Here is a 72,089-nt window from a genome sequence, read left to right on the forward strand (position 1 = left end):
AACGCCCCCCCCCCCCCCTCTGCACGTGCCTGCAAATGAGAGGATTAGAAGAACAAATTTTTGTAAAATTACGCTGCTTGGGCAATCAAATTATTAGAGGACCGAAACTAACTATTGTATAATTATAATTTTATTGTTTTATATATTATTATTTGTAAAACAGGTGTGAATATTATTATTATTATTATTATATTAAGAGAGTTGCCTGGGAGTCTCCATCACGAATACACTACATTTTTCTGAATGAAAAACGGAATAAAGCTTCTTTTAATGCGAATAAATAATAATGAATCAGGCCATCAGGGGATGAAAGAGGGCTCATTATAGATGAAATGGGTGAATGAAGCAACATTACCGTTGACGACCACAGGGTGGCAACACACACAACTCTGCAGTTAATCACATGTTCACTGGAGCTTTGAAGTTGCCCGTGGATGTCATGTACCAACATTGTGATGGGTGCACACATAGCCATAAAAGTGCAGACCCCGACACACGGAAGCCCCGACGAGAGAACCGAGGAAAGTTGTCCGGGGCGCACAACCCCACGAAGAGATGAGATCCCACCGGAGAGACGCGCGCCGCCTGAACGGCACGGTTTATTTTGTTGATTGAGAAAAGTTTCATGAATATATACAATGTTTATAAATGGGAGTTCTCTGAACAGCTCTGCACTGGACCCTAGCGAGCAAGCACTTCACCGGCCACCCTGGGTCACTACTACTCTCGGGTGTTTCCTCATATTCACTATAGTGGTGGATATTTTAGGAAACCTGCTGGTGATTTTCTCCGTCTACAGAAACAAGAAACTAAGGAACGCAGGTGAGTTGCGCGCGCGAGCCAGCACAGGTAGCCTACATTCACGTTTGACACGCTTGTCACATTTATTTCAACTGAACTACTTAAAAGTGCTGTTTCGAATCATGGAGACAGAAGAGGATACACCACTGACGGGCAGGATTCAGAAAGATGAGCGCGCACTCATCTCTGATATGCGCGCACTTCTTTCCATCAAATCAACTCGCCGGTTTTATTCCGAGATATGTAGCCTACATTTAGTGTTTGCCCTTAACGCTCGCTGATATACTTAAGATTTTGTTTCAAAAACAACTAAATTGTACTTCAAACTACAAATGTGTGCGTGTTTTTACGCATGGCTGTTAGCAAACGTGCCATCATGTCGAAAAGGAATACCAGTGCTCACACCTAGACAATGTTTAGCCAATAAAACGTTATGTTTTGGTTGATTTCGCACTAGGCTACATTCCAGTGTTCATCTTACAATGTGATTATAGAGTCATACAAATGTGCGACATGTGCTTAATATTTAATTATTGAGCAACTTGTAAACACACTATGTTAACAATGTATTAAATTGAATATGGACCCTAATGCATGTTTGGTCGAGTACATCAAATATAAGGCAGTAACTCTAGAGATGCTTCAACCCATTCAGTGTCCATTCCAGTGGACGTTATGTTTTTGGATGAATTCTCCCATCAAATAATGCATCAAAGCATGGATGTGGCATTAGTAAGGCTAGTCATAATATATCATCATAGATTGAGATCTCGATTAATGGACAGTGGTCTCAATGTAAACAAAAGATGTGTACTGTGTGCTATTGCAATACAGCTTGATGGGATTTCAGTAATAATCCTACTACACATTTTGTTAAGTCTTCATCAAATCTGAGTGCCTTTCAGACCATGTCTTATATAAAGTTATTATATAGGCCTATTTTATTTTGTAACAGAAACAGGCCATTTTATCAATTCTTCTTCATGCTTAGTCGAAACTTCTAAAGTATTTTTCTTTTGTTAGATGCCAAAGTTGGAGGTGGCATGGCACTGTGATAAATAAAAAAAAAACTATAGCTGGTCAGTGAAAGGTTGCAGGTTTGAACCCCACAGAAGCCAATCCGAGGGCCATCATCATTCTCCCTTCATTAAGTGTATACTTGTCAACATAATTGCTGCAGATTTTTATTTTGTTTTTGATGACCTTTTACCATTCAGAACAAGTAGGCTAATTGAATACCAGACTGTTTAATATTTGTTTGTTTTTTAATTCAGTGATAAAAAAAAAAAAACACTACAATGATTGTTAATGTATTTTTTTCTAAATATTGTACAAATATAATTATAATTATACTTGTACATTATTTAGAAAAAAATACATATATACAGATATATCTGTAAGTTGCTACTACTGTTCAGAACCAATTTCCATTATAATGGACATTAGAATAACTGTTACAAATATTTAACTTTATTATTTATTTATTTATTTATTTTATCCAGGTCTGAACGGGTTAAATGAATTATTTTAGGGACTCCATATCTGTGTATCTGTCAGCAGTTGTGCTTCGGGTCTTCCCTCTCTTTTGCTGTGTTATCTGTCTGGCACGTAGCCTATCCGAGTGTTAAACGCTGAACTGAACCTAAAGAGAGGCTTTTTGGCTCTATTAGGGAAAATGAACTCGTTCGTTGGATTTGATTGACATGCTGAGCCGGATATATGGCAGTTTGTTTTGGCATTCATCTAACCACATCAGTATGAAGTGCCATGGGATTGTATTTCTTGGCATGTCAATCATAGAGTGGGAAAATAACACACGGACAGAGACCTGTCCAAAATCGTAATATCAGCAGATAAGTGCTGGGAAACGTGACTCATACAGACTCGAGTCGTTAGAATAACATCGGACTCAATTTAATTAAGCTTTGACCCACATTGTGGAAATATTTTTTTTCTTTCTTTTTTTCACCAAGGCGCTCATTAAATGTGTGTTAGGAGCGCGGATATTTGTGACGTTAGAGAAGTATATGGAAAAAACTCGACGGATATCCGCGCTCACAAGTAGGCTATGTTGTGCTCGCGTGCCAGTGGGGGGTGTTTCAGTGTCGAGTTCACGCGCTCCACACTGTCAGTTCCCGTGCGCCTTTGCGCTGACCAACGCTATCACAGAGATTGCACTGCAGCATGTGTGTCTGTACTTAACCAGCGTGACATGTGATTCATACTTTCATTCATTTTGTAACAATTATAATCCCCTATTTCATTTCTAATCCTCAAGAATCAAACGAATCAAATATAGCCTACACGTGCTTACGCAATATAGTCCATATGAATGCTGTAAAATGTCTTTAATCCAAATTCATCCATTTTTATCAACTATTAATACGGCTAATTAATCAAAAAATAATTAATTTAAGTGTTTTATAAAATATTAATCATTTTACATGCAGTGTAAATGTACCTTACTCTGACTTTTCAATTTTCAATTAAATAAATTGACATTATTGTTGGGGTTTCATGCTTTACGGGGATTGTCCATAAGGATTTTTTTTTATACTGTACAAATTGTATATTCTATCCTCTAACCCTACCCCTACCCCTTAACCTACCCGTCACAGAAAACTTTTTAGCATTTTTACATTTTCAAAAAAAACCCCATCACTTAGTATGATATTTAAGCTGTTTTCCACACGGGCATGTCCCCATATGGTTTACCAGGACCACACACACATGCATTAACATGTAAAGCTTAGATTTAGGTGCAAATCTTAAACTGATGAGTACTTGTCTTGAACAGTCAGTATCCTTGGAAAAATAATGTAATTTGTCAAATAGAGCTTATGTCAGTTTTTATACCTTTTAAAAGGACACTTTTTTTTTGCTTTTTTTTTTTTGCTGATTAATCACACAATCAGCACGTTTAAAAATGTCTCTTCCCTCACCTGTTTTCAGTCAGTGCTACTTTTATGATGGTGTCACATCCACAGCCCGGAGGCAAACCTAGCAGAGCAGGATAAAACATGGAGAACACTTACTATGGACCCCCCCTGGCCACTCTGCACCTGCTGTGCTCGCTTCACATCTGAATAAATGCACAGAAAACACACATAAGACGAACAATTACCATAAAGTCCCTGTTTGAAATTCAGAATGATCGAAGCAGCCTGGACAAATGGCTGTCCTCTGGTGACAGTGTGTGATGGGGGAGGAGTGCTGTGCCGCTGCCTGTGTGATTGCAGTGCTCACCCATAATCTGGGATGTCTCTCTCTCAAATCATTGTACGTGTAGCGGGCAATCGGAGCCTTGTTTTTAGGTCAGAGGAGGATGTGAGTGGTGTGTGTAGTCATGGAGAGCTCTTACTGTATGCAACCCACAGGCTTTAGCACACAGCTCAGCTTTACAACTTGAGTGGTTTTTATAGTATTTGCACAATTGGTGCTGCTATTCACAAGCACACTTTTACTTCTGTTGGGTGAAGAGAGTTGTGTGCAGTGAAGACATGGAGTGTGGTAGTAGCTGGATGGGGTTTTTACAACAGTTTCAGTGTTCTTAATCTAATGAAAGCAAAGAAATTATTATTATTAATTTTGTTTTTTTTTTGGTAATTTGTCATATACTACATAATATGCGGCATGGTATTTGGGGTCAGTAAGATTTTTTTAATGTTTTTGAAAGAAGTCTCATGCTCACCAAGACTGTTTTAAAAAAAATCAAAAATACAGTAAAAACTGTAATATTGTAAAATATTATTATATTCATATTAATGTTTTTTAAAATATTATTTATTCCTGTTATGGCAAAGCTGAATTTTCAGCAGCCATTACTCCAGTCTTCAGTGTCACACCACCCTTCAGAAATCATTCTAATATGTCGATTTTCTGCTAAAGGAACATTTGTTATTATAGTTAATATTTTTGTGGAAACCGTGACATTTTTTGAGGATACTTTGGTAATTAGAAAGTTGAAAAGAACAGCATTTATTTGAAATAGTTTTTTGTTTGTTGTTGTTAAGTGCCTTTACTTCCACTCGATCAATTCCTTATTGAATAAAAGTTATTATTTCATAAAAAAAAAAAAAATCACTTTCGGAAATCACTTAATGGATGAAGACTTCAGCTGCAAAAGCCTATAAGTCCGTCTAACGTTTTTCTTTAATATTAACATTTTTATCAGACTCCTATGTACAGGTTTCTACCTAAGTACCGACATTTCTGAATGGTCTGAGGCTGGGATTTAGTGAGTTTGAAGTGAAAGTATTTGATGTATACTATGTACGGAGAGCATTCACTCAATTTTATTATCTCATTTTTGACAGGTGGCTTTTAGAGGCTTTTAGAGGTCTTCATATATATTATTATTATTATTTTTTTTTTTTCTTTTTTTTTTGTAGATTGGATAAATGCACTAGCAGCTGTAAGCTTCATTTCTGCTTGAGGTGTTTTCCCTCTGGTCACAAATTATTCTCTGTTTGTATTGGCTGACTCCTGTTTTCCCTTCCGTTTTATGCTCTTTGCTATTTTGTGGCTTGGGTTTATGCAAACACAACATTGATTCATTCACTTCACTGTTGCTGTTTATTTTGCTGTGGTTGTTTATTATTGTATTATTTTGATGTGCGGGTGGGGAGTGATGAGGCCTTTACTGTACTGTAAGTGAATCGTGGGAAGAGTTTGCCATCTCTAATAAAAGGAATTAGTGCAGATGATCCCAATGATATCCTTTCTGAAGACTTTCCAAAGTCTTAAAGGAATTCATTCACAGATGTAGTGTTTATAGTTCTCAGTGGATTGAAATGGATTTACACTTGGTAGGTCACAACTGGTCGTGTGCTACTGAGTTTGAAGACCCCAACAGTAGCCTACTTCCGTTTCATTGCGACTTTAAGCTCTGTCCAGTGGAGAGATGTTTGGGACTGGCTTCACAAAGACAACCTGGGGGATTTGAGAATTGAAAGAGGTTTTTACACTCTACATGGAAAGAAGTACGCTAGGTATTATTGCTTGGTTACTATACGTGTTTGTACTGGTCCTCAAAAGTTTTTGGACCACAATTAATGAGGAAGGAAATGTTTTGATTTGAAACACTGTACTGTAAGTGTTCAGTTGACTTAAATAAATAAAAAAATTGAGGAAACCCATTGCCTTAATTAAGTAAATAAAATTCATCCATAATTAAAAAATTATGTGGAATTGACAAGTTCACATAACTTTATACATATATTCCTTTTCTTTTATGCTTTAGGACAATGACAGTATAAAACCAATTATTTTATGTAGGAAACAATTTGTTGTCTATAACATCTCACATTTTTTTAATAAATGTACAGCGGGGGTCCCTTCATGATGGGGGTTCTTATTGCAATTAAAACGTTTAAAAAACCCTAGATCTAAAGCAGTGCCATGCATTTTTAAGTGAGCTGACTTGTCTAAACCTTAGTATTTTCTAAATATTTTTTAGGGCCACTGTATCAGTCTGTCAGTTGGTATTAAAATCCACATTCAATAACATGGATTCTAGGAATCAGAGCTAATGTGTATCCATTAGGCCGTAAAGCTGAACAAGGTAACTGTCCCATCTTGACTCGTTAAGCTTTTACAGGCGTATAACGTGTTTCAAGGGAGAGTTAAAGTAAGAGTGCACAGAAACATCCTCTCAGTTTGTGTTCCCATGAGTCTGACCCCTCTGCACATTTTGGTAAAACTTTCTGTTCTTTTCTCATGTGTGCCCTACTAACCATATTTGAACTTTAAAGGTACAATATGTAAGAATTTTGTATCAAAATATCCAAAAACCACTTGCACAGTTTTATATATTTCTTTCCATTGTGTGCTTACATTATCCTAAATGTTTCCAAGAATTTGTAAATTCAGAGAAATTCAAAATTTTAAATAGTGCCCGTCCCTGTTCACTTGTCGCCTGTCAATGGCGTAATATCTGCATTATCTCTGGTTTCCGCTTGTACTGCCATAGTAACCATGGCGACAGACGTGGACAACTGCGTTACGTCTAGCAGCACGCTCACGCTGTTGTTGTTTCGTTCAAACATTATGGACCATGGCAAGCAGACTTTGGGACAAAAGGAGAAATAAAACGAGGATCAATATTGGCATGGCGTTTTCGAGATGCCGAGAGTTTCGCGGCAAACTTCGACTTGACAGAGCTTCACGGGTCACGACTTGACAGGGACGCCGCCCTTGCATGTGTAGCCTAGAAATCTAGACGCACCCTAGCGGCAGCAAATTTTATTTTGCAGCCAGGGTGGTCTAGCAACTCTCCGTTGGCTTTCGAGCTGGAAAAACCAAACTCTAGTCAGGCCAATCACATCGTGTATAGAGTCGGCGGACGGGCTTAACATAATGACGACGAGTTGTGATGGTTCCGCGTGAATTCCCTGCTACTTGAAAACAAAGAATGGCTGCTGCTGCTGGTGAACAGCGGTCTTTCGAATCGGCTTTGGCCGCGACTCTGGAGGACTTGGATTTAAGCTTTTCTTTGAGAAAAGAACAAAGAACAGCACTGAAGTCATTCTTAAAAAAGGAAGATGTGTTTGTAGTTTTGCCGACCAGATACGGCAAAAGTTTAGTTTCAAATGCAGTTTAGTGTGATAGTGTAGAGTAGACCAAGTGAAACAGTGCTGCGTTACCTCAAAAGTTTAATTCGTCAAATAAACGGAATCAAATGAGTAGTAATTCAGCACTTGCGTGTATTTCGTTTGAATTAAATGTCCTCATTCCTTTAAATCCACGGGACTCGCGTGTGACGCTGATATCTGTCTCTTATTAGCAATCGCGCCCTGCTTCATACCACAGTCATGTTAAAAAACATCAATGTATTAATTCATCCATAAACATATTAAGATCCATCGGCATGACGACAAGTTCCATGATTCCGCTTATTCAATGTTCATCAACCTACGCCTTTGTTATTGTAAGAGGTTAGTGACCCCTAGCGGCGAAAAAAATTACATATTGTGGCTTTAAGCGTTTAAAGGGGTGGTAAAAAACCCTTTTTTCGAAGGCTTGATTGTGTTTGTGGGGTGCACTGTAACATGTGTTAATGCTTCGTTTTAAAAAATTCGCATTATTTTTCACATATTTAACCATTATTCTACACTGCTCTGTTCCTCCTTGTAAAAACGGTCGGATGATTTCCGGGTTCTATGAAGCCCCCCCCCCTCAAAAATACGCAATGGGCTCAGATTGGTTAGCTGGCCCAGTGTGTTGTGATTCGCTAACCGCCAAGTGCACGTTGTTCGGAAACTTCACGCCCCTTACCCTTACCGGTAGTTTGTGCTTCAGTAAACAACGGCGTCAATATTGCCATACCAATTTGAGCCCGAATCAGACCCAGAGAATGTTAGTGGAGAGGATCGAGCAGAACCTGTTCAAGAACGGCTGTTAAAGGACGTTTCAGAAAGGTATGTTTTTTAAGACTGCAGATCGCTATATGACACTGTTACTTTTGTATATTTAGAACGATTGTAGCTAAATATCTGTCGCCAGAACTATTAACCCAATACGAACACTAAACATTGGCTTCACAACAGTAGCCAAATCAAACACAAAACCATGTTTAGCATGCCTGTAGATAAACAATACATAAAAGCTATAATCAAAGAATAATTTACACTGATCACATAAACGACAACAACCACGAACATTCCAAGTTCGCTGCGCTGGTGATATTAAACAGAAGTTTGTATGTGTTTGTCGGATAAGTATGAATTAGCATTTAACAAACTGGTTTGTGGAGCCAAACAGCGTTGTCCTTCGTTTACTTCCTTGCTACAACGTACAATTAACAATACAAACTATTACAGGAAAACACATCAACGAAAAAAAATCATACTTACAGGTTGTGGCTCGTAAACAACAGCTTCTGTTTTTAAAGTTGGAACTGCTCGATCTTTCAGGACTAGCCGTTTTGCGAATCCTTCATCGGAGGAGGGGTTTATGTACAGTAAATATTGGGCTTAGTGATGTCAGCAAGCCCGCAGGAATGTCGTGTAGTCCCTACCGGCCGTTTTCTGTAGTTCTTAGAAATTGATTTCTTTAAATTTGCATATGTTGTTTATGCTCAAACAGCAACATTACACACTAACTAAACTTAGAAAAGTGAAATTGTGTTTTACCACCCCTTTAAGAGAAAACTCAAGTCACCTCAGTTCAGCTGAATTTTTTATCCACTTCTAGAAAAGATGGATGGAGTGGACAGACTGATTGTTCTTTGTGAAACATTTATTGCTTTCCTAGATAGATCTTGCACATTTAATCTTTCAATTTTATTTTTTTTTTACAATTTAACAATTTGAACAAATTGTTAACAATTTAAGTTTTACTTAATTGAATGCAAAAAATGCAGATCTTGCTTTATTACTTGTAATATCGTCATCTTTTACATGCGGTTTTCCTTAGCATGCATACATTTACTAATTAGCAGCATGATGAACATCATAGAGGGAATCATAATCACATCCATGTGCTGAAATGCCATCATATCACTGCTGATTTGTCTGTTTTTTGGTAACATGTTTTTTCATTATTTTTTCCTGTGCTTACAGGCCCTTTTCCACCATTGTTAGCGATAATAAGCTGACAGGCTGGTAAATTCCAGGAAGTTGGTGATGTGTGTCTCGGTTCTGTCACGTCCTGCTGTGCTCAAGTGTTAGTGTTTGTATACACGGCTGCATCTATAACCCCCTGTAGAGCTCAGGTGCTCGGTCTCGCACACATAGATGAATACACACACAAACACACAATACCTGGAGCAGCGCTTCCAATAAAGATCACAAGTTTTTCACAAAGCATGTGTAGGAGAACATTTGTTTCAAAAGTCATGTTACATTTATTATTTTACTCCCAAATATGTAATTATTTATGTTACATTGTTGCTTTTTATGGAAAGTAGTTAATTAATTTTGCATTACTTTTCTCACCGACAGCTGACTTGTGTGATCTCTCTTCCAGAACAGTAGATTTGGATTAAACGGTTATTATTGTGTCAAAAAGCAATCCATATACTAAGTAGTCATTAGACATTATAGAAAAGATTATTATCAATAAAACACAATATGCATTATGAATAGGTCACTAATAATATTTTACTGGTATTATTTATATTTATGCAAGTTGTTTTATTAATAATATTTATTAAGTTGTTTTATTATCTAAACTGTCAAATTTGTTCATATTTGTTTTGGTCTGTCTAATTCTTAAGCTACACACTTCTCACTTCTGAATTGCTGTTATTCAAAAAGCTGAATGATTAACCAAACAAAACTTGATCTGCGCTATTCTTTATAGATGCTCAACAAGTACTGCCATTTATCGGTAGACCCGATATTAAGGAATTAATTTGGAATAAAAAAAAAAAAAAAAAAAAAAAACTTCTATATCTATACTGGACAACTGTTTGTTTCCTTAACATAGTACGTCTGCAATGACTGCTCTTTTATACATCCCACATTGCTTGCAGTGTATAAGTCTACAGCTTTGTTGATTATATAATGGGAACAATCCAGTTGTTGTGTTTTGCTGGCTTGTAGAGCGTAGGCTTAGGTGGAGTTTAAAGTCCGCATGAAACGTAAGTTGTGATAGTCTTTGCTTCCCCATTGTGATGAATGTCCTGGAAAACAGCTTCTCCAATAAGAAAAAAAAATTAAGGGCGGGATTTGATTTTGTTTGTCTGGAATTTATTGTATTGTTGTTAGTCTTACATGGCCAGACCTTCAAACTGACGCTCTGGACTCTATCGCAGCTTTTCTTTGCTAAGGACCGCCCAAGAGGACGTTTGACTGACGTGTAACACAACCAATCACAGTTCGTTTTGTTCTGCGTCATGTTTAGGGGTGTGACAATATAATGTCGATGTTCCTACGATAACAGACAGGCGTGCATCTAATAAATGATTCATTCAAGGACGTTGTGGAAGTTAACTGCAACAATGGAGCCACGAACTTCACATACTTTTGAAAATCCAGCGTTTAGTTGATCCTGGTGAGCGCTCATTGTCACAGTTGTAAACACAATGGTTTTCTTCTTCCACGGGGGGTTTTGGCGTCACGGCATTTGTTTCCAGGCGGACCGATAAAGAACGCGACACACACGTCTCCCGGACATCCTGTAGAATTCAACCAATCAGATCGCGACTTCGAAACTCCTGAAGTGTTTCCAGAAAAGTGAGCCATATGCATCAAACATTCAGCCAACGGTCCGTCTGAGGCTGAGACTAGGGATCGACCGATATGGATTTTTTAGTGCCGATGCCGACACCGATTTTTTTTTTTTTTATCAGCCTTAGCTGATGACCGATACGGGCTGCCGATTTTCTTGGGCCGATATTTGGAGCCGATACTGCTTTTGCTCACTCAATTTACATCATAAAAATGACACAATGATGATAACAAATGTTACAAGTCTCAATTTAAAAAAGGAATATTTATTGAACTTAAAAAAACAGTATTTGACAAATATTAAAAACATGTGAGGTAGAACAAGTAAAAAAAAAAGTTCAGTGCTGAAAATACTGCAAATAAATATTTAAGCATAAATAAAATAATTACACTATTGCACACAGTAGCAACAAGCAAGCAGCATAATAAAGTGCAAACTGTGCTATACTTAATTTTAAAAGTAACCAACTATTTACAACCTAGTCATATAATGCTTAAATTTTAGTGCACTTAACTTAATCTCTTGTAGAGCAAATGGCTTTCCTAAGAAAATGGCTTTTCCTCCATTTTAAACAAAACAAAAACGATTTTAAACCAAATAGATTCTCAGTTTATTATGAATTAGGGACTGTTCACATATCGCGTCTAAAAACGTGTGGAAAGCACGGCCGCGCCGCTTTCTCCTTTCTACAAGCGCTTGCGCTCCCGTGGCGTCTGTCGTTGCTATGCAACCATGAGCTGCGCTCTCCATGATGACGAGGAAGTAAGGATTAATTTATTTCTAGCCCTTTACGACTACATATATTTATGGAGATGAGAAATAAAAACCCGCCCTGTCCAGCTATGATCAGCTGTTCGGCCGAGCTTTCGATGAAGGTCAGTTGTTTTTTGTCACATGACCTGCGTGCGCTTGAGATGTTTTCATCTCACCATGGCATAGGAGCGCCTGGACAAACGAGCGCGCTGCATCGCATGCGTGTCGCAACCGCGTCGCTTCTTTTATGAGCACACGTCCAAACCTCAGCCAGGTGGTCGCTGAATAAAACTCCCACAAATATCACGGAATCACGGAACAACGTCGGCATTATTTAATCCTATGACCAGTGTTCGTAACAGCTGCCGTATGCATATGGATAGCCTCGAACTTAGCTATTTGCAGCTCCCTAAATACAATGACAAGCAGTTTCCATTTGGACCCACAAACTTGCTTAGCTATAGTTGCACGCACAAATAGAGCAAAGTGTTTCCACTTTCAAAGTGTATGGCAATATTTCAGCTAAGTCAAACAGTTAAAAGATGCTTTGAAAGTTTAAAACTGGCCGTTGTCTTGAAGAGGCTTCCAGCACTCTGCTACCCCCTAGGAAGGGTAGTGTATGGGCTGCAGGTGAACTGCAGCGTCTCCAGCAACACAGAGCTGCCTGCGGACGCCTGTCTGTAAATAATGGCGGGAAAACTATAAAGCAGCAGCCGTGTATCGGCCGATGCCGATGCCGATACACGTAAAACCCGCAAATATCGGTCTGGTATACCGATATATCGGTCGATCACTAGCTGAGACTAGATGTTGTTTGCTATTGCTGCGATGTGAGTGGCTGGTTGTCCCACCCTTGCGCCAGTAAATACGTCATTAGAGAAAAGATGTTGCAGGAGGGAGAAGTTATTTGTGCACGGATAAATCATTTATAATAAATACTGCAATATTCAATAAAAAAATACGAGTATTTGATTTCAAGTGTGAAATAATGAAATTTCTATTCAATTTGTCAGTAAATAAATAAAAATAAGGGTTTTTAAAAAGTAATTTAGGTGTTATGGTGTAAAGTCAACATGTAATTCAGTACTGCGAATCATTGCTGCTAAAAACCGATAAAAAAATCTCAAATTTCTATTTCACAAAAGATGTTTTCTGTTATCCAGGCACCCCATATTTCATGGCCAAATGTATTTACCACTTTCAAGGATTAAATGAGCATGTCAACTTGTGAAAGTTAATTAAAGAACTTTAGAGTCAGGTTCTCTGACCCATACAGTTTTTTAACGGTCTGCTCCACATCGGTAAGATCAGCGTGATAATTTCTCCTGTTATCTTATTAATGCTGTTTTTGAGCAATTAGCAGCTTGCTGCGATTTAAGCTTTCTGCTTGCTGCGATTAAGTGGTAACTTCCTTACCGCTACATATGAAATGAATAAATGAAGTGTGTGTCTCTGGTGTGGTGTGAGTTGAGCTAACAGAGCAGTACGTGTGAGTTTGTGAGCATGGCAAGCGTGTGGGTTTGTGCTAATGGATAGGTTGGCAGTGTGTTGAGAATTGTGTGTATATACATGTGTATAGAGCAGAAATAGTGTAGTGTGATGACTGAAAGGAGTTATGTGTGTGCGCATGTGTTGCTGCTAGAGGTTAGAGTCAGTGACCCGAAAAGCAGTCAACATGAAAGGCACTGAAATCACTCATGCCTGCTGTGGGCATCGCAAAACATGTTCTCTAAAAGGCACAACACGCGGAACGCATAACCCGGTGTGTTTGTGCGGAGATGCTTCTTGGATGCACACTTGTTTACTTGTCCTCAGGACCCCTCTTTCAGTCTTTTGGGTTGCATTCCCCCACCTCTTCCATCTGTTTCTATCTGCCTCTTTCTCTGTTTTACCTCTTTGTGACCCCCTTCTCCCTCCCATTCGTTCTTTTGCACTGACATATTTTGGTTGGGGTGTACTCATTCTTTGTGACATATTTGTCTGTGTGCATCACTCTCAGTCTTGAGCCCCCTGCTGTTGGAGGAAGTTAATGTGTATGCACACACGCACACGCACACGCGCACACACACGTACCTGTAGAGGAGCTCTGCCAATAGTGTTTTTCATCAACACAATCACACAAGCAAGTAGTTTAATAATATTCAAGGCTTATTTTGCATGATTCAACAGTAAAAAAAAATTTTATGCCATGAATTTAATTCTCTGCCTTTTATTTACTTTACTGCTATCTTATCAGAAGAACGAAAAATCTTAAAGGCATAGGTCACCTAAAATGAAAATAGTCATCATTTATTCAACCTTATGCAGTTCTATGCCCTTATGACTTTTTTTTTTATGCAGATAATTGAATGAATATGTGATTGTGGGAAATCAATACAATGGTAGTATATCATGACTAATGACTTTACAACTCATGATGAACCAAAGCGACATCTTTTCTTCTGTATTGTGATGCACATCAGAGTGAAATGTATTATTTAAAAAAAAAATGGATTTGATTCTATCGATCAGTTGTTGATTGGATGGAGGCAGATCACTGTTCTTTGTGTACTTTAAATATACTGTTACCACAATGGTGTTAAGTTACGGTCTTTCCCCATGTAGTTTTCGCCCCGGTTTCAAGGTGGTCATGTAAATGTATCGTGTTGTAAATGTAAATGTAAACGTGTTGAAAGCTGCTTGGTTTGAAAGTGAAAGCTGGAAAGCTGTGCTTCACACTTTGCTGCATTATTGCAGACTTTTTTGCCTGCAAAATTTGATTACTTAGAAAAAGTGATTACTGCACTTTCATCTATTGAAATTACATGGAAAACATGGAGAAATAAATTGTTAAACTTTTTAAATTAGCAACAAACTATTAAATGCACCTTTAACATGTAAATCTACCAATTATAGCAGGGGTTCTCAACTCGAGATCGAGATCCACTTTTCTCCAGAGCTTAGCTCCAAACACAACCTGAACAAGCTAATAAAGTTCTTCAGGATTACTAGAAAGTTAAAGGCAGGTGAGTTTGATCAGGGTTGAAGCTAAACTCTGGAGGAAAGTAGATCTCGAGGGCCAGAGTTGACAACCCCTGAATTATAGTTTTATATTTTAAATGCTATTTAAGGATATTTTTATCTGAATAATTTTTTCCAGACTGTCAAAAATGTATTGATGTTAGTCTTTCAGAATTTGCAGTACCAACTACCATCTCAATATGCTACCTGATGGAACGCTCTCATGCATATTTGTTCACTTGATCTGTGAAGAGCACTCACACCTCATCTAATTTGACTGCGTGTGAATGTCAGATAAACGTCATGGTCAAAAGCCCCTCTCAGTGAGGTATTAATGTACATAGTTGTTATTCCTATATACAGCATATTGGATAAGTGCTTCCAAACACATTAAACACCCCCATGTCTGCACGTGCAAATCTCTTTGGCTCCCTCATCCATCCCACCCACTCTGCGAACAGACTGTGCTGAGGAAACACTCCTTATCCCTTTATCCAATCATTTATCCATCTCTTCCTGTCTCAGGATCTCGCACGCATCGCACATGCTGTACAGCACCAATGTTCATGTGTAGGATTGACTGCTGACGCTGTACTGACAGTGAGAGAGAGAATGAAAGGTAGAGAAAGGGATGACAAATAAAGATTCAAAGAACTAAAAGGACAATAGCTCTATTTTCCCATAATTTCCCAAGTTTATTTTTCCCATAAAAGTCTCATTTTGAAGTCAAGTGCTCTTGTTATTTTGGAAGAGGTTGTGTATATGAAAAAGAGAAGGAGTGAGAGTGAAAGAGGAAGCTTATTTTTCACAGGCTGTATAATGAGAGTGGCCCAAAATGAAAGTCAGAAATGGGTCATATATTCCTGTAGCTGTTGCATTACCTGTGAATCTCAAAGACTGTGGATGATGTTATTCTCTGCATAGTTCTTCTCCTTCTCTTTTTCCTCCCCTTTCCTCCACTAGTTGCTATAATAGAGACGCATGACCATGAGATACTATGATTTTTTGAATGGCTTCTGTCATAGGTCAGAGACACATTGTCAGACCCATTTACAAAGACGGCCCAATACTGAGAAATGCCAGAGAGAATAATTCCTGTTCTCTTTATCTACATGCCTCTCATCACCGACCTGTATTCTGATTAGGGATGCTCCGATCGATCGGCCGCAGGTTGGTATTGGCCAATAATCGCATTATATGACTCAATCGGTAGTAACTAAATTTGGCCGATCTCATGAACCGATCACAATTTAATTAAACATTAGTAAACCATTGTAAATTGCACATCTTGATCTTGAGAAAATCCTCACGGAGTGACATGACATGCTGCTTGGCTAAAGCTATAGAACATCGGGGATCTGATCGAATCGCTATCATGACGTAGTGCTTTCCAACATCATTTGAAAGCGAGTATGAAACTAGATCTCGGGTATGGTGAGTACCCGATGGAGTAGAGATGGGCGCTTTCGAAACATTGCTTCATGAAGCTTTGAAACCTTAATGAATCTTTTGTTTCGAATCAGTTGTTCAGAGCATGCATCAAACTGTTATGAAGTCACTGATTTCAGTAAACGAGGCTTCGATATATAGAACTGTTTTGAAATTTCAATAGTTCACTGTTGGGGGGAGATCTCTGTGAACCCATGAATCATGCACATTTTATAAATGTGTTGATGTTTTAATGAGACATTTGTATAATTAAAAGGAATAATAGTCATTGATAGTCTCTTTTTGGCCTGTTTAGCTGAGCCATCCATAGAACAAACAAAACAAGCCCTGAAAATTGATATAAGATCACATATTATAAAGACTCTTAATATTTAATGGAATTAGATGATTAGTTAATTGCGTTTGATAGATTATACTTTCAATGAAACATTTGCATTTGGTTTGTAATAGCTGTAATTATGCATGTTTGGCCTGAGTGCAGCTTGTGGTGTTTTGAACGCTTCGAAACAGTGAATCATTTTGCGAAGCAATTGGTTCAATTCATTAGAACAGTGGTTCCCAATTCCAGTCCTCGTGACCCACTGCTCTGCACATTTTGTATGTCTCCCTTATTTGACACACCTGAACCAGATCATCAGCTCATTAGGTGAGACTCCATGAACTGAACTGAGTGTGTCAGATAAGAGAGACATACAAAATGTGCAGAGCAGTGGGCCACGAGGACTGGAATTGGGAACCACTGCATTAGAAGATCTGAAAACTGATAGAGAATCAACCGGACACTGTTTTACGACTGGAGCGCGCTTTGAAGATCATCACTCATCAACCAGGACCTTATTACTTGTTACTTATTCTATGTAATTATAAATATTTTAGGCTTTGTGGCGTTTCACATGTAAGTAGCTCTAATGTTAAATAAAACACTCAGATAACTTGTTTGGAGAGGTTTGTAGACTTTGATTAAAAAGGCTACTACAGTTCCAAATGTCATAACTTTTGATTGGTTTGAGATATCAACTCCAAATTTGTCCCAGATGCAGTTGACCTGACCAGTTATTTCATGACCTGTCATATATACTTTCTAATTGTCATCATGTTAAGCACCAATAATAATGAAATAAATCATTAAATTGCATAATTTGTCTGGGGTTTTCTTAGCAGTGTTGTAATATACTGTAAGAACCTCTAAACATGCTAAATCTATTTTCTATCAAATGAGACCATGTAGCCTATACTTGATGAAACCTTGTTTTATTTATTTTGTATTTTGTATTATTTTTTTTACGTTATAAGCAATTACTTTAAAGTATGCCACTTAGACGTGAAATCATTAAAACTGCCTTCAGGGTAAAGGAGTTAAGAGTGACCGTCAACAGAGCTTATATAATGCTTGAATGATTCAATTTAATTCAAACACGTTATTTGTCCCCAAGGGGCAATTTATGAGTTCACATAGAGTAACATAAAACAATATATAGAAGCATCATCATTCATTAAATAAAAAAAACATAATGTGCACAATGCACATATGAAATATAATCTGCTGCAAGCAGATACCTAAAAAAACAGTACAAAACATGGCGTAAAACCAATCACCATGTATAATCGGTATCTGCCGTTCATGATTATAAGAAATCGGCAGTATGTATCGGGCTGCAAAAATCCTGATCGGAGCCTACTTCTGATATCACCCATTTCCCTTCATGTTCAATATAAGATTCAGTATTGGTCAATACTGATATATTTTTGTTCAAGCCTGAAACGTTTCTGTTTCTTGCATTAATCTAACAGAATGTATTGAGGTGTATGCTTAAAAAAAAAAAAAAAAAAAAAAAATCATTTTAAGGTATGTTATCTGAAAAATATTATTATTAAAGCTTATGTTATCTAGCCTAAGGCCCAGTTCTTTTCTCCATTTGAAGGCGTTGCATTTAACAGAACCATTGTTCTAAATTGTTTTTTTTTTAAATGCATAATTGCATGTGTTTGTGTATTAATTTGTGTGTGTGTGTCAGTGTTCATCCATCTAGGTTCGTGCAAGAGGGATAAGGAGACACCAGGGAAATAAATGTATGAGAGTGGGTGACGTGCTTAGAGCCTTGTGCTGCCTTGTAATGTGCTTTGGGGACAAAGCTGCAGGAATAGATGGGCTCTAGTATAATACAGCAAATCACTGGCAGGCTTCCATTACATCTCAGAAAAATTCAAGTTCAAGTTCACTTTATTCATATAGCACATTTACAACAGCCAAAGTGACCAAAGTGCTTTACAGAACAACCATAAATAATAAGAAAATAATACCTTCTTAATTATGCACGCTCCCCTCTACGCTTGAGTCTAACGCGAGGACTACCAGCAGAGCCTGGTCGTAGGATCTTGGGCTTCTGGACGGAGTGTAAGGATGAACAAGTTCAGAGAGATAGGCAGGAGCTAGGTTATGTAGAGATTTAAAAACAAAGAGTAGAATTTTCAAATCTATTCTCTGTCCAACTGGCAGCCAGTGAAGAGATTTGAGAATCGGAGAGATCATATTGGCGAAACTTATGAATGAGTCTGGCCGCAGCTTTTTGGACTAACTGAAGACGAGCAATTTGAGAACTTGATATACCGCAATATAAGGAATTGCAGTAATCTAGCCGAGACGTTCTAAATGCAAGAACAGCCATTTCCAGACTTTTTGGAGTGAGAAAGCCTTTGATTTTAGACAGTAGACGAAGTTGGTAGAAACTGGAACTGATTATGAATGAAACGTGTTTGTCAAATTTTAAAGGCTGGTCAACAAGAACACCTAAGTTCCGCACTCCTGGGGATTTAAAAGCCGATAGACTCTCTAAATCAGGGCTTATACACTGAGAATTTTCATTTGGGCCGAAAACAATGACCTCAAAAATGGTTTATTTATATCTGTCTATCTGTCTCTCTGTCTTTTTTATCATTCTGTCTGTCTTTTTTATCATACTGTCACTATGTCTGTCTCTCTGTCGTTCTTTTTATCATTCTGTCTGGCCCTATGTCTGTCTGTTGTTCTTTTTTATCATTCTGTCACTGTCTGACTGTTAAAAAAAGATGGATGACACCCCTTCATTCTCTTCCATTGGTGAGAACTGAAGCCACCAAAGTCCTAATATGGCGCTGACATCTTGCGCAGATTTGGGACCTGCTTCTGCGCAGTAGCAGAGAATGTCTAATATGGCGAGAAGTTTCACTCTCACTACACTTCCGGCTTCTGAACTGGTTGCAGTTCCACTCTGATTTCATATGAGGGCGCTCACAGGACGAGTGCAGAATGAATGGAGGTCAATGGCGGTATACCCCTCAAAATCCACTTTTCTCAGGATATAATTTTTTGTCTAGTAATTTGAATGTTGTATTCGAAAGGAGATGCAAAGAAATTACACATTGCTGGGTGTTAGATTTTTTAGAGTCACTTATTTGCTTTAAAAAAGTCTTTCAAAATGTCAATGACGTCAGAATGCTGACGTCATTAGCAGAATGCTAGCGTGTTATGGGCAACAACAACTCAACCTGTAAGAAATCAAAACGACATAAGTACTCGGTCATTCAACTTTCGACCTAAAACCCATGTTGAACTTGCAAAATCTACAATCACATCTGAGATTTCTCAACGGCAATCGGGTGAAAGAGACAAATTTAGCCGTCTAGCCCCATTGACTCCCATTCATTTTGCACTCATGGCGAGCGCCCCCAGTGGAACTCTGGTGGTACTACAACCAAAATTCGGTACAATAGGGCTTAATAGGGAGTGGACAGGCTCTCCGTAGACGGGCTCTGGCAGTAGTGAGCGCGGGACCCGAGTCTGCGCAGTAGTGAGCAGGAAGTAAAGCCGCGATTTCAAGGTCCTGCCCTCACTCTCACAGAAACCGTTAGTACAGTTTACTGCAGAACAACTCATTATGTCTGTGTGAAATAAACAGTTATGGACATGTAGAAATTAAAGCTGAAGCTCCAGTCTCCTCCCGAAAATCGGCAAAAAAGTCAGTTCGTGCCTCAGTGACTACTTCATTTAGAGATGCTGTCAATCATGACGTCACATTCCCATTTTTATAGCATCAAATAACTAAGACAAACTTCTTAAAAAAAAACGACCACTTAAATTTGCATCAGCGTGAAAAAAAAAACCGACCTAACATGACAGAAAACCATCTTTGGAAAAAATTCATTTGAAGTGTAATTTCATTGTTTAGTTTCCATCGCGTTCATTAGACTTCATGGGGAGGCGGGCTTTATGACCTATACTGGGACCAGCCACCGGAGGGCGATCGAGACACTTTGGCTTCACTTTTCAGGACTAGTGCGGCACGCTTGGTCTTACTGTCTGTCGTGCTTTTTTATCATTCTGTCTGTCTGTTTGGACAGATAGACCTGCATCTGTCTGCTGTCTGCCTGTCTGTCTATTTGTCTGACTGTCTATGTATGTATAGATAGACAGATGGACACATGGGTATCTTTCTGTCTGTCCATCAGTCTATCTGTCTGTCTGTATGTCTAATATATATATATATATATATATATATATATATATATATATATATATATATATATATATATATATATATATATATATATATATCTCATATAAACACTTCACACCTTGATCACATGCTCACTGTTCAAAAGGATTAGTCACATTGATGTTTTACTTAATCATATTCACGGTTTGGACCACACAGAGATTTAAAATAACAGGAGATAAGGTGAAGTGTGCTGGTGTGCATGAGTCACTATATTGTTTAAAGAAGTAACTGCTTTCTTTCATCTCTAACTGAGTCAAGCATATGAATAACTGTGACTCAGGGAGTCTGGGTGACACATTGAATCACCTGCATACTTTACACACATGCCCCCCCAAAAAAGCAAGCTGTATTATGCAGCATATTTGGGTGAAATGCATCTAGAAAAGTCTATTTGTGGGTGTGTGTTTTGCTCATCATTGTCAGATGTGTATTGCTAAACTAGCAATAAACTAGCAAGGACACACACACACACACACACACACACACACACACACACACACACACACACACACACACACACACACACACACACACACACACACACACACACACACACACACACACACACACACACACACACACACACACACACACACACACACACACACACACACACAGGGTAAAATATAAAAATGTATTAAGTCTAGGGTTTGCCAGTGAGGATCCATATGGGTAAACATGCTGTTAAAATGCATGGGAACAAAACGCTTTATTTTAGAATCAGCTCTAACATGGTATAGATTGACACCTTCCTCAGAGTCTCAGAGTCAGCAGTTCTGTACTGCCTCACTTCGTGTGAAAGAACTTACATTGCATTCAAGGAACAAATGCAATCAGTTCTCTGGAAATTGAGCACATGACCTTGAACCCATGGCATTGTTAGCGCCATGCTCTACTGATTTAGCTACAGGAAGGCCAATTAAATGTAGAATGAAAGAAATGACACATTTGTATACCTAATGAAATATTAGCTATATACAGAGATGCATGCATGTCATAATGATGGTGTTTACAAGTTAAATGCACATCAGTATCATCACAAAGTCATAATTATACACTAAAAGCTTCTTGTCTTTGGAAATGAGAAAGAAATATGACCCACCCACACCCGCCGGCCCATGTGTCCATTTCATCAAAACTAAAATCAAAATCAATTTACAATCAAAGTTCTCAGCAAGACATGAATGCAGCAAATGTTGCATACAAAACAGCTGCTTTTTAATGTGTATACACCATTTTACATACAGTATACAGCCTTTTGATACTCTAAAATCCAGTGTACACACAAGCATCTAAGACAAAATTCTGCAAAACAGCTTATAATCCAAACGCAATGTTTGTAAAAACTGCTACTTTAACATTAAGGCTAGCTACCCCTTCAGCACTGTCTCTGTGCTTTAGCTCCCAGCCACATGAGCCAGCTGATCCACGCTTTGTCATAACTTTACCTATACTCAGTTGATTTAGAAATAGTCTTTTTGGCAGAAGAATTCTTTTGAAAATGAAATTGTATGAAAGGAGAGAAAAAAAACCATGCAGCATTTCCCCCTCCCAATTTAAGCAGATTATATGATCTCTTCAGGTCAACTGAGGCCAAATACATCTGTCTGCTTAATAAAGCAAAGAGTGACCGAAATGTAGGAATCATCCTGCTGGCCAATCAAACGAGACGTGGCTAGATCACATGTGCGTGCTGTGAGCATAGAATATTTGATAATGTCACAAAGACGAATGAACTGTATCCGCATACACGTATACTTGCATGTGTTTGTTTGTTCTGTCTGTTTTCTCCATCTTGTTTTTTTTCCCCATATTCTATTGCACGCATTCATTTATTCCACATTTCTGCCTATCATGAGAAATCCCATCTGCAGGAGCACTGAATCATTGAAATTATTTTGCCCTGGGAATAAGATTTGTACAGTGGCTGAATGGTTTCTGCCCTCCTGTAATGACTCCAGAAACTTAAAGGAAGTTACTATATTTTTTCCTGCCGACTATGGGTTCAGTCTCAGTGTTCAATGCATCTTTCTGTGTGGGGAATAGAGTGGCTATCTGGTCATTTCTCTTCCTGGAAGATGATGAGGTGTTTTTCATTCCTCCCAAATAAAACCTATAACAGTAATTTATTATGGAAGACTTTTTGATAAAGTACCATACTGCTGATACTGACAAAAATAATGATTTTTAAGAGGCAGATAGTTTCTTTAAAGGTGGGTATAATTTCTCGCCTATTTGATTTCTTAGCAGCTGCTGTGCTGACTGGAAATTTGAATGGAATCTGGATATGTATACTAATGGCTTTGTCCACTTTAAGAAACATGATAAAAGTGGTTTGTTATAAAGTGCTTCCTATATGGAGTGCACTTGAAAAGAAGCTAGCTGGCAGAAATAGGATTAATCCAATCTTTGTCAAGAATCCGCGTGTCCCAGTAATTGCAAATTGAAGCTCAAGCCTTGGTAATTGGTTTTATGAAGAGAAGGAATGAAAGAGGAAAAGCATGGAATCATCCTTTCTCTGCATATATTGATAAGCCATATAAGACATGATGAACACCTGGATTCATGTGTCTGTGTATCACTAGTTAATCCTATTTTAGAGAAGCAAAGATGTACTTTAGTGGGATACAAGGTTTAGCTATTACGACGCTGTAGATACTGGTAGATTACACTCTTGACTAAAAAGTATCTTTCTACATTAATGAAAGTTGTCTGACTAAATGCATTTTTTCCAAGCAACATATATATTTCCAAGCAGTATATACTGCCAAGATTGCATTATAGTATAGAAGTCAGATGCTTTTATAAATAAAACTTTTCCCCTGTCTACTTCTTTTGGCTGAGGATAGTAGCTGTTGAATGGTTTGGATGGTGTCATCGGTCATTTAGTGTTGTTATAATTTACTGTCATTTTTCCTCAACTTCAGAGTAATTGAGAGCATTTATGGTTCTGGTGATTGAGTCAAAAACATCTCCAAAACTGAGTGCCTGTGAGGAAAAGTGGCAGTTTTAAAATCATGGATGTCTGGGTCCTGTGCCATCTGATGCAAATGCTATTGAGATGAGAGGGAATAACCTGGTGTGAGTTTGCTTTTCAGTTTTTTAATTCCCCCATTTTTCAGTAACAGCCACTTTGAAAAGCTTGCATTACATTGTGAAAATCTCACAAAACAATCTGTGCCGAATAAGGTCAGAATGAGTTATTGCATTTTTTCAGGCTCACTTCCAGTAGATAGTCTTTTTGGACTGGGGAGGAAGTTTTACAATCCCAAGCTCTTTTATCTTGAAACATTAAGGAACATTACATTGTACATGAATCATGATATGATCCTATTAGGAAGAGTGCAGGATTTGAAACTTTTCTGTTGAATCTGTGTTCTGAATTTTGAGAAATAAATTAAATAGCAGGTGTAGAGTTTATGTGAGATAATTTTGAAAGTGTTCTTTAGCACAATTGTCTTTCACTTGTAAAAATTGGTTTTAAATCCTTATTCTTCTAGCCTAAATGATTCTTAGAGCAATAATAAATAAATGAATAAATAAATACAACTTTAAATTGCTTCTTTATATTTGTTTCTTATAATTGCAAATATATACCTCACAGTGTGACTTTATTTCTTATTTTAAACTTCTATATGAGAGAGACATTGGATTGTTTTTAAAGTTATTTCCTAAAACATGGTTAACAATTCAATTCAACACTGAAAAAAACCAAACTAATATCCCGGGAGTAGAGCGCATAGAATTTTATAGCATTTTTGCTATTCACTGTACAGTATAATGGTTTTAGAGAAGCACAATTTTAGCACAAAGGTCCTTCCAACTTGAATAAAAAAGTCTTGTCATCCATAAGGATGTCAGAATAGACATGGACTTATGGACTTGTGGACTTAAAAAACCCAGATAGCGCTTTCAATATACATTTGAGTCTAAGCTTATTGAGTGGGCCTTGAAATCTCACCTATTGTCCAAAACACTGCATCGTGTATTGAGTGGAAATGATTTGTGGAGTTTCAAGAAGCCCTTTGAGCCACTGCATACATTGTACATAATTTAAAAGGGTTAAGGTTACTCCATATTAAGTTTTGCTACATGGCTCTTCTCCTTGTGGACCACTGAATCTTGAGACTTGCCTGAATGATGACTTTTTCACAATAAGCCTGTAGGTTTTGCTTGAGTCATGAAATATAGAGGAGGATATAGAACCATAGCAAAACATGTTCATTATAGCAGATCTCATTGCATCTTTAACACCACAGTCCACTACTACACTATCTCCAAAGAAATCTGCCAATCGTGTTTTAGATGACTGGAAAGATTGAGTATTTGATTACTGATTTTTTTTTTTTTTTTTTTTTTTGCAATGAAAAGTCTCACTGTAAAAAAAAAATACTGTTGTTTTTACAACAAAGATCCTGGCACCTGTGGTTGCCAGAATAATTCTGTAAAAAATACAGTAAAAATGTAAACATATTTACAAAATAACCTGTACATTTTACAGTATAAAACTGTAATTTACAAACAAGAAAATTGCAATTTAAACCGGTAACTCCAACAGCGCACACTGCTAAAAAAAAACAAAAAAAAAAACTATTTTGTACCTTAATGAATGTTTATTGCATTATTTTAGTGTGTTTTGTGTTTGAGTGAATGACTTTGTACACCTTCTGTATACTAGTATAATTTAGTATGTTAATATTAGGAAAGGCTGCTTGTGATGAACTTCATGATTCTTCATGAGGCTTCCTCTTTTACCACCTGCATTATTATGATGGTTGTTGTCAGTGTTTAAACAACAGAAGTTGTAACATAAAACCCAAGTGTCCATAACTGATAACAAAAAATATTAAGAAACACATTTATTTGAGCGTAATACTTTCAAATGTGAAGTGTCAACCAGGGAATTCTGGGAATGTCAGTTTACAGTTTTTCACTCTAAATTATAATTTAATTTGCCTTGTTTTTTTGTTTGTTTTTTTACTAGTAAAAACTATTTTAACAGTATTTTACTGTAAAAATGACATGAAATCTACAGTTAGGTCTTTCACAGTTTTCCCTGTTTTCCCTGTAGCGTTTTTACAATATTTTACAGCCAAAATTACACTTTTTTTTTTCTTGTCTTTTTTTTTACAGTGTAGCCATTTTTAAAAGGGTTGTACTATATATATTATATTAGTATGTAGTACTATATTTAATATTCTCAACCTGAATAACGTTTAAATAAGGATCTTAGCTGGTACTTGCATTGGGTTCAAATCTCGCTGCCAGGTTGTTGGTGTTTGTCTGTGTTCCCTGCCGGCCACCCTTACATCTCTATGATGTTCTGGTGCTGATTCTGTTGAAATATGGCAAGGGCCTCCAGGGATCCCACACGGGCCTCAGTACATCGTATTTGATATTTCAGTGGTGAGGTATGCGTGGGGAGATATTCCTTTTTTAATTGAAGTGGAATTTTTCCACCATTTTTTGTGTGTGTAGTGTGTTTACATCGTGCTTTTAATTGTCATAGCATATCTTTCTTCTGTAAGTCACATGATTTAAGGTATCAGTCATGTACATAGCCCAGAGTTTTGTTCGGAAGAACAAGGAGCAGTAGTAGTAGCTTTGAAAGCACCAATAATGAACGTCAGAGTGTGCTGAATGGGTGAGCATTGAATGATGGAACCTTCCTATGTGGTATTAATTTCTTTATTCTGCTGTGCTCGTTTCCACCTGATCATTGGTTTTTTGGTTGCCAAATCTTTTTCTGTCACAGGTGTGTGTTTACAATCTGAGAATCTGCGGGAAGCCAGAGTAACTGTCAGTATCTTTACCTGATCAGTGTGTTGGGAAATTATTTTTTTTCCTAAACTGTCAGTGTAGCTTTTAAAGGAACAGACTTTTTCAAGTAGCAATGTAATATTGTTACATTTTAGTGTGACATTTACAATTGCATATATTTTATGACAAGGTGTTCCCTATCAGTCAGTCACGACGTACGTCTCTGTTCCCTCCTTTAGGGAACGAGCATTAGCATAATTTAACTGAGACGTTACACGCTTTGCAGCTGAATGAACTAAAGGAATAATGAAAAACTCTCTTATATTTTGTACAATAAATAGCTTTTTTATTAGTGAGTCAGTTCATTCAGACCTTTTTTTTTTTTTTTTTAGTTAACTGCCCAAACAAACCATCCATCTATCCATTTTACAAACCCAACCAAACCAATGCAGAAAAAGTCTAAAGATTTTAAGATATTTTGTAAAAATGTTAATACCATGGTCCCTTGGTGATCCCCTTCTTAGGAACTTTCCTGTAATATGTCCATTTATACCCTATAAAATGTATAAACAAATTCAGTGTATAAAATGTTTAAAATATTCTAAATATTTCTATGTAACCACAACTAAGAGTACTGTTACTTTAACCTATGAGTACATTGCAAAGCTAAAGTTTCAAAGCTTCTTCCCTAACACTCTACCTGATCTAGCAGTTGTGAAGACGTTTCTTTGCCTGGAGGCAACATTTCTGAAACTGTGAGTTGTAGGTCCCAAACCACTCCCACAGACACATATACAAATGCTGACCAGGCCCTTATAAAGGGCATCGTGCCAGAGCTGAACTGTCTCTCATCTGATATCTGCCTCTTAATGGGGATTCCAGAGAAAGTAATGGCAAATGTAAGGTGTTAAAGTAACTGCCACTCTGGATACAGCATGGGCCTGATAGCTCGCTTTGTGGTTTCAGAGTACATGCATGCTATTGTGTTATAGTTATACTCTATATACACACACACACACACACACACACACACACACACACACACACACACACACACACACACACACACACACACACACACACACACACACACACACACACACACACACACACACACACACACACACACCCTTGTAATGTAAATACTGGAAAAAGTCTCTAAGCCCCATCTACCACTGGGTTTTACTGCTCATGTTATGATGTTCTGTACCTTTTCCTGAATTGAGCTGCGTAACATTTCTCACTGGGAGTGGGAATTGCTGACACTGAGCACCTCTTAAAGGTTGATTGTCCTGAAATCATGGAATGTTCTGGAAACAAGCTTTCTTATTGTTTATGCTCAATAAATGTGTTTAATGCTTTTCTAGGACCCTCTCCAACTCAAATCATAACTATTATTCAGCAGCACAAAAGGGCAACAGAAACGATATTGTTCATGGTGACCCTGGTTGCGTTCCAGTAACCATTAACCGTGGATTCTAACCACTCGATGTGTTATAAATTATACAATTATGTGTTTATATGCTCATAAATAAATAAATAAGTAAATAAGTAAGTAAATAAATAAATAAATAATGTTGAATATATTATAAAAATGTATAGCCTATATATACAGTATGTGTGTGTATGTACATATGTATATGTATGTATATGTATAAATGTAGCCTACATATAGGCTACACAAATGTTTTTTTAATATATGCAACATTATATTAGAATTTATATTGTTTATAATAAAGTGGGATCTGAGACTAATTGAATATCTGGTAAAGAAATATAAAACATTGTCAGATAAACAAGCATATTTGTTCAAAGAACTTATGTACATAATTACAATATACACTCACCTAAAGGATTATTAGGAACACCATACTAATACTGTGTTTGACCCCCTTTCGCCTTCAGAACTGCCTATATTCTACGTTGCATTGATTCAACAAGGTGCTGAAAGCATTCTTTGGAAATGTTGGCCCATATTGATAGGATAGCATCTTGCAGTTGATGGAGATTTGTGGGATGCACATCCAGGGCACGAAGCTCCCGTTCCACCACATCCCAAAGATGCTCTATTGGGTTGAGATCTGGTGACTGTGGGGGCCATTTTAGTACAGTGAACTCATTGTCATGTTCAAGAAACCAATTTGAAATGATTCGAGCTTTGTGACATGGTGCATTATCCTGCTGGAAGTAGCCATCAGAGGATGGGTACATGGTGGTCATAAAGGGATGGACATGGTCAGAAGCAATGCTCAGGTAGGCCGTGGTATTTAAACTAGGGCTGCAGCTATCGATTCTTTTTGTAATCGATTAATCTAGCACTTTATCGATCGATTAATCGAGTAATCGGATAAAAAAAATTTGTGTGTTTTTAAACAACCAAAACAAATAATGCATAACGAAAATGATGTGGCTGTAAAATAATCAAGCATTTGGCTTTTATTTCTCAAAAAAAAAAAAAAAAAAAAAAAACAGAGCTATTTATTCCGACTCCAATATTTGGCTCCAAAACTAAGCCCATTTATTGTACTTTTTACCCATTTAGTGTTTATAAGTGCCAGTGCCAACAATTATATAACAATACAGTTAAGTCAACTTTATACTGTAAAACATGTATAACATGTAAAACTATGAATACAAACTTAAATAGTAATGGCCATTTGGCCTTAGTTTTGTCTTCTTAATACAACATTACAAAAAAAGGATTGCACCTTCTGCAAATTACCCACCGGAGAACAAAAATAAATTAAATGAATATAAAATATCAAGCCAAACAGGTACACAATGTATACAATTTATTAAAAAATAAGTGTAGCTTTAAAAAGGGGATTGTTTTTATTGCAAATATGTTAAAAAGAACAGCATTTTGTTTCTCACTTAGGCTAGTTGAAGTATATTAGCACGTTTTGTAGTATTATATTTTTTTGTTAATTGAAAATGTTCTATGCTCAATTACTTTGGTAGCCGATTATGTCTTCCCCAAAAGTACGAGTGGATTTGGAGAAGCAGGCTGGGGAGTTTCATTTTTTGTTGTTGTCTGTATTTGGCAGACGTGACAAACAAGGTCTCGCAAAGACTGCAATGCAATATTTGTTCCTCCATCACGTCCCGGTGTATACAGTGAATGCATGCTGAAATTATTGTTGCGTGGCTACATAAAAGTTTGAGCATATGTGATGCATTGCCGCAATTGGTCTGACTGGCGCGTGAGAGAGACGAGGGGTGCGTGCGTGCGTGCGTGCGTGTGTGTGTGTGTGTGTGTGTGTGTGTGAAGGGGTTCTTTTTTAGGCTATACTCTCTTGCAGTTGAACATGAATACATTTACTACTTTAAAACATCAAAGCTAAACATCTAGTCAAACCGCATCACGACATCACTACAAATACAGGATGGGATTAAAATCAGCGAACATCAATGTATAGGCTTCGGCACGGGTGGAAATATTGGCGCTGGGTTAAAAAAAATGCGGGGGACAGAATCGTTACCTTGTTTCAGCGACGCTGGAAGGAAGCGATCCCAAACTTTATGGACATCTTTACTCTCCGCCATCGCGCCAACTAAATTCAAAATGTATCACGCGCTATTGTGGTTCCTGAACACTGAACAACGGTCCGTGTGAAATCAGAACCCTGCGCGTATAGTGCGCGTCATAGGAATTTAACGAGGCTTCGAGGCAGAGTTTTTGCCTCGAGGAATTTTTGTAATCGAGTAAATCGAGTAACTCGATGAATCGTTGCAGCCCTAATTTAAACGATGCCCAATTGGCACTAAGGGGCCTAAAGTGTGCCAAGAAAACATCCCCCACACCATTACACCACCACCACCAGCCTGCACAGTGGTAACAAGGCATGATGGATCCATGTTCTCATTCTGTTTACGCCAAATTCTGACTCTACCATCTGAATGTCTCAACAGAAATCGAGGCTCATTAGACCAGGCAACATTTTTCCAGTCTTCAACTGTCAATCACCTTTCTTTCCCATTCTGACATTCAGTTTGGAGTTCAGGAGATTGTCTTGACCAGGACCACACCCCTAAATGCATTGAAGCAACTGCCATGTGATTGGTTGATTAGATAATTGCATTAATGAGAAATTGAACAGGTGTTCCTAATAATCCTTTAGGTGAGTGTGTGTGTGTGTGTGTGTATGTATGTATATATATATAATATATATATATATATATATATATATATATATATATACACTGCTCAAAAAAATTAAAGGAACACTTTGAAAACACATCAGATCTCAATGGGGAAAAATATCATGCTGGATATCTATACTAATATGGACTGGGTAATGTGTTATGAACGAAAGGATGCCACATCGTTTGATGGAAATGAAAATGATCAACCTACAGAGGATTGAATTCAAAGACACCCCGGAAATCTAAGTGAAAAAATTATGCAGCAGGCTTGTCAATTTTGCTGCAATTTAATTGCAGCAACTCAAAATGGTACTCAGTAGTTTGTATGGCCCCCACGTGCTTGTATGCATGCCTGACAACGTCGGGGCATGCTCCTAATGAGACGACGGATGGTGTCCTGGGGTATTTCCTCCCAGATCTGGACCAGCGCATCACTGAGCTCCTGGACAGTCTGAGGTGCAACCAGGTGATGTCAGATGGACCGAAACACAATGTCCCAGAGGTGTTCTATTGGATGTAGGTCAGGTGAGCGTGGTGGCCCTTCAATGGTATCATTCCTTCATCCTCCAGGAACTGCCTGCATGCTCTCGCCACATGAGGCCGGGCATTGTTGTGCACCAGGAGGAACCCAGGACCCACTGCACCAGCGTAGGGTCTGACAATGGATCCAAGGATTTCATCCCGATACCTAATGGCAGTCAGGGTGCCATTGTCTAGCCTGCAGAGGTCTGTGTGTCCCTCCATGGATATGCCTCCCCAGACCATCACTGACCCACCGCCAAACCGGTCATGCTGAACGATGTTACAGGCAGCATAACATTCTCCACGGCTTCTCCAGACCCTTTCCTGTCTGTCACGTGCTCAGGGTGAACCTGCTCTCATTTGTGAAAACCACAGGGCACCAGTGGCGGACCTGCCAATTCTGGTGTTCAATGGGAAATGCCAATCGAGCTCCCTGGTGCTGGGCAGTGAGCACAGGGCCCACTCGAGGACGTCGGGCCCTCAGACCACCCTCATGAAGTCTGTTTCTGATTGTTTGGTCAGAGACATTCACACCAGTGGCCTGCTGGAGGTCATTTTGTAGGGCTCTGGCAGTGCTCATCATGTTCCTCCTCGCACAAAGGAGCAGATGCCGGTCCTGCTGATGGGTTAAGGACCTTCTACGGCCCTGTCCAGCTCTCCTAGAGTAGCTGTCTGTCTTCCTGGAATCTCCTCCATGCTCTTGAGACTGTGCTGGGAGACACAGCAAACCTTCTGGCAATGGCACGTATTGATGAGCCATCCTGAAGGAGCTGGACTGCCTGCGCAACCTCTGTAGGGTCCAGGTATCGCCTCATGCTACCAGTAGTGACACTGACCCTAGCCAAATGCAAAACTGGTAAAAAACAGTCCGAAAAGATGAGTAGGGAAAAAAATGTCAGTGGCCTCCACCTGTAAAACCATTCCTGTTTTGGGGGTTGTCTCACTGTTGCCCATCTAGTGCACCTGCTGTTAATGTCATTAACACTAAAGCAGCTGAAACTGATTACCAACCCCCTCTGTTACTTAACTGACCAGATCAATATCCCAGGAGTTTAACTGACTTGATGCTATTCTCTGATTAAAAAGTGTTCCCTTTATTTTTTTGAGCAGTGTATATATATATATATATATATATATATATATATATATATATATATATATATATATATATATATTTAGATTAAGATTTTTATTTATTTTTTCTAGCAAAATCTAGCAATTTCTCTTTATTTAAAACAAGAGAATTGTCAATTTATGCTAATTTTCTAAGCAGGTGTTTGTGTAAATGTCTGTATGCTCATGTGCATTAGATTCATTAGTATCAGATGTATGTGTTTTGTGTGCTGAATATGCCAATGTGCGGTAGGCTACTCTCTGTAGAGCTGATAAGGTGAAATGAACAAGCGCTGTATTCCTGACCCTCATAATACACTCAGCTCTTCAGCCCGCGGCCTAACAGTTCACACCCACACACCCACACACCCACACACCCACACACCCACACACACACACACACACACCCACACACAATGAATATGAGAAATGTGTAAAAGGCATGCTTGACTTCTCCATGCTCTACTGTCAGCAGTTACTTCGTATATGCTTCATATATGCTTGTATTCAACGTTGCACACATTTCCCTTCTGCTCTCGTAATTGTTACTCAGTGAAGATGTGGGCTGCTTCTATTCCAGAAACTAATGTTAAATCCAATTACGGTATTTATAGGGAAGGCTGTAGGCTACAGTAGGGTGACCACTCGTCCCGCTTTGCGTTGTAGCATTTTCACCCCTTGTCCCGCACGTCTTTTGGTTTTTAATTATCATTAAGAAAACGTGCATGCATTATTTAGCATTTTTAAGAAAGTATTTTATTTATTCTTTTTGCGGCATAGTTTTTCACCTATATTTAGCAGCGCTTCGTCAGAAGTAGCCTACAAATACAACAGCCGTTTTTTATATCCTATCCAATGGTTGAAAAGAAAGGAGTAAACATGGTCACTTATGACGGCTGTCAAACAAAAAGTGGAGCGGTGATTCGTTCCATGTGTTCACTGTCAGAAAACAAACGGATAAATCGGTAAATTCAATTTTTTATTTAACAGAATTTATCAACCTGCTGTGGTTGCTTTAATTCACATCCTTTCTAAAAATATGAAAGTTTTTGGTTTAATATAATATATTCTTAATATATAAGACTGTCAACGATCTAATTTCATGTTGTTTTATATTTTATTTGTTCATTGTTTATTTTGTTGGATTTTAGTTGGACTTGGTCAGACCTGTTTCAAAAATAGTTATCTGCATGATGCCTGCTGCCTTTGGGCTCAGTGATGAATTGAATGAATTTTAATGACGTAAAATAAAGACATGTTATGTTACATTGTGATGTAATGGTGTTTTCTGGAAGGGACTAAAGAACACATACTTTTTATCAGCTGAAAGGCAGAATACAAATGTTTTTATTAAGTTAGATAGACATTATATAACCCCGTTTTAGGTCTCAACAATAGGTTGTAGTCAGAGAGACAGAGGGAAGAAATCAACTTCGATAGGTACTGTAATAGCAATTTTTTATCTCACTGGGAAAAACAGCATCACAGGGTTAAGGAACACTCAAAAGGCAAAATTGTAATAAAGAAGAAAAGGCCTTTATTCTTTGAGGAATCTTTTCGCAACCGCAGCCACCCAGATGTGAAACAGAAAGCCTACTGACATAATAAAACTGAGACATTTTATACAGGTTTCTGACATTCTTGACTCCTCCTTTCCCTAGTCTCTGTAAATTTCCTTAAAGACATCTAGTATGGACTGGTTCTACCCCCCCCCCTGGGCAGGTTATGCTGTTCTTTGTCCCTGAGAAGCCAAAAGGCCTTCATTTACAATCTAAATGACCTCCTGCTTTCCTCAGGAGGGGGCCTGGGACCCTACTATATGACATCCTGTATTCTTCGACTAAGATTCTTTCTCGTGCCTAGGTGTTTGTTATCTCCCCGGGCTATCTGGTTTCTCTTTCCTACCCCCAATTCAGCTGTTAGAAATGCTTTTACACACACTCAAATGAAATCAACAAGTTTTAAATGAATGGACACAAGAACAATGAATTTTTCATTAACATCTCCCCCCTGTTTATCATTCTCTGATAACCAATAAAATAATAAAAATTCATTTCTATTTTCTAAAATCAATCAAACCCATTTTACTATTAAATCTTTAAGAATAGAATTAATTCAAGTCTTAATTCAAGAACAGTTATACCCTTCATGTATATCAATACTAAGCCCTAATTTGATTCAATCAAATAAAATCGCAAAACTTTTCTTCAACCATTAATTGGTCAACATTTTCTCCAGATATGTTGATCATCTCGTTGCCTCATGGACGTTCCATCTTCACCAATATGACACTTTGTGTGCTGTTGAAATGGTCTTTTTCCAACGTTGGCAGGAGAGGTATGTTCTAGCGCATATCCTTGATCTTCCACTTTATTCTTCGTTGTGGCGTATGGGGTTGCTGATGTTGGTTGTATATTTTAAGGTGAGATGCTTGGATCTAGATCCTTCCAAGATTTTCCCTTAGATCACGATCGCACCCCCACTGGAATGAATCGTTTACTATCTGCTGTCACCTGTGAAGGCAGACCTTAAGTGATTTTGTTAGTGACCGCTTGTCTTGTCGTCCCTTTGGTGTGACCTGTGGATTCAACAGCCTGAAACATTATTGTCACCAGATAATTTTGCTCATTGAATAGCACTCAGGGTCCTTGTTCCCCTGAAAAACATTCAACCCATGTTGTTCATGTTAACAAAACAATACAGAATCAGTTCTGTTTGGTTCAATCCATCCTGACATCCTGCAAAATGAAAATTTTAAGTTAGGCATTACACAGGGTTAGGCACTGTTTCTTCACTTTGCTCATGCCATGCGCAAAAGTCTGCATCTTCTGTAAAGAAAAACAAATGTTGAGGTTATTGTCACATAGTTTTCTTTTGTCTGCTGTGCTGCCACATCTGCTCCGGCGTTTCCTGTCAAAACAATTCTTGTTATTAGCACACTTAAAATACAAACAATACACACAATTAAACCCAATGTCCTCCCAACATTTATCTTCCCACCTGTGCGATGGCTTTCAGCAAATGTGAACCCCTTAGTAAACCAGATCTAGCTGGTTAATACAAATAAAGTTCTTCAAATAAACCCCTCCTGGACTTTTACTGTCCTCATATACCGATGAGGTCAAAGCTAGATAACCTCTCAGCCTGCTGTGAAGACAATGGGTTTAGTCCTCCCCCCCTGGATTTACTGTTTTCCCCGCCTGTGAGGCCGAAATGTCTTTGTTTGTGGCCTGAATACAAATTATCCATACTAAAAAGTTCAAAGACTCATCTGACCACTTGTTTTACTGTGCGTTCTCTTGTTCCCGCCATGAGCATATTCATCCTCCTCTTGATGCCCAACACCCATCTCGTGCATAAATCTAACATAATAAAATTCTCTTACTTTTATCAGACGCTTTTATCCAAAGCGACTTACATTTCAAGGTGCACATTTACATTCTTATCAATTCTTGCTTTCCCTCGGAAATTGAACCCATGACTTTGGCGTTACAAGCGCTAACGCTCTACTGTTTGAGCTATAGAAAACTGCAATATTTGTTAATATTTATTTGGTGACATTTGTTTGGATAAAGTTTGCTAACCCAAACGTTGTCCTTAAGCCAAATTTCTTTTAGACATCTTTCTCTGCCTCTGAAATAAAAATATTACTTAAAACCACAATTTCATCTTCTTATCAAATTGTTTTAAGGCAATGGCCCCTAAACCCTATTGTTTGGTCTCTTAATCAGCTGTCATCTACGAACATTCTCCAGGTCATCAATTGGTCAGGTCAGGTCGTGTACACTTTGTCAACGTCACTACACTTCGTCAACGTCAGTCGAATAACAATCTTCCCCTTTTTACAATACATAACTGTTAAGGGCTCTCTGGATAATCTGATATTTACTTAGCCTACTGTACGTGTTTGTTGCTGTCAAATTTATAACTTTTTCTCAACACATGACTGACGGCTATCTACGACTTCACAATTCTAATTTATCAATACTTAAACCTGTCCAGAAAGTAATTCAAATCTACTGCACATCATGAATGACCAAAATAATAATTAATAGACAGAGCTCGATGATCAATCAACTTAAAGCTCATCCTGTTCTGTGTTGCCTTCTCATCAGATTGACTCACAATCCTCAGCTTTGTGAAATTTCAATTTCAAAATTTCAAATTTGTCATTCGCCTTAACCCATCTATAATGCTAAAACACTCTTTCCAGAGGTTAATGACAAATTTATACACACTATTCAGACAGAACAGTTGTCCTAAACTAACACATACTGTACAAAACATGAATTCACACTCACACTCTTCCCTGACTATGAACCGCTCATATTTCTTATTAATATCTTTTATCTAAAAGGATTCAAATTTTAAATGACATTTTAACCTTACATTTTCCTGTATCTTTTATCTAATGTTTTTATGGCCTCTTAACCAGTTTCAAAGCATGTCTGTTCATTATCCATCTGATTTTAGAAAAGTCAGCTGGATTGTTTTGGTTCATTATCTTATTTTGCTCCAGCTTTCTTTGGCTGACTGATAACAGAAGAACAGACAGAGTACCATCCTCTTCCTCCACTCAAGCAGTCTCTTTCTCTCTCATTATAAGCAAATAATCTTTTCAACAGCCTCCTAGGACTGTAACTAAAATAATCATAGTCATATTCAATCGTTCTATGATCTTTTCTAAGGTTATCTTTAGTTTAAATACTCAATTTACCTAACCTTTGTTTTCCAGAAAATTCTCTTGAGTCATCTTTAGCCACCACCATGTCTTATAGTGGTCCTTTGTCATGTCTAAATGATCTACAGGAGTCAGAACTGACACATTAGTTCAGCATCGACACAAATCTCTGTGTTTTCCTTGCTCATCAGGCAACTAACATTACAACCTTTTTTTTTTTTTTTTTTTTTTTTTTTCAAGCTGTCTCCACAACAGATAACCACTAGTTCAATGGTCTCTGCTGGCTCCTGAATGCCCATTCAGATCAGCTCTTAACCTATAATTGTCTTTTCTTCAGGGTGTTGTCCCCTGGCATAGTTGCAGACACTTGTCAGAAAAACAAGCCATTCAATCAACGCGGTTTCTGGTGAGTGGTATATAGAGGAACTCACATTTTCTGGGTCAGACGGCCGTAACTTCTTACAGCTCATCTCGCCTCTCAATGGTTTGCTGATGCTGCTGGCCTCACAGTCACCGCTCAACTCTAATACCTTTCTCACATAAAAAAAACACCTCCATCAGGAAATGCCCAGTGTTTTTGCGTGACCCTTCTGTCTTAGGTTGTCCTTTTGGCCTAAAAGATCGTACCCGTCGTTGAAGTAATCACTCGTACACACTGGTAACCGCTTTTTCCCATCACAGAATCTGTGACCGTTTTCTTCAACATAATCTGTTGTTTTCTGGAGCTTAGGAAAAGGCGCATTCAAGAGTCATCAGAGCCATTCTGACCTAATAGTGTTCACAGGGAGACAGGTTAATAACAACAGTATTTAATCACTTAAATTCATTAATCATCTTAAAGGTAGCAACCTGCTTAGATTATGGTCAGTGAATTTAGATCACAATCGTACATTCAGTGTACTGTTACTTCTGTAGCCGGAGCCATCAGCCCTGTTTTATGGTGGAGGCTAAAATCAGACAAAGAAGCGGTCCTAAAATAAACTAGTCAAAAATGTCACTTCTATCATTTAAGGTCTGCATTATTATTTTAAAGACTTCTTTAAAATCATTCAGTTTTACTTTTAAAACATTTACAAATTGTCCTCTAAATTTGTCAAATCTGAACTGCCTGTAGCATGATTTGTTTTAGCTCTTCCGCATCTATGAATCTGTTCAACTGAAACACTGTGCTTTACACAGCCTCAGACAACAGCTCTCAGCTGACATTGAATGAGAGAGAGACTCTTGAGGCATCAGGACTGGTACACTGCATTCTCATAAACCTTTAACTTCAGACTTTATCTGCCATCTTTTCTTTAACTGTAGCCCATCTTAAGGCATCTTTTCCATAAATTACATGTATTGTAATTTAGACATTACAAATATCCACTCCGAATGAGTCTCTGTTGCACTGAAACTGTGGCAGTTTCAGTTACAGCACATGCCAGATTTAGATAAGCAAACCTGTTTTGGCCAAATCACATTCTTATCTTTTAAAATCAACATTAACAAGCCTTTTTTTTAATCAAATGCCTTTTACACATTTTACATTTAGCAACTGTTAATCCTGTAACACTGCTTCTGTTTATTTTATCTTAAAGAAATAATAATTATTCTAGTTCTTAATAACGTTTCAAATTTCATTTCAATTTTATTTTCAATTACCATAATTTAATACCCGACTTCAATGTTTTCTCTAGGAGTTTATCAATCTGCTTCTATGGTTCATACTAACTTTTGAGGCTGCGCTCTCTGCTTGTCATACATTTTATGATTATCACTATAAATCATTCGTTAGATTTGTCTCTCTATATCATCTAAAACCTTATCAAAGCGTTTCATTCAAAACACAATCATCCTTTTAGTGATCGGTACTTTTAAAATATTTTGCAACTCATTTAGCTCATCTGTAATTTTACGTCAACCGGTACTTTTATAGTTCTTTTCCTTTCAAAAGGAATTCCTTACACTTAATATCTTTCAATCTTCTTAACAACTTTCAAAAGTTCCATCTATCAACTTTCTTTTCTCCTTCATTTACTTTTACAGTCATACAGTGGGCATTTACAGTCACTGAATGACCCAGCTGACTGCAATAAAACACTCTCTGTTATTCTGCCTTTTATCTTTCTAACATCTCCACCCTACTTTACGCCCCTGAAGCAGAGCGTTCCTATTCAGGAAATGCAAACAGAGCCACTGATAAGTTCTCTGCATTTTCCCCCACTGTCCCAGCTGCAAATTCAATTACAACAGCCGAATCACAATCTTCATCATATTAACACTGATCTACTTTCTAACTCATATTAACACAGACTTTTCTTTAAATTTGTGTTATTTTGGCACTTTCTTTGTTTGGAGCCAATTAAGTTATTGTTTATCTTTCCAATCACAATCAAACTTTTACAAAACATCATCTGCAAATCTCTTCAGAGCATGAGCAGAACTGCTTATAGCATTTGCTCTCTATTATCTCACTATTTATCAGGACTGTTCAGTTACTCTTCATACAGTATTAAAACTTTAACGTGTCATTAATTTCATCAACACTGGTTTTAAAAGCTTATTCTTCTATCAAATGGTTAGTTTGCAGATTCAACATAAATCACAAGATTGTATTATAATTATTCAGTCCTACTTATCTCTACTGTTTCACAGAAAACACAAGATTCTCTAAATCTTCTCAGTCTCTAAATTACACAGACAGCTATCTTAGCCGCTTGCACCTTCAACTCTTGTTACAAAAATATGGCAATCTATTCTTCAATACCCTTGTTTTCATAACATTAATACAATAAAGCATTCACATCGTCATTATTGGCAGAACATTAATTTTCATAAGCGACACGGAAAATCTAAATATTCTAAACGGGTTTCACAAAGTTTCTGATTAACTTTAGTCACACGTTTCTGGGGAAATTATCTCCAACCCATAATTTCCTTTATAAAACAATATATTTCCTTAAATGGCTTAATATCAACAAAATATCCAATCTCTGGACATTTTCTAATTTGATATTATCATCAACAACACATACAAAACAAGTATACATTTAACATTCAGAAGCTGGTTTGAACAAGCAAGCGCTGTTGCTGTACTCCCAGCATAGCTGGACCCTTTAGGTTCAAAAGACAATCGTTTTACTTAATGAAACATTCCTTATCCTTATATCATGCCAATCCCTGTTAATCATACTCAACGCCCCATTTCCATCTAAAACTCACCTTTCGTACCATTTCAACTTAATTTGACTTAATAGTTCCATGAACTCTATCGTTCCCTACATGTCAGTTCCTTCTGCATGTGCTCAATCCAACAATTCACTGTTTCCATCAGGAAAAAAAACATCCTATCTTCCCCTACATGTCAGTTCCTTCTGCATCGACTCTGTTCTCTTTTATCTGCTTCTTTCCCATCCAACAATTCACTGTCCGTTCACAGTTTTACACTCATGAACAAACTTCAACAACCCTTTCTGACTAGTAACGGATAAGTTAGCATTTCAGAAAACCCTGTAGACTACTTTGTACAATCTCATATGCTCATCATTCACAACACTGCTCAAATTATCAGTCATTGCTTTGCTCAAAGTTTCATCAGCCACACATAAAGATCCTTTACACACGTTTAACACACACACAACAACCATTCTGTTTTCCCTCGTTCTTTTCTATTGATTCTTTTACAACATTGAGTCTTATCTTACTCAAGGTTCCCGCCTCGGGGAAATACATTTACATTTACCACCATCATTATTTCTCTTTTAACAGAAAATTGGTGTATAAAAATGATCTACTTTACTGTTAGATGACCCCATTTTGGCTGAATCTCCCTTCTGGATTTCACAATTTCGACACGTGTCTTACAGTATCTGTCAAACGTCTTCAACAGACCCGATCTTTCCCTTACCCCAAGATCGGTCGGGTGGTTTGTAATTACGTTTCACTCAAAAACTTCCTATAAGCACTTTCCAGCGCTCGATTAATTCTGATTTGACGTGGCTCTTCCGTCCACCTAAATCGGTTACTAGCACTTTTGAGTAAAACTAATTAATCAATAACTGCGATTCCCCTGAATCTGTGATTCCCCTGAATCTGTGATTCCCCTGAATCACCTGTGGGCTTTCCGTCCACCAACGAGCTAAGTGAGGTAGAAACTGATTCGAATTCCTCAGATCAATTCCCTTACCCCCAAAAAAATTGTGATTCCCCTGAATCAACTTTCGCCCGTACCAAAAAGCAAAACTCAGCCAATATGGTTCACGTTCACTCACAATTATCAAATTACACTCAACTTCAATAAAACAATTTTGCCGTTTCTTACCCAGAGATGCTTTTCTGTTTTTCCCGCAATCGTCGCGGATTTTTTTTAATCCTGGTGGGAGTTTTTCTTTCACTGGTCCTGAGTGTGGGGTATTTGCCTCTCTCTCTCGTAATCTGTTGAGTTTCTATCTCAAACCGTCGAGGTATAAGACGGCTGCCTAGTGCTGCCGAGGTTGTGCACTTTCCCGTCAAATCCGTTCTCAGGACCAGGAGAAGAAGCGTCCGCACAGGATCCCTCTTCTTGACACCAGCTGTAATAGCAATTTTTTATCTCACTGGGAAAAACAGCATCACAGGGTTAAGGAACACTCAAAAGGCAAAATTGTAATAAAGAAGAAAAGGCCTTTATTCTTTGAGGAATCTTTTCGCAACCGCAGCCACCCAGATGTGAAACAGAAAGCCTACTGACATAATAAAACTGAGACATTTTATACAGGTTTCTGACATTCTTGACTCCTCCTTTCCCTAGTCTCTGTAAATTTCCTTAAAGACATCTAGTATGGACTGGTTCTACCCCCCCCCCTGGGCAGGTTATGCTGTTCTTTGTCCCTGAGAAGCCAAAAGGCCTTCATTTACAATCTAAATGACCTCCTGCTTTCCTCAGGAGGGGGCCTGGGACCCTACTATATGACATCCTGTATTCTTCGACTAAGATTCTTTCTCGTGCCTAGGTGTTTGTTATCTCCCCGGGCTATCTGGTTTCTCTTTCCTACCCCCAATTCAGCTGTTAGAAATGCTTTTACACACACTCAAATGAAATCAACAAGTTTTAAATGAATGGACACAAGAACAATGAATTTTTCATTAACAGTACAATGCAAATGAGGTAAAAGTACATAAAGCCTACAACTACTTACATTAACACAACATTCAACTCTGGGGTTCGGGTTGTAAGATGAGAACTCAAAACTGATGCACACAGCCAAATCACCTCCAGCATAGCTCTGATGAGGGTTGCAACTCCATGGACTTTGACTAGGAGTCGCAAAACCATGCTCTAGTCTAGCAGATACAATACCGGTACCTCAGATTTCATGACTTCCCTTTTCTTTGCATTTATTCAATGAAGGTGTTGTTTAATCGGCTGGGTATCCCGTACATCACTGTCATGACACATCAATGTAGTCTGAGAAGGAACATCAGAAAACAGGTCAGGATATTTAACAATAAAGTCACTAACAGCTTTGCTCTGTTCTTCAGTCAAGTGGGAGAGATACTTTAAAGGGTTAGTTCACCCAAAAATGAAAATTCTGTCAGCAATTACTCACCCTCATGTTGTTCCAACCCCGTAAGACCTTCGTTCATCTTCGGAACACAAATTAAGATATTTTTTATTAAATCTGAGAGCAGTCTCACTCCTCCATAGGCTTCTAAGGGAATGAAACTTGCTGTTTCTTTTCACGTAGTGTTTTAGCGCAGCGCGTCTGTGTTGCACGTCACCACGTAGGCTCACTATTGGCCGGCGCTTGTCATGTATGTGATGCGTGTGACGTACAACACTGACGCGTTGCGCTAAAACACTACGTGAAAAGACTCGAGGCCCAGAGACAAGGAAATGAATAGTGGAATAAAGTCGTTATTTTTGTTTGTTTTTTTTCGCACAAAAAGTATTCTCGTCGCTTGATAAACTTAAGATTGAGCCACTGTAGTCACTTGGACTATATTAACGATCTCTTTAATAACTTTTTTGCGCCAGAAAGTTTCATTCCCTTAGAAGCCTATGCCTTTTCTAGGCACGTCGCATAGCCAAACACAGGCCACCGGCCAAGATCAGGATTTTCGTTAAATAAATAATACATTAAATTTCATTTCATATGCCCCCAGAACACTTGGAATATACAACACGTGTGGCATGGGATCATTCTGTGATACAATTTTTATTTTATTTTTTTAATAAAAAAAGCTTGATGCTGGCAGCTATTCACTGCCATTATATGGACGAGCGCGAGCAGGACATACGTCTATATATATAGATAGTGTGTGTATATATAAGTGTGTGTATATATATGTGTGTGTATATATATATATATATATATATATATATATATATATATATATATATGTATGTATATGTGTGTGTGTGTATTTATTTATTTATATATAATATATAATATATATGTATATATATATATATATATATATATATATATATATATAATGTATGTGTGTGTGTGTGTGTGTGTGTGTGTGTGTGTGTGTGTATATGTATATATATATATATAAAGAAAATAAGACTTATTGCTCTTGTAAAACCTCCCCTTCCAACCACATGCTGTGAATTAAATTGCCTTAAAAATTCAGATGAAAAAATCAACAATGCAACAAATAATACAAAACAGATGTTATTAAAATGTGATTTGAATATTGATACCAATTAAAAGTTTGGGGTTGGTAAGATTTTTGCTAACACTTTACAATTAGGTTTCATTTGTTAACATTAGGTAACTATATTAGTTAACATAAACTAACAACGAACAATACTTTTTTACATTTTTAAAAACCGAAGTTATATTTGTTAATATTTGATAATGTACTATGAACTAAGATAAACAATTTGATTTTTACTTACTGACGTTAAATACGATTAATAAATGCTTTAAAAATATATTGCTCATTGTTACTTCATGTTAACTAATGGATTAACTAATGTTAACAAATGAGTACTTATTGTAAAGTGTTACCAAACTGTCTTTTTATTGTAATATATTTTAAAATGCAATTTATTCCTGTGATGGCAAAGTTGAATTTTCAGCAGTCATTACGTGTCACATAAAACCGTTAAAACATCATGAATTTACACCGAACTTAAAAACAAGTGCAGAGATAAAACATCGTCTCCTCATTTCAGAAGACCATCACACGCCACTGCTCTTGGAGGACATGCTTGTTTGAATAGGACAGCCTAATGCTTGACACTCGGGTGGATGAGAAGTAGAACTGACAGTCCTGTCAGTATGAGGACTGCCGGAGTATATGAGTGTGTGTGTGTGTGTGCGGTGACTTGGGCTCAAACCTGACATCTGACAGGGTGAAGGCCTCAGTACCACTAAGCGTATTTCTCCACCTCTCTTTCTGTGTTTGTGTGAATGTGCGTGTGTATGTTTCAGAGTCTGTGGCACGGATCTGTCACCTCGTGTCTTGCCAACTTTGCTCCGAACTTGCCTGACATGGAGTGTGACACCACCTGTGGTGTTTTGTCATCCCCATTTGCTCTGGGGAGATGCTGAGCTTGTACGACAGGTACCGTCACACCGTCCACAATCTGTGGCATAACACCCGTGACACGAGGTCCTAACGCACTGGCCGCAAACGATCCATGAGAGCGTGTGGGTGTGAGGTTGTGATCATACATAAAGAATAAGAGTGCATGAAAGTGTGTTATTGGAAAGTTCAAATGGTCGAGCTTTTGTTCCACCCCCAGCACAATTGACTACTTCAGTGTCGTTTGAATGAGAAGTTTCTTCATATGCACACAGACAGAAAAAGTAAAAGGAGAGAGAGAGAGAGAGAGAGAGAGAGAGAGAGAGAGAGAGAGATGTCTGTGCATGCGTCATGAAGAAATGTGTTCACCCCAGCAATCTTTGCTGTCCTTAATTCAAGCAGGCAAGCAATGCCAGGAGACAAAAAGAGAGAAGATAAGGACATGACTGAGCAGAGATGATATGAATTGTTCTGGTCTTTTTGAAATTTGAAATGCTTGATAGCATCCTTGAACTGTTTTTTAGCAGTGGTTCTTGACTGGTTTTTGATTCAAAGAGCCCCTGATGTTGAACATAAAATGCCTGATATTTGGTCAATTCTGTGGTAAATATGACAAAACTGCTTGTTTTCCCCCAAAAAAATTTGTAGCATGAATTATAAATATTAATAATAATAATAAATATTTCTGCTTACATTTTGATTTTATGCATTTTTTTAGCATTTCAGTTTAGATTAGAGTTCGATTATTTTAATACGTCAAAAACAATTTATTTAAATATGTTTTAGTCATTCTGTGGCCACCTTTAAAGTTTGCTAAGGCCCACGGGTGGGCCCTGTCCCATGATAGGAGACGAAGTATAGTCTATTTTTGGCTTTTCAAACTTCATACTGCATGTTTCTGGCCTCAAAAACTGCCTATTGCCTATTCTGGCAACTCACTGTGGATAATTTCTCATTATATTAGTTATCACATACATGTAATGCAAACTCCCCAGCTGTATTACATAGTTGATTGATTTTCAACTTTATTTTGATAAAGTCCTAAAGGGTAATTCACGACTGGCAAGATGAGGTTTTAATAAAAGTTGGCTGTCTACACAGTGTATATATATATATATATATATATATATATATATATATATATATATATATATATATATATATATTTTTAAATCTGTGCTACATGACTAGAGAGGAAATAGAGAAAAGTGCTGTGTCGAAAAAGCTGGGAAATTTCAATGCCCATAATGCACTTGCCGCCTGTCCGTGAGTGGGGATACAAGAATGAGGAAATGCGATATGTAGTTTTCACAAAAGCCCTGAAGCTGTCACAAGTCCGTCAGATGGTGCGCTTTATGTCATCCGACTGCTTATTTTTGCTGACAAATATGTGGAGATATCTCGATGCAAGTAACACAAGAGAAATATAGGCAAGAGAAATACAAATACTAATCTGGTTGAAAATCATCAAGCTCACCCTTTAAATAGCCATTTTACATGGCACAGGCAGCACTTTCAAATTGCAAAATCTTAATATATGTAATGTTTATCATTGTAAATTAAATATTAAATATTGAAAAAAAATAAAAATTGAAAATTTTAACCTTAACAAAGTAATTGCATTTTACTGACTTGATTACCTGTGCTATAACATGAATCCTTGTCCATGTTTGGCTTCTAGCAGGTGAGGACACTTGTGGACAGAGGTGGAAGGGACCTCTGGCAGCAGAGAGGGAGTAAAGCACAGGGAGCTGCTTCTGAAAAATGCCCATAAGCAACTCAAACGTTACCCGATGTATCAATGTGAGTGGTGGTTGCAAACTAGCGAAACTGCTTTGAATGTGCGAAAGATTAGAAAAGGTATCTGAGAGCGCCCTAAGCTGCCCTAGGCATTTAGCTATGTCACCTATGCTGGGTCCTCCAATGCGCCTTGAGGATGTCTTTTACTGCAATTTATACGATTACTGATGTCAGTGCTAGAATTTGAAGCTTTGAACGCTTTGCAGCGTGCATGTTGTGGTGGTCATCAGCGATGACCGTATTCTCTTATGCACACAGTGAACTGCGCACACTTTGTTTCTGTCACTTATTTGTGGCTCTATGCATTCCAGGGAAATCAATCTCTTGATATACATACACATATGTACATTATTTTGGTGATTTGTTTATTTATTTATTATATATTTTTTAAATCATTATGTTACTCTGGGTTTGGGTCCACTTGGGCTGAATTACAGAAAAATCCCATCTCAGAATCATCTCTGTGTAGAAATAATGGTAATTTCACTTAGACTTAAAAACTTTTTCAAATGAAGAAGTCAATAATCACAATAGGAAGTCTCTGTAATTCAAACTCAGGACCCTGTTGTCACAATTATGTTTAGTAAGTTTTGTTTTCATGGACTTTTAGTTTGTATTCATCCATTGCCTGTTTCCTTTGTTCAGTTTCCCGCCACTCATCAGTTTCCATGGACACTCATTAATTATCACAGCTGTTTGTCATTGTCTCATTATAACTGTGTATTTAAGTTTCTCTGTGTGCTCACTTCAGTTGTCTGGTATTGTTGGTGTATTGTGTGTTATGCGCTGTCTCGTTGCTATTGCTAACCTTTGGATTATCTGAGTCAACCTTGGTTTCTTTCTTTATTTAAATAAAAGGACTTCTATTTTATCTTCTCCGCCTTTCGTCTTCATCATCGGACTGACAACGTTACACCTATTTTATGTAGTGTTGGGCAGATCGAGGCTTCGTGGAACATTGAAACAGTTGAAGCAAATGTGCCGAATTGTGTAGAGGCTTCGAAACAATCCGACGACAGTCTCCACGGTGACCCCTAGGGGCCAGTACAGTGTAAATTCAACAAAAACCCGGGCCAAACATAAAAACACCTTTTACAAATCTATTGTAATTTTTTTTATTAAAAGTTAAATCTTTCAAATGCAATTATCTAATCATCTAATAAGATTATCAAGTGTATATATGTTATTTTATCAATGGTCAGGGTTTGTTTTGTTTGTTCTATGAGTGGCTCAGCTAAACAGGCCAATAAGACTAATACCTACCATTATTCATTTTAATTATACTAATGTATAATTAAAATGTTAAAACTTCTACAAATGTATAAAACTGATCAGAGATCAGGTAAAACCTTTTTTTTTTCACAGTCTATGGGTAAAACCCACAGACACTTGTTCATTGGTTCTCAGTGACTCCTCATGATTCATGGGTTGACAGAGATCATCGCTCCCAGCAGTGAACCATTGAAGTTTTTTGAAACGTTTCGAAACAGTTATGAAGTAATGAAGCCTTGTTTACTGAAATCACTTGACTTCTGCCAGTTTGATACAAACCATTGATTCGGAACAAAAGATTCGTAAAGTCTTCGAAGCTTCATGAAGCAGTGTTTTGAAATTACCATCACTAAGTTTATGTAGAATAACATTTAAAATGTTTTTAAAACTGTTATAAATTTTTGTTTTTACTTTTTATTTCTAATGATAATGTTCGATTTGCACTTTGATACATACAGTACACTACCATTTAAAAGTTTGGAGTCAGTAATATTTTTAAAATGAAATTAATACTTTTATTGGGCATGGATGCATTTAATTGATTAAAAAAATGACAGTAAAGGCTTTTACATTGTTACAAATAAATGCTGTTCTTTTGAGCTTTATCAAAGAGCACAACTATCTATATCTATATCTATATCTATATCTATATCTATATATATATATATATATACAAGTCAGCTTCATGACTATGTCTAAGCTACGTCATTACTTCAGGTTGAATGATTCTGATTGGCTAAAGAATAGATGGACTGATAAGCAGTAGCACATCTCCATTGTCTGTACAGCTGCCACCAGGACCCTGAGTTAGGTAAGATTGGCCCTCCGAGGTCACAAGACTGTGTGTCTAGGCGCCAGCATGTCGAAGAAAACAAGTCAGTCAATCTCCAAAATGTTTTCGCCAATTGTTCCTTAACCTGTAACCAAGAATACTAACATGCACACAGACACACAGCTTCTTCAAGGTTGGATTTGGTAAGGCTCTAACTATATACAGGAGACTCTACCCAAAACATCCAGATCCAAAAAGAACATGTTCTTTTTCTCAGTGAGAGGACTCTTTAATATAGAACAGTAAAGTAAATGCTTTAACTAAGAAATGGTTACTTAAACTATTGGTTCCAATGGCCGTTGTGACCTATAGTTGTCATGGTGAGCTAGAAGAACAGATAAATGTTTTAACACGTTGAATACCTTTCTCAAGGTCCACTTTGAATGCAATGTAAATTTCTTTGGATGAAAGCTTTTGCCAAAATGCATAAATATAAAGCTAATGACTTGTACGTCATGGTTTATTATCTTATCATTTAAAAAACTATTAATTAATTTTTAGATGGTTTTTTAAAGCTACAATATGTAAGAATTTTGTAATAAAATATCCAAAATTCACTTGCACAGTATAATATATTTGTAATAAATTCATACAAATGTTTATTTATCTTGTTTCATTTAAAAATGTATAACTTTAAATGTGTGATATGTTATAATAATGACTATTAAACAAAGACATAGGATTTTTTTTTTTTTTTGCGCTATACATGCACACCTTCAGTGTGAATAAATAAATGCATCTTAGGAGTGCAGACATCGGAGACATCTGCGTGCTTTGTATGTGTGCCCTTGGGGGAGTCCATGACCGTAAAAGAGAACAATTTCCATTCAGATGCATAAGAAAAATTCAGTGTCCTGTCATGCTTCTACTTTTCCTCTCTTCATGTATGAACTTCTGAGATGCTTATATTGATATTCATAAAGCCTTCAAAGTGCTTCTTTCAAACATACTCAAAATTCCCCATCGCTGTGTACAGAGCATGAGGGAGAGATTGAGGCTCATCATTACTGTCTGACTGCCTTTCTCGTTGATAAACATGACATCAGTATCAGCCCAAATCGAATAACTTCATGCAGGCTTCCCGCTATGGTAAACTGCATAGGTGAAAGGGCTTCTGCTGACACAGTAATCAGCTTGGAAAAAAAACTGGAGACTATTTCTGTCACAGGTTCCCTGTCCTATTTTTGTCTCAGAAAGACCATAGCCAACTACGGTATGTTGGTGCTGAAAAGAGAGGGTAAGGTGGAAAATTAGTTGAAAACCTAGATTTTCATTTTATTGACTGTATTGGAGTCTTTTTGAATGTTACATTCAAAGCCACCAGTTTTTCACTCACAGTCATTGCCATTCATTTTGTTCCACAACCCTACCAATTGCCACAAAAAAAAAAAAAAAAAAAAAAAAAAAGTTTAAGCCCTTTTTCAAGATTTTTGCTTTTCCATTAATAGTAAAATTTCATCAAATTGAATTGAATAATCCTTACATATTATTCATATTATGAATTAAGACTTTTAAATGAGTAAAAAAAAAAAAAAAAAAAAACTTTTTGTAAATCTTAAGCTAAAATTTTAACAATTTTTTTTTAATTTATGAATACCAATCACATTAACTAAATGGTCCATGCCCTTGTTCCATGATGATTTATACAAAATGTTTCATTAAGCTCTAGTTTTTTTTTACTCATAAAATTCTTAAAGTCCCCCTGTAGTCAATCATTTTATCCCTTAAAACTCATCTTTGATCACCAAAATGACATATTAAAATGTTTTTTTATTTTTTTTTATTGTCTTCATGCCTTAAAATAGCTTGAATGTAACTCTTGCCTCATTTAGTATACACGGTCCCCGCCTCCACTCACTCACATTGGCATAATTGGTTACAAGGTAGTTTGTGACATCAGCGATTTTTAAACCGTGATTTTGAGACTGTCTTCGGTTCACTGCAGTTTTAAGGAGAAAATACTCTGCAATGGTGTTGACTTATTGAATTTGCACATGGTTTGTCTTAAAGCATATTAAAAACACCACATAGACATAAAAACAACATTAAAAGCATGATTTTCAATCTTTCAAATTGAATAATCCTTACATATCATTCATATTATGATGTAATTTTACTATTAACTGATATGTGTAAATCTAAAAAAAAAAAAAAAAAAGCTTCTTTTTTTTCTTTTTTTTCCGCAACTTGTGGAAAACAGTCTTTGGATTGCCATCCTTGTGATCCTAACATTAAGAAAGCATGGATGAACTTTATTTTTAACTAAGTTCCAGTCAAATCACGTCAGTAAGACACTATTCCTTTGTTTTTAAACAAGACAGTTTGATGCAGGCTTTTCAGAGAGACTGCAAATAAAAGATGATTCAGTGCCAACTACATTGGATCCGAGAATAATGTCGCAACACACGAGTGAGTAACAATGTTTATGTGTCAATATTGCTTTGTCTGTTACAGATCGTTTGATATGTACTGAGTATTTATACTATGTAGCGCCGCATTCAAACTAAATAGTTGTGATTTTCTGTTCTTTCCTTTGCTTTGGCATTTATGGGGTTAATGCATTGGATTATCGGATACAGAAGAAAGCACGTTGAGAACGCTGCTTTTGTTATTGCTGCTTTTTGATCCAAGCCATTTGCTGTAATCCTGAATAAAATCTTCAGTGAGCGGTATCTGTTTTGTCATCAGTAAGACATTACAACGTTTCATTTTATTAAAACACAACACTGAAAATGACAATGTATACATTTTTCACTTAAACTATTCTATTCTACTATACATTCATTTATAATTCTGTTACACAAAACACCGCAAGTCATCCTTTGTCAGACCTCCTGGGAAAACTAGATTGCTGCTGGAAGAGGTGTTGGTGAGGCCAGTAGGGGGCGCTTACCCTGTGGTCTGTGTGGGTCCTAACGCCCCAGTATAGTGACGGGTACACTATCCTGTCAAAAAGCACCGTCCTTCGGATGAGACGTTAAAACGAGGTCCTGACTCTCTGAGGTCATTAAAAATCCCTATGATGTCCTTCGAAAAAGAGTAGGGGTGTAACCCCGGCATCCTGGCAGAATTTGCCCATTGGCCTCTGTCCATCATGGCCTCAATGTACATACTGCCTTCATCACTCTGTCTCCTCTTCACCAGTAAGCTGGTGTGTGGTGGGGGTTTGGGCGCAATATGGCTGCCGTCACATCATCCAGGTGGATGCTGCACATTGGGGGTGGTTGAGGAGATTTCCCCCTCCATATGTAAAGCGCTTTGAGTACCCAGAAAAGCGCTATAAATGTAACAAATTATTATTATTATAAAAAAAAAAAAAAAAACTCTCTCATTCACCGAGTTCACACAGGTCCATTTAAGGAGCCATTCGATGCCATGTCATGCAGAGAATTCCAGAGTTACCTAAAGCTTGTAGCATGAGGACCATCCACAAGACAGATGGTGATGGTGAAAATAACTTCTAACTGAATAGTAAATCATAGAGAATTTCATAATGATTCTGATTCCACTTTAACAATTCAAGTTAATTACTGATTCCATTTACAGTTGTTTTTGTCCTTTTTCTTGAGAAAAAGTAATGGCTGCTGAAAATTCATGGCTTCGCTTGGGAATAAATTGCTACAGTATTAAAATAGCAAACAGTTATTTTAAATAATATTTAAGTAATAGCAATACTATTTAGCAATATTACAGTTTTTACTATTTATGATCACATAAATGCATAGTCAGCGTTACAGTATATCAGCCATGCTGCTTTCATTCAGCGACATTAGTCACTGATAAACCCATGTTGATCTACCACTATTTTAAATTGACGTAAACAATGAATCACACACTTGACAGTTGATTTCCAGAAAATAACACTTTTTCAACCCCACAATGCATCGCAATAATGAGTGTACAACTGATGTACGCTCAACGGTTAGAGAATACCCATAATGCACTTTGAGAGTTGTGTGCCAAATTAATTCCCGCGCCTGACCAGAAGGTGGCGCCTGCAGCTGAATCTTCGGCCCTCTTCCAAACCGCAGGTCCAATGTGGCTACAGCATAATATCATACAGGTATAAATTCCGTTTTAATTGATTATTAAATTGTTTAATTAAGGTTTATACATATTTCATGACAACGTTCAAGATAAAAAAAAAGTTATTAAACCGCAAGCACAAACCATTCAAAAGCTGCAGCCCTTCCAGCACACTCAGTGTCCGAATTCGTTCAATCGTTTTCATTCACTCCCTCAAGTGAACTATATTATAGTACTACTGTAGGGAAAAGTGGTATAGGGGGTGATTTCGGACAAAGCCTTGGATTAGGAACTTCCTGACAGATGTGTTGTAGTAGGAGCTAAACTCTGCTGGCTGTTGGCCCTCCAGGAGCAGGATTGGATACCCAATCATATATATTTTATTATGGTGTTCCATCCGCATCACTGGAAGAATGCAGACATTTCAGAAATATTAAAGGAACCAAATGTCATGAAAATAGTTTGACTTTTGAATTAAATTCAGTCATCCCTAAAATGTACATATATCGCTGAATCCACTAAAATAAAATGTTTCACCCAATCAATTTGGAAAACCTTTCCCATTTCAACACCCCAGGAAGCGATCTAGAACATTCCTTATATGTACAGTAGAGTGACATTCATAATAATGCATTTCTACACTTAAACAGTATTCAGAATCTTAATTGTAAAGCATAGTCGAGTGTAAATGTAATGTATGTGTGCAATTACAGTGCTGTCTTCCTCAGTTGATGCATCTTTAAAACGGCATGCCTTGACATATTGAAATGTAGTCATATTCGTGAGGTATTTAACATATATTATTATGCATTATCCTGAAGGTTATACATAATGACCTGCCGGAAGGAAGCTGCCACACGTTTTGACCTTGTCAATATTGCGACCTGCTGATCTCCTGATCTCCTGATCTCCTGTTGAGCACTAACCCAAGGCATCCCGCTCTAATTACAATGTGGTCGCAAGGATATTGGCCGCACCTGACGAGTCGGGCCATGCCTGAAACGGCCCTGACTTTTAACATGTTAATGGCCATTCCATATGTTAGATGGAAGACGCTGAAAAGAGAAGATGATATGCACATGCTAATGTGATTCACCCAAGCTGGAAGATTACAAAGTGTCTAGAGGTTAGAGGGAATGTCAGGGGCCATTTGTTTCACGGCAGTCACAGGCTCGTTAAAAGTACTGAGTCTCATATCTTTCCGGTAATATTCTTCCATCACTTGTCAGTCTGGGTACCACTCACATCCTGAAATCCCACAAGCGAAAACATTTCAGAGTTTGGGACCCAACTGGAACAAGTTCAGAGTCCTATCAACCTCCAAGCTAAATAAAATGCTTTGAGTGGCACCTTAATCGCTTCGATAACCCAAACTTGCGGAATGGAAGAAAAGCTAGGCCGATGGCATTACATTCCCTTGGGACTTGACAGTTTGACTTTGTCAAGGGCAATTCTTTGATTTCTTCCATTCCTCCTTCCGTCCGTAAGAATGAAGGCTGCCTTGTCTCCATCGCCTACCCCTCTTAGTCACAAATAAGCTGAGTGCACCAGTGAAGTTGTCATGGAGACAACCCAGGTAACCTCTGCTGTCAGTGTGCATCAAGACTTAACCTGTAATGGCTCCATTCGAGGTATTGAGATTCAAAACAAACTTGTTTTGTGAACATTTGAATGTCTCCATGGGTAAGTGTATGTTTAGATTCAGATAGGAGATCTCTAAAGGGATAGTTCACCTCAAAAGGAAAATGCTGTGATCATCAACTCTCCTTCATGTTATTCCATAACCTGTATGACGTTCTTTCTTCTGTGGAACAAGATGTTTTTTATGCCTTTTGAGGAAAAAAAAGTCTTTACATACATTTGTTCAAAAACTACAAAACCGTACCTAAACATACAGTTCACTGCAGTTTCAAGCTCTTCTTTGTTGGAAACGTGTAAATGTAACTTCGTCATTGTAAATATTCACTTTCCCATATGGCCACGGAGGAGAATCTGGTCAATCAGACCACTGATTGTGAGAGGGTCACAATCAGCGGACAGACACCATCACACTCAATTTTTTTTGTATTTATTTCAACAAATGACAACCAAAATCAAATCCATAAAAGATTGTGAACAGTTTTGAAGTGTCTGCGTGCAAGTTCTGCTAATTCACAAGCCGAGCGAGAGTCATACCCGCAAAGGTAATGCTAATTATTAAACCAAACAATATAGAAAACTTTCAAAAACACTCAGCAATGTGATTATTTTATTGAGTGATGGGCAGTGGGTTTAATCAGTGACATTATTAGTACATTTACTATCCGACGTCACCTCCTGCCTTGGTGTTTTAAACGTAAAAAAGGTGAAAAAAATGTATTACATTGTCCATTCTCCCTGAACGATGATATGAGTTACTATGGCAATTCTCAATGCAGCATGAATGACCTAGACTCTAACAAAAATTAAATAAATTAGATCAATAAGTTATGACAACATGTGTTGCTTTAATTCATCAAAATAACTTAAGCAATTTGCAACTTTTTTTCACAAGTTATACAAGATTCAACTCATGTATTTAGTCAGTTTAATGTAATTTAAGTTGAAATGACTTAAGCATCCAAGTTGATTGTACTTAAAAATGTACGGCAGCAACTTTTTTTATACAATGGCGACACAGAAAATCATAATACTGCCCTAAAGTCCCAAGCAGAAAGGCAGCGCAATCCTCCCAATATGACATATAAGCAAATCAGTTACTCAGAACTCAACACGGCGTGACATTAGCTTCACATTCTCTAAAATAAACACAAAAAAAAGAAAGAAAGAAAGAAAGAAAGAAAAAATTTAGGCCATGCATAACTAAAATAAATGTTTTCAAAATATCTTCCTTTATGATCTCGAAGCTTAGAACGACGCGATTGAGGGTGAGTAAATGACAGAACATGATGAGTGAACTATCCCTTTAAGCTTTACATTAGATTGTAAGTATAGAAGAAATGGAGGCGGAACCTCTATATGCCACATGATATCCTGTATTCTGCCTCCAAGGAGGATGCTCTAAGAAATGACGTCTGGTATTTAAGAACAGCCAAGGTTATTTGCCTGAAAAGCATAGATGGTATTTGTGCAGATGTTGAGAATGTTTGTGTATGTGCCCCTATGTGGATGACATGTCAACGGTGTGCTCAAGGGGATGTTTGAGTGACAGCTTTGCTTTAGGCCACTGCAAGCTAATCGTCAAGACCGACTGCCACTACTCGCAAATTAGTGCTTCTGTTCTACACTTTGACAACACTACTGTCACATGCTGACGTTGCGAGGGGGCTGCAAGACAGCTGACACACAAGGACAGGTTTGTTGAAGATTTGTCTCAAAGTCAAATAAGTCCTTTTCACTGCAAATCCACCTTAAAGATGATATGCACTCTAGTGACGTTACCCTAATGAGAGTTTAAGTACTCTACAGTTGTTTTTAAGTAGCAACTTTTTCTTTTTATTTACAATAAATGTGATCTCTTTGTGAGTGACCCCCTTCCTAAAATGTATAATTGCATGTACAAAGATGTTCATGAAAAAATATTCATCTACAAAGATCTATTTATACTGTGTGAGAAAATATTGACATTATAATGTTGTTTCCAAAACTAGATAATTGGCTTTTCTTCTGCAAACTCCATTGCACCCTCTTGTGGCGACTCCAGTTTCATAACCCCTGAATTAGGATATAGACACAAAGCAGACAATTGTCGAACAGGAAGAAAAGCATTAGATGGTCCAGGTTGATGATTGCAGACTTTGGTATCTTGGTAAACTGGTCCCTTATGAAGCATGTGAGACTATTCATGTATTTAGCTCAGTAGAAGAATCTGAGGAAAATTTTGCTTTCCAAATAGTTTCATTGTTGTCTACGGGAGATAGATTACATATTAAAGAGTTCTCTTTTTGTGAATTGAATCCAGTGCTATTGTAATGCAATAACTCCAGATATGGTATTGTGTTCATGAATGAGACATAAAGCCTCTTATGTCGTTGCCATTCACATGTGTTTTCTTAAACAATCTCCAGAGAGAAGGGAGCTATACAGAGTACAGCTCAGCTGCAACTGCCTTTAGTGTTTCCCTCTTCGATGTCAGTTAATTATTTCAGCTTTATACACAATGTCAAGTCCTTGTGTCTGGCGGCAATTAGAGATGTGCATTCATTAAAACCTCCTATGTTCTTTCACTAATGCATTCATCAGCTATAGGCCATGCCTAACCATCCACACAATGGGGGAAACAAATAATTGCACACTCTCACATTAAACACACATGTGCACCCTCCTTTATAGAGCGTGCATGCTGTGGATCGAAGGAGGCAAATGTTTGGAGTGTGGCTCATGCATATGTTAATGGGGCAATAAAAGGTCTCCTGAAAGACTTAGTAAACATATTCTGTTTACTTGATAAAAAAAAAAAAATTGTTACTATGTAGGCTGCTTCTGAAAGCTGAAAAATGCTTCCTCCATAGGCAGCATACGGAGGTAGGAAGGCAACAATGCACATCCTGATTGATTTTTGAAGTCAGCATAGACGTATCCTTCACTGCCTGATATTCCACATTTCTGTGTGTTCGATTATTGCGACAGTAAAGCAAATTTTTTTATAAAAATGGCATCTGTAAATGGCGTTTAGTGGTCAGTTTGTGTAAATGAAAATGTTTGACCATTTTTTTCCCACTTTTCATGTCATTTCTAGTGTACTGTATTACAATAATCACCAAAGCTCTCTATTCTGCTGTAGATCATTAAACGGTTATGCTGCCTCAGAAATCTGTCCGAAATCCGTTTCAGGAAGAACCTTAAAGGGTTAGTTCACCCAAAAATGAAAATTCTGTCAGTAATTACTCACCCTCATGTTGTTCCAACCCCGTAAGACCTTAGTTCATCTTCGGAACACAAATTAAGATATTTTTGATTAAATCTGAGAGCAGTCTCACTCCTTCATAGGCTTCTAAGGGAATGAAACTTGCTGGCGCTAAAAAGTTATTAAAGAGATCGTTAATATAGTCCAAGTGACTACAGTGGCTCAATCTTACGACGAGAATACTTTTTGTGCGCGGAAAAAACACAAAAATAACGACTTTATTCCACTATTCATTTCTTTGTCTCTGGGCCTCGAGTCTTTTCACGTAGTGTTTAAACGCAGCGCGTCTGTGTTGCACGTCACACGCATCACACACATGACAAGCGTCGGCCAATAGTGAGTCTACGTGGTGACGTGTAACACAGACGCGCTGCGCAAAAACACTACGTGAACTCACTCGAGGCCCAGAGAGAAGGAAATGAAAAGTGGAATAAAGTCGTTATTTTTGGGTTTTTTTGCGCACAAAAAGTATTCTTGTCGCTTGATAAACTTAAGAATGAGCCACTGTAGTCACTTGGACTATATTAACGATCTCTTTAATAACTTTTCTGGGCCAGCAAGTTTCATTCCCTTAGAAGCCTATGGAGGAGTGAGACTGCTCTCAGATTTAATCAAAAATATCTTAATTTGTGTTCCGAAGATGAATGAAGGTCTTACGGGGTTGGAACAACATGAGGGTGAGTAATTACTGACAGAATTTTCATTTTTGGGTGAACTAACCCTTTAATGCACAAACGCTGCCTGTAAAGTCATTGCCTGTCTGTAAAAAAAAAAATCCAACCTCTATTTTTTATGCACTTGAATAATACAATTTTCTGTGTTTGGTCAAAATTGCTTAAGTTGAAAATCTCAAAAAAAGGTTTGCAGCTGGTTGCTTTAAGTTAACTTAAGGTAACTCAACTTATTTATTTTTTTCCGACTCCTTACCCTTTATTCTCTCTTTCTGTCTGTCCCTCAGGTAACATCTTTGTGGTGAGTTTGGCAGTGGCGGACCTGGTGGTGGCCATCTACCCATATCCACTGGTCCTGACCTCCATATTTAACCAGGGCTGGAACCTGGGATACATGCACTGCCAAATTAGCGGCTTCCTGATGGGCGTCAGTGTAATCGGCTCCATTTTCAACATCACCGGCATCGCAATTAATCGCTACTGCTATATATGCCACAGCTTGAAGTATGACAAGCTCTACAGTGACAAAAACTCAGTCTGCTACGTACTGTTAATCTGGGCTTTGACGGTGCTCGCAATCGTGCCCAACTTGTTCGTGGGCTCCTTGCAGTATGACCCGCGGGTTTATTCCTGTACGTTCGAGCAGTCAGCGAGCTCGGCGTACACAATCGCCGTTGTCTTCTTCCATTTCATCCTTCCGATTATGATCGTCACCTACTGTTACCTACGAATTTGGGTTCTTGTCATACAGGTGCGTCGACGAGTCAAGCCTGACAATCGCCCCAAGCTCACGCCTCACGACATACGAAACTTCGTCACAATGTTTGTTGTTTTTGTGCTCTTTGCTGTGTGCTGGGCACCATTAAACTTCATCGGGCTGGCGGTAGCGATTTCTCCAGAGCGTGTGGTTCCTTTAATACCTGAATGGCTCTTTGTGGCAAGTTATTTCATGGCATACTTTAACAGTTGCCTCAATGCAATCGTCTATGGAGTGTTGAACCAGAACTTCCGTCGCGAATATAAGCGCATCGTGGTGTCAGTATGTACTGCGAGGATCTTTTTCGGGGAAAGTTCAAATGAAGCGCAAGAAAGACTCAAGAGCAAACCTTCGCCACTCATGACCAACAACAATCAGGTCAAGGTGGACTCTGTGTGAACAGCGTGAGTGTATACATGTGAGGTGAAGAGAACACAACTAAGCAAACTTGATTTAGAAAAAAAACAACTGATAACCAAATGTTGTTAGGATGCAGCCCTGAAACTGTGATTTGTTGCCTCAACACAATTAAAACAAACAGGAAATTATTATCATTGTCTTTTATAAACCACTTTTTTCATTGGTCAGAAGTACTTGTAAGTATGTATGAATTTCTTGTTTTAATATTTACAGTGATTATATCAACAAATCTATATTATAAAACATACTTTGTGTAATGATTTTATATCAGTATCTTTGTCTGAAAAAAAAAAAAAAAAATATATATATATATATATATATGAAGGTGTGAATGATAAATATAAAGTGCAACAGTCGGGTTCCGGAAGTATAAACTCCATTATTTTTCTCTAGGGAAATGCATTTGTAATGATATAAACTTTTAAATACAGACATGTTGTGAGCTCTGAGGTTGGTAAGCAATGGTATATGCTTTTGCTGAAGCCATCTGTTCGCATTATTTTGACTGATTAAAAAAAAAAAAAAAAAAGTTTAACAGCTGAATTCCTGGTGAAAACTAAATTTCCCATGATGCTATACAGAAAATTTCACCAATCAGAAAATTGTAGCAATCAAATCGTGCCAAAAGAGCTCTGCTGGGAAACATGTCAAGGGATTATGTTATTTGCAATGCTTAATGGAATTGTAGTTCTTTCCCTCAATAAAGCTGTTAAGTACACCGTCTTGTATTGTCTTTTTGTCTGATTTTCAAGTACTTGAGTACTTTCAAGTAAATAAAAGTTTGTAATGTTGTGATTCATCTAATAGCTGGTTGGCTTGGTTCATGGTTTAACGCTTCAACAAAGAATTGTTTCAAATCCCAATGGGAAAAATAAAAGGGAAAAATACTTCTGGAACCAACGCCACTAAAAACGGGGCCGGGCACTGTTGCACTATTACTGTATATAAATATATATTGAGTGTGTTTCACTGATGTTGATAATTCAGTGAAGAATGAATAACAACGTTGTTAAAATGATGCCATGAACATCAGCATATCTCTACAATGCCTGGCCACAAATGTGACCTAAACTTTACAAACACTCTACAAAAGAGGTTTACTTCGTTTATACGGAGTTTACTGCTTTGAAATGACCTCACCTGGTTTGCCACTGTTACTCTCCATTTGAGAAAGCAATACTCCTGGATTGCTGCTTTCCCACAATCCCCAGCAAATATGTATGAAAGTATGGGATTCCTACTCTTTAGGGTCTCTGTCCTCTCCTCCTGCTACTTTTATTTTAGATTTTTTTTTAGCTTTATCTGTCTTTGTCTTTTTAAACTTTTATTCTCTCCCTCTATTTTTCTTTTTATCTGTCCATCTCCACTCTTTGTATGCATGGATCTAATGACAAGTTCATATGCAAACTGAGTAAAAATGTTAAAATCAAAATGTTTGATGAATAAAAAATAAAATGATGGAATTTTATATATCTTGAATATGTGAGAATGATGTTATTATTTTTATTTTATTTTCTAGTAAAATTATTTAATCATTCTTAAAGGGGTCATATAATGCCATTTTTGTACAAGCTAATATGATTCTTTAGGGTCTAAATTAAAAGTTTGTAAGATACTTTAATTAAAAATTCTCATTAGTATTGTAAGAAAACACTCATTTTACCTGGTCAAAAACAGCTGTTTTCAGCACGCCGTTTAAGTGCATGTGTCTTTAAATGATAATGAGCTTTGCTCACCCCGCCCCTCTGTTCTGTGCATACACCGTTTGTAATAATAACACAATAACCATAACGCGTTGTTCATTATAAACGTGGGATTATTAATTATATTGAGAACGTCGTACATAGAAAACATGCCGTAATGTACCCTGAGTGTAAACCTTAGCCGCATTCATCGTGAAGCCTGCTAGCGATTTGCAAAGATTAATATAAATATTAATATAAAGGTTAATTAAACATTACACTCACTTCAGTTCTTCTGGAGGTGCAGCAGGAACACGTTGGTATCCTTTTTTCAGGAGCAGCTTCTTAGCAAAACCAGCTTTATACTGACCCTCGCTTGTAAAGCAGTCTGGTGTGTGAAATGATTCGCGCAAACATGAAAGCATTGACGTTGATCGTGGGGAATATTCTCTTCGAAAACAAAACTCAGCCACTGCGTCTTCAGCGGTTCGGATTTAGGAACATGACTGCTGTGTTCGTTATTACACCCAAGAACAGAACACCACAATCGCTTAGACGCCATTTTGCTCCAGCGTATCAACAATGACCGCGCGGACTATGATTGATGACAGCTCGCTCACGAGCGAGGGCGGGTCTGTGTTGAAACGCTGCTGTCAATCAACAATCGTGGGAGGGGCGTCTGACCGTGTGACGTCACAAGATCGAACGGCTTGATTTGAGACAGGTGAAAACATATAAGGAGATAAAAAAAAAAACAAAACACTGGATGGATTTGTATCATTTTATGGTTGTGTACAGGCACTGCCAACACACATTTCAGTACAATCAACTTGTAAAAGTGCATGTACCATTATATGACCCCTTAAAAAAAAAAAGTAAAACAGCTAAAACAAGATAAAAGCTGCTTAAAAAATAAAATTTGTAGACGTTTTATTCCAGAGAATAAACCCTGAACATGTGTACTTTTATGCCATTAGCAAAATAAATAAATAAATAAATAAATCTTGTTCTAGCCATAAAATCTAACATTTTGAAAGTTTTTTTTTTCTCTTTTTTTCTTAAAAACAGGTGCAGATATTTTTCTGGGGCAAAAAGCAGGCAGTATCATCAACACTCCAATAAAAGTATTAAAGTACAGTATTAGATTGAAGCTTATGAAATAGTTCTATCTGAACGCCCACCACTGTTGCTCGAAAAAGAGAGAAAGAGAAACATGCTGTTGTGACATCACTCTGTGTAATCCAACCCAACTGATTGAACAAGTGTGTTAGAGAGCGAATGAACAACATAAAAATGCCAGGATTTACACTGCCCTCTAACAGAATTATGCACTAATCTGTACCTGTCCTGCCTTTATCGCCCTCTGCTACCAAGGGATTCATATCTATTTATAAAAATAACTGGACACTTTATGTGGAAGGAGGGGTGATTTATTCTGACCCTGTCTAGGTGTGGTTATGGTTGGAACATAATAGGTGGTCAATTTTGTGGAAGCTATCATTCACAGTGTATGGATTTTTTTGGGGTATGAACAGCAATTTTAAGTTTAATGAATCTGTGTTGATTTGCTGTTTCTTGTACATGAGACAGAGATTTTAGCGCCGGACGCAGGCTGATCAGGGTTTAGGCTGTTGTAATATGATGATATCAGAGCTGATTCAAAAATAGTCCATTTAATTTGAGGTGATTTGCAGATGAGCAGGCCTTGGCTTCCCAGACACAGATTAAGAATATTCCTAGACTGCAAAGCATTTCCAATGGAGAATCACCTGTGATAGAGTTATTTGACCCAGTTCTGTTATTCAACCCCAGTTGTATGTGTATGGGTTTTAGTTTTGCGTATTGCCACTAAAGAACACATACATATTAAATTCTTCTCAACGTGAGAATCATCTGTATCTTGTGGTTTGTCATTGTAATTGTAAGGGTAGCCTACATATCAGCCAACAAGTCTAGATTCCAATTCTTTTAATTTGTGCTGGAACTGTGTGGATCTGAATCCAGCATCCACAGGATTGGGTCCGGAACCTACTTTTACCTTTGCATGAAGTTCTCTGTCATAAAAACCCAATGTCAGCATGCAGGGATAACCATAGCCCTGTGTAAATGTACAGTAAACTCATGTTGAAAACAACAACAACAACCTGAGGCACAAGATGTGTAGTTATGCACGGATTGGTCTATCACTCAACCAACAATTTGCTGGTTCTTAAAGGGATAGTTGACCCAAAAAGGAACATTCTGTCATTAATTACTCACCCTTCTTACTCCCTCATGTACTCACCCTCATGTCTTTCCAAACCCGTAAGACTTTCGTTCATATTTGGGACACAAATAAAGATCTTTTTGATGAAATCTGAGAGCTTTCTGTCCCTCCATTGACAGCTACGCAACTACCACTTTGACGCTTCAAAAAGTTCATAAAGAGATTGTAAAACTAATCCATATGAATTGAGCGGTTTAGTCCAAATTATCTTGATTACTTAACAGATTTAATTTAGGCTTTTATTTACATATAAACACTGATCAGCTAACATAAACAGAAGCTCAACCGAACGTGCGAGCACAAACCTCACTGGTTCTTGCAGAAGCGTAACACATGAGAATGAACCTTGTTGGTTCACGCACGTCAAGCGAACATGCTTGAGCTTCCGTTTATCATAACTGATGTGTGCGTTGATGAATGTTTACACGTGAATAAAAGCCTAGATTCAATCTGTTCATCATATAAAGCGATTGAGTCTCTTCAGAAGTGGAAAATAAGGACTAAACCACTCAGTTCATATGGATTAGTTTTCTGATTTCTTTATGAACTTTTTTAAAGCTTCAGATTGGTAGTTGCATAGCTGTCAATGGAGGGATAGAAAGCTCTCAGATTTCATCAAAAAGGTTTTGTGTTCCGAAGATAGACGAAAGTCTTACGGGTTTAGAACGATATGAGGGTGAGTAATTAATGATAGAATTTTCATTTTTGGGTGAACTATCCCTTTAATTCACACTTGTGGACCTAAGGAGGTCTATATAATACCTTGAAAATAAATTGAACTCTACTGTCTTTGTTTAGGGCACTTAGTTTTGCAACCATTTTTTTTAGCCAATCACTTGAGCTGTAAAAATGCCACGTGATCAATGGTGTGATCCGACTTTTACAGAGACATGAAGTCGGACACTTTCTGCTTCCTGCTACGCTAATGCAGGGCACTGTATCACAGATGAAGTGGATTGGAAACAATATTTGTCAAATACACAGATGTTTTCATGTAGCAACAGAAACACTTTTCATTTAATATTTTATGTATTGCTTAATATCTATCAGATCTATCTATCCAAGTTTTAAAAGGAGTTTTATTCCAAAATAAGCCAGTTTTATTTGAAAAAACATGACAATATAATACTAGGTTACATGAATGGAGTTTTTACTGTTATAAAAACATGGATTTGTGAGCATTAGTGTAATTGAAGGTGTCAGAATAAAAACAAAATGCACATCATCGTTGTCATCAGTGAGTCTAGTCAATTGTGAAACAGCTGTGTCATCATCAGAGCTTGTGCAGTCAGACACACCAGCTGACTGCCCTCGAATCACTCTTGCAGTACTTTGATGGCATACGTCACAGTGACACTGCTTTCAAGTCAGAAGCCAATCTGAAGCCGCAGGAATATGACATTACTACAACGCTGATTGCCTGATGGCACAATAAAAATGCCTCCAATCCCACAAACCCAAGCTGAATGAATATCTTGATCTGTGATATGAAAGGCAGCAGACAGGTAAAAATAAATGTACCTAATACATAGAGGGTTTGCCAAGAACTGTAAATACTCAGGTACAATGTGATGTGCTGTACTTCATTGTGCAGTTTAAATGATGGGATGCCAGAAATATAATATTTAAGTATATACACTACTGGTCAAAAGTTTGGAATAACCATTCTCTTATCCTTATGAATTCTCTTATCCTGAATTTTCAGCATCACTCGTCATCACTCGTTTAACCACTTTTCAGCACAGCGTCACTCCAGTCTTCAGTCTCACGTGATCCCATGTTGATTTGGTGCTCAAGAAACATTTCTTCTTATTATTAATGTTGAAAGCAGTTTTCCCAGCAAACACAGAACGTTGGCACAGCTTACCCAACCTTCTAACAACGTTTTAACAACATGGCCAAAAAGTTGCTATAACTACGTTGTGTGGTGAAGGTTGTTACAGCGTTGTCACAATGGTGACATTAAAGGTTGTATCTGCGATTTCAGGCCCAAACATAAATTATCACATTCATCTAATCTTTCCTAACGATCCGCTAGCTGCCCGCCCCATAAAAAACGCGTCTCTGTAGGCAGCCTAGGCTCTGAGATCTGCACACAAAAACAATTGGTTTCACCAACCACTCAAAACCAAAATAAATAGTGTTCCAACCAATCACCGACAGGGGGTGGGTGTTGTGAGGCTTTGCGCTTGTGTTCTCCGACTTCGCGTGCAGCCGTGCACGAGCACAAAACCTCACAACACCCACCCCCTGCCTTTTTTGGGCCTGAAATCGCTGATACAACCTTTAAACCACTGTTCAGGGCCATTGCTTAAGGTTGTGCCAAGGGTGTCTGGACAACCACTGGACCACATTATGTACTCGTCATTGCCCTGAAGCGCGAAAATCAGCCTTTTAAATTTCAACCGTCCGTTGGGTCGTCTCATTCTTCATCGAGCAAGGATACGAGAGAATTGGGTTTAATTGACCTCAGCTAAATAAGATACGTAATTATTCAAACACAACCTACAACTTCTAATGTGACTTTTCTAATGTGACTATCTTTTTCTTTTTAGCTCCGCCTCGAGATCTCGTTACTGTTAGAATCACCTTTCCCGGAGACATCTTTTTATTGGTGGAAAAATCTTTGGACACACCCATTTATTTATTTTTTTAAATATCTCAGGTAACATGATTCCCTGCAACTGCAGTGTTCGATGCCATCCATCATCTTAATTAAAATTTTTTAGTACCATCTTGTATCAACCGCCTATACACATCTACTCTCTCTGGGCTTGTTAGGCACTTTTCTATCCTCACAAACCCTTTGACCTGGTTTAACCTGGTTTCTGTCTGAGACACAGCAATACAGACTTTTACATGAGGCAAGGGAAAATCTCCAACACTAGTCTCATTCGTTTCTTTGCTCCTCTGGATTTGTTGATGTTTCCTGGACTGATTCCAGTTGCCGACCTTTATCGCCCAGCTTTCGACTACCCTCCCCTGTCTGCCATGTACAGAACCCGGTTTTGTTCATTAAATGTTCTGATCTGCCTTTGCTTTTTATGTTTTATTGATTATACATAAAATAAATTTGTATATTCGTTTATTTTATTTTTTTGTATTATTATTTTTTTCACAAATGTATGACTTTTGGAAGTGCAATTTGATTAGGTACCATGCAGTTTTAATAAAGTTGAATTAACGTAACCTTCTGTCATTTTTACTCTTCAAAGTGTACACTTGCAGGTTATAATTAGGCAAATTTCCTGATAGGCCCACTAAATAATAATAAGGATACACAATTTTTAATAAGTATATAAGTTAATTATCTAACATCTGACTAATTAAAAATTAACCTCAAAACATAACATGCTAAATGGAGGATATCTATATCTAGCATAAAAAAATTATGATTGTCTGAAGAACGTCGTCTCTCAGTTGCTGAATGTCGCGCAAACAACAGCCCTGTTGCATCTAACAATTCTACGTTGTTACAATGTTGCGAGCACGTAGACAGCGACATTACCGTAGTAGAAATGCAACTTGCCACAGACGTTGCCACAACGTAAATGTGTTTGCTGGGGTTCTGCTTCATACTTTTGTGGAAACCATGTTACACTATCATTGTTTAATCATAAACAAAAGTTTAAAAGTTTAAAAGAAATGAATACTTTTATTCAGCAAGGATGCATTAAATTAATCAAAAGTGACAGTTAAGACATTTGGGCTATGTTATAAAAGATTTTCTTTTTCTTTTTAACACTGATAATAGTAAGAACCATTCATAATAATTAAGGACCAATAATAATTGAGCACCAGCAAATTAGAATGATTTCTGAGGGATCACGTGACACTGAAGACTGGAGTAATGACAGCTGAAAATTAAGCTTTGTCGTCACATGAAAAGGTTACATTTTAAAATGTATTCAAATAGAAACCAAAATCTTGTAATAAGCGTATTGTATGTTTCATACACATCAGTGCACGTCGTCCAGCTCAGTGCAGTTCTCATCCAATAGTGTCAGTGCAGTCAGATCAATAATATTGTTGAATATATGTCTCCAGATATGTGTATATTATTTTTTTTCAGCTGTATGTAATTCTAAGGCCTTCACACCACATAAATGAAGAGTTAACAGCAAGTGTTGTGATTTCACAATGACAAAATTTCTCTGCAGACTTTCAAAAAAGTTGTGATTTCTGTGTTAGTACATCCAATATTTCTTTTAATTATTGAGAATTATAAACACGGTCGTTCAGAAATCTTATAGACTTGAAGAGGTAGATCACATCTAAATGAATCTACGTGTGAGTAAAACCCCAAAGTGTAGCTATAAATGGCTTAAATAATTGATTCAGTCAGATTTTTTTTTTTTCAAATACTTCTCTCCATTATTTTATATTATTCATAAAAGCATAATGAAATAGATGTACTGGTAAATAGGTTTACAGTGCATTGTAAATGTGTTTTCAGATTAATTTAATGCTCTCTGCATTAAAAAAAAACAAAACAAAACAAAAACAGCACCACACTGCTGAAGTATGCAGTGAATTCTGTAAGCTATTAAAATAAATTAATATACACTGCTTATGTTAATTTTGCAAGCGGTGTGAAACAGGCCTAACGCCGGTTTCACACTGCATGCATTAGCAGAGCGTAAGCAGGACAGGAGCAGTGCATATGGTGAGCAGGAGCAGGACACGCGCGTTTTGCTTTCACACTGGCAGCGTTTGTCACGCGCGCCTGAACTGCGGGTTTTGTACAGACAGAGTAGGCTACTCTATAATGGAAAAGTTCATTGCTTTATTTCGTTTTCAAATACATTTAAGAGAAAAGACTTGTCAAGAAGCTTATTTTATTAATAATTTCATTTATATAACTTTTGGTTCATCTTTGTTTTTATTGTTCTGGCAACAAGTTTGTTTTTGGACATTTGTTTTCTTTTTAAATTGCTGTTGGTCATTTGATTGACTGTTTAAAACACAATAGATATCATCAATGCGCTTTTTGGATAAAACTGCGGTGTATTTTGCCCATGATCAATGCATTGTCACTTTAATTCAGCGTAAGCGGCGCGTTAAAAATAGACTGGGCGCCGAAACTATCGCTGCACTGCTGTTCCTGCTCTGCTCCTGCTATGCGCCGCCGCGCCGCTTCTTCGTGCGGTGTGAATGCACTCATTGAATAACATGGACGCCGAAAAAAATACGCGCTGCTCACGCGCCGCTGACGCTTGCGGTGTGAAACCGGCGTAAGGGATTGTTTTCTATGCAGTCTATAAATTTGAAATTAAAAGTATTTTACTCTATACAATTAAGCACAGTAAGTGTTTTATTGGGATTTAACTAATTAATTAATTTTCATTTAAATGCAGCTACATATGGAATAAATTGCACCAACATATTGTACTACCTTGTGGAGCCTGCATGTGTTGTGTGCATGCATGACTTATTACGCCCACATTTTGCCTTAAGCCTGTAAAAAATATAGAGTGACAGATTGAGCCAGTCGATGCCAGTGATTGCCAATACGTGTTGTGCAGTTTCATATGATTTTCTTTTATTTCTTGTTTCTCTTTTTGTCCTGCATTCTTCCAGCAATTCACCCACACACCATCAACCAAGTGAATGGCTATCTGGGCTTCATCGCTCTCAGTGGTGAAGATGGATCGCATCCATAGAAATGAAGAGTGGGAAAGAAAGTATGGGTGAGAGCTTGAATACTGTGAGGTCAAGCATAGACTAAAACAGATATGTGAAAATTTGCATGTCAAACCAGGAGTTCACTTAATTGCTCAATCCTTTAGTAATTTCACTTCAAATGGTGAAAGAGCTGACAGACCCCTTTGATATCTGACTTTAAACATCTGCCTTCCTCTTGTTCTGTACGTGTCTCTAACCGGTTCTCTCTCTCTCTCTCTCTCTCTCTCTCTCTCTCTCTCTATTTTTTTTTAGTCTGACTGCAAAATAAATGTACTAGTTTAAAACATCTGAGATTTTAGAGTCCATGGGCAAGATCTCTAAGTAAGGAAAGGAGTTTTATATCCTTGAGAAATGGACACATCCCCAAAAAAATAAAATAATAATAATTGCTCCATAGCTTATTATCTAGCATTTTTTTCTCCTGTGGAGTGGAAACCATATAATATTAAATGTCCAGTAAGATGTTTGGACTTGTGACCATCTTTTCTTCCCTTCAAGTGCACATGGGAAGCTCATACCTCTGAGTCAGGCATTCGTTATTACAACATCACACAAGCTGGAAACATAACACATTGTGCTCAAAACCCCAAATAATTACACCAGAATGCAAACTGATACAATTGATTAATTTCTATAACCTATACATGGTATAAACTAAATGTTTTTTGTTACATAAAGCAAAGAGTGAAAGTTGAGTGATTAACTTCACACCAGTTTTTACTACAGACTTGCTTTCCACTCTCTGATCTCTATATGTTGTGTTATGTTATGTTGTATATTACTGTATATTATATTATATTACATTATATTATAGATCAGAGTTTTAAACTGACATGCCCATTCCAATGACGCAGCTTGGTTTTTTATTTGTCTTTGACTTCACTTGGACATTGATGTGCTCAGAACTCGTAATTATGATTATTCCAATGGCTTCTTGAACAAGAATAATAATGACGGGACTTGATTTTGTCCATTTGGAATTGATTGGCTCGTTGAGTCAATATTGTTTGCTCTTTGCTGTGATCATTTTATCTGAGTGACAGGTTGCTGGATTGATTCTTGTCTGGCTATAGGACAACCTTATTGCCCACTCCGCCATCCAGTATACACGTCATCAGAGAAGACATTCAGAGATGGCAGACCTAAAAAAAATAATGATATGATAATGACATCATCTGTCAGCTTACCACAGGCGTGCAATTTTTTTCTGCAAACCCCATCACTCCGCCAAGTGATGCAGGACAGGTCTGATAGACGCTTATGAATATGCAACTAGAGAGATCTCAGGAGAAATGGCCCCACAACTTCGAACTGGGCTGCACCCTTCTAAACAAATATTTGCATATTCATAAATATTTCAGCACTGACCTAGAACTAGATGCTGCATTTTGTAGAGATTCTGAGAAGACCCATTATACCAAACAGATGCGTGAGCAGCAAATGAATAATAATTGAAAAATGAATAATTGAAGCAGCTGCACTCTTTACTAGTTTTAACCCAAAACATTTCAGAATTAAAAAAAAGAAGGTATTTATCCGTCATGAATAACCACATGAGGACAGCTGGCCATCTATCACCCTGGTGTGGCTGGAAACATTCTGCAGGCTGCATATAGATTAGGATTAGGAAATCCCAGAGTGAAGCGGATATTAATCCCTGCCGGAATGAAAGTGTCTTGTTAATCACTTACTGATGACAGAGATAAAGTGATCTAATATGGAAAAATGACATGGAAATATGACAGCTCAAGCAACATGATTCTCTAGTGATAATGTGTGGAAAATAGGATGGAGTGTGTACAGTTGCGAAATGTTATATCTTGTCTGTTTTTATTTCAATTAGGCTATGATCTATCCATCACGTGCTTTGAGGTCATCAAGGTCAACCTGATGCAGCACGTTCCTTACTGTATCACAGGGCCATGCAGCTGATATCAGCTTTGACCTCCCCTTGACTGTATTCCTGAGGAAAATCCGCAGCATTCTCTAGCTGATTTCGGAGAACTAACTCTCCATGCATAAAAGCTATGCAGGTAGGGCTTTCCCTGCTATTTTAAACAGGATCTACATTCGCTATTGACACAGGGAAGGGTCACCTCTGCATGGAGTATTGACCTTTTTGCTTAACATGATTAGTGCTCTGTCAGTCTATGCACATCAAATAAAGGGGTCATGGAACAAAAAACAGAGAAAGTTCTGTTTTTTTTTTTTAAATCTCATAAGCACAATTTTTCTCTCAAACCGGTTTTACCCAACCAGATACACCCGTTGACTTTGAGGATGGAGACGGCAAGTCAGCAGATTTTGCCCCAAGCTTTATGGCAGATGAAAGCACAGCTCTGATGCAAGAGGACAGGAGGACCTCTGATATCTGGTTTTCACTCAAACTCGCCAGACTTTGCCCCTGATAAAACGAGGCTAGTTTTAAAACATTGTATGGTTAACATAATGTTTTAATATGCTCCACTTTTGACAGAAAAACTGACACCAAACAAACATTAAGTAAATTCCTCTGTAGTTCTATCGATGCTTTCTTGAGTTTTAATTGGCACATGAAGAAATCCTGGGTCAACCATAGGGTCCCCAGAGAGATAAGATTAAGCTAAGATTTGATCATATATAATGACAATTATTTAATCTGCCATTATGTTCCATTACCAATGACATAAAACATTTTTTACATTTTCATAAAAAAACTAATTCTGTATGATTTATAAGCTTGTGTCCTCATGAGGTCCCCACGGTGACAGAAATCTCCATGAGTGTGTGTGCATTAATGTTGAAGTCCCCACCGGGATAGAAAAACATGTGTACTCACACACTCACACACACTCTCACTCACATGCGCACGCGCACACGCACACACACTATCCTCCTAGTCCCTGTCTTGCACATTTGGGCCAGAGCTGAATTTTACTCCACTGGATCTGTTCTACTTCACTGGGCTCCACTGCAGACCTTGGCTGAATTAAATCTTATAATTTTCAGGCCAGTTCACTTTTCTAGTCATCCAAATCTAATTTCCCTTTTCTCTTTTTCTTTCTTACTTTCTTTCTCTTCGTCTTTCTCCTTGCAACCAGAAACATACTGTTCAAAAGTTCAGGGTCGGATGGATTTTTAAAAATGTTTTTGATAGAAGTCTCTTATGCTCACCAAGGGTGAATTTGTTTGATGGAAAATACTGTAAAAAAAGTCATATTGTCAAATATTATTAATTTAAAACAGATTTAGTTCAGTTTAGTTTAGTTTATTTATATCAGGACAATGTGCAGTTACATTAAAAAGATGGCTGCACCAGATTTAGCACTATGCTAATTTCCATCTGTAGTCCTACACATTTAAAATTACATAACAGAG

The 72,089-nt window shown here is 37.6% G+C and overlaps 1 protein-coding gene across 1 annotated transcript; it reads left to right on the forward strand.

Moving 5' to 3' along the window:
• Nucleotides 1–446: 446 nt before the first annotated feature.
• mtnr1aa (melatonin receptor 1A a) lies at nt 447–59,382 on the forward strand. Its single transcript, XM_084396061.1, has 2 exons — nt 447–822; nt 58,210–59,382. Exons 1-2 carry the CDS (start codon nt 639–641, stop codon nt 59,076–59,078), a joined length of 1,053 nt encoding a protein of 350 aa, XP_084252187.1. The 5' UTR covers nt 447–638; the 3' UTR covers nt 59,079–59,382.
• The last annotated feature ends 12,707 nt before the right edge of the window (nt 59,383–72,089 follow it).

The sequence above is a fragment of the Rutilus rutilus genome (genome assembly GCF_951802725.1).
Source record: "Rutilus rutilus genome assembly, chromosome: 2".
Taxonomy (NCBI): Eukaryota; Metazoa; Chordata; class Actinopteri; order Cypriniformes; family Leuciscidae; genus Rutilus; species Rutilus rutilus.

Excerpts from the sequence above, each read along its gene's own strand:
- mtnr1aa (XM_084396061.1), top strand. The coding sequence starts at position 639 with ATGTTTATAAATGGGAGTTCTCTGAACAGCTCTGCACTGGACCCTAGC. Across the intron at positions 823-58,209 it reads CAAGAAACTAAGGAACGCAG|GTAACATCTTTGTGGTGAGT; the intron begins GTGAGTTGCGCG and ends TCTGTCCCTCAG.